This window comes from Cavia porcellus, unplaced genomic scaffold (assembly GCF_034190915.1).
Source record: "Cavia porcellus strain 051 isolate PalLab524CR breed Dunkin Hartley unplaced genomic scaffold, mCavPor4.1 scaffold_19, whole genome shotgun sequence".
NCBI classification, from domain to species: Eukaryota; Metazoa; Chordata; class Mammalia; order Rodentia; family Caviidae; genus Cavia; species Cavia porcellus.
The window spans coordinates 63,570,455-63,642,543 of NW_026947502.1; the positions used below are offsets into that span (position 1 = coordinate 63,570,455).

The following is a 72,089-nucleotide window of genomic DNA, read 5'->3' on the forward strand; positions in this document are numbered from 1 at the left end:
CAGGATAGACGACCGTGGGCAGGTTTACCCAGGGAGCCCTAACAGGAGACTGAGCAGTGGGTGGAGCGAGCCTGTTTGGTCCTAGAGATATTTATTGTTTGACCACACCCCCAGTCATGACACGTGTGACAATCAGGAGGACTGAGGAGCCTGGAACTCCACTTGCCCAGCTAGGCAGGCCCTATAAAGACCTACACCCCTAGACTCTGTGTGCTCCTCTTGCCGATCACCAGCCATGAGGACTCCTATGTTGTGTCTGCAGCTGCTCCTGCTCATGTGGCCAGGTGAGGCAGTGGGATTCCAGCCCTGGGGACCCAGGACACCTGATGATGCTGGCCCCCATCTTGAGGATCTGGACTGGCCCCAGAGTGACATGGTCCTTCATTCCAGAGCAGAAGTTAAGGTCAGATTGGGGCTTGCCAGAGGCCCCCTGCTTTCCTGTCTGCTGTACTTATGTAACTCTTGGGCAGGAGCTACCCTCTGTCTGCCTGCTGGGAGGGATGGATTTCTGGCTGCTCATAGCTATGATCTTCTGCCCTTGACATGGGGTACTATACCTGGAGTGCTCTTGGGGGCCGAGAATAAGTTGCTTCCAAGGCCCAGTATATCTAGGGGAGCAGCTGTCTAGCTGGCAGGGTAGTGGGTAGAGGATGGGTGCAGGGCTTGGTCAGCTGGTGCTTTCCAGAGAGAAAGGTTTGTGCTTGTGCAGCTGTGCAACTGGAGGCCTTGGTGTCTGACACCAATGGTGTTCCCTAGCCCAGGCCCTGCAGTGTCATGAGTGCTTTGCTACAGAAGATTGTTTCCAGCCTGTGTCTTGCCCAGCCAATACCCGCTACTGCCTGACCACCTGGAACAGTAAGTATCTCCCTTCCTGTGGCATTGGACCTGGCACTTGTGGACCCAGGGTGCTGGGCCTGTGCGTAGAGTCACAGCAGGCTGGGAACATTCACTTCTAGTCCAGGTGCTGAGATGTGCCACCAATGCTTCTGAGAAATGCTGTTAGTTCCCTTGCTCTGTCTCCCTCCTCCAAAATGGGAACACTGAGGCCCCTTTCCTAAAGGCCTGGAGAAGAGAGAATGTGTTATTCTATGTGACCTGTACTGCACATTGCTGGGAAATACCAGATTCAAATGGCTCTATAGGGCACTGGCCTTCAGAAAGTAAGAGGGAGAAAAGTTGGTTGTGGGTAAAAGCTCTGAGTTTGTTCACACACTGAGCCCTGAGCCTGATCACACACGGCCCTGAGGCTGGTCTCACACTGAGTCTTGACCATAGTCACACATTGAACTTTGAATCAGGCCCCTCACTGCCCTTGAGCCTGGTCATAGTAAACCCTCATTCTAGTCCTACACTGAGACTTGATGTTGGTGAGGTCATGCGTTGAGCCCTGTTCCCAGAAACAAGATGAGCCCTGAGACTTCTGACTGCTTATTGTGTCCCTGTGGCATCAGAAAGCAATGGGAAAGGGTCAGGCAGTATGTCAGATCTGAGCTTGGTGAGAGAGGCAGAGACAGATTTCACTGGACTCAGAAATAGCTCTCTGTCCTGTTTTCCAGGTCCCCCAGGTGAGAAAACCATTATCATAAAATCATGTGCTTACACCTGCCCTGGCTTCCAAGAAAGCCTGGCTGCCTCCAGAGCCTCCTGCTGTAACACGGACCTCTGCAACAGTACAGTGAGCCACAGCATCAGCTGGGGGCTGCTAGCTCTCAGCATCTGGGCTGTCTACCTCAGCAGGTAGATCTGGAGCTGCAGAAATAGAGTCTGGAACCAGGTCCTGCTGTGCAGAGGATATGCTATACATTCTCAGATGTGCCACTTTCCATCCCTTACTGGGCTGATTTCAGGATAGTACAGTCATATACATGGGACCTTACATAAGATGGACACCTCCACCAGGTTCTTGTTGCTGTCCAGAATCCTGCTGTGGGATCCCTGGCACAAGAGTTGTTCGTCTGCTGACTTCCAGATGCTGGGACATTTAGGTGGCCATGGCCTTACACCTGTTACTGAGCTGGGGTTAAGACAGACACTCTTTTGTGGACTACCTAACTACCTTGGAAAACCTGGGCCTGGCCACCACCACCACCTCAGACTATTGCGTGCTACCTCCTCAACTCTGTAACTCTGGAACTCATGTGTGCTGCTGTAAGTTGGGTCCAAAGGGCCTCAGCAATTGGAAATCCCATGGGTGTCTCTCGCTGGCATGCAGAGTGGTAGAGGAGCCACTGCCCAGACAGGGACTGATGCTTTCTCCTGGGTATTCCTTGGGTCAGGGCTGGGGGCAGTGAGTTGGCCAGGCAAAACTTGCTGCAATGCTTGCAGATCCAGGAGACTGTTGCAATCCTGAGCAATTCTCTACGGTGGTACTCACCTCTCCCAGGATCTCATGTCCTATGAACTCTGGATCACAGAAGCTTCATCTAGCTTCAAGGACACCCCAGGGGGGAGCCTGAAACTGCTTTTCCCTTGTGGCCTATGGTTCATGTAAATGGCCTTGGTCAACCTGGCAATTCTTGTGAGTTGTGTATTCTTTATTAAAGAATTACTGCTTCCTATTAGGGCATGTTGCTGTCGCTCTGAGTGATCTGGATGCCCAAAGTGCACCGCTCCCTGCTTAGAGCCCCTGACAAGCGCTGCATAGCAGGTGGCTTTCCATGGAGAGACACCACAGGACTTCTCATCTGGGATGGGTCTGTCAGCCTCCCATGAGACCTGCTGCTTTTCCACCTTCCTCTCCTCACTGGTATCTTCTATTTCTCCTTTCTCACTCTGACCCTCCAGGATGAAGGTATGCAAAGAATCCCCATTTTCTGCATCCCTGGGGCTAGGCTGAGTCCTCCTCCCTTCCTCCAAACAGTTTCTGGGACAGCTCCCTAGCACAACCAGGGCTCCTCCTCAGCCTGATCCTTTCCTCAAGCAATCCAGTGGGGCATTTTCCTCAGAAGACAGGTATTGCTGCCTGCCTCAGCAAGTTCCGCTGCCCCTTACGCCACATGAAATCTTGAGATTAAATTGTCTTTCTGGCCTCTATGACTCTGGGAGAAGTTAGCTCCCAGTTTAGCCTTCTGATACTTGTGCCTCTTCCACTGGCAACCAGTGGATTCTTTGGTGAAGAGGACCGGTCAGCCCAGTACTTCAAGTAGCCAGCAGTGATCCTTATAGGAACTAGTGTGCGCCATGGGCAGTGAACTTCTGGCACTACTTTCATGTAAATGCCAGCTCTGTGTCAGGAATGCATGTGGGTCACTTGCCTGCAGGGCACACTGAATTTACCTGCCTGGTGTTTCTCAGTGAGCGGGTCCATTTCCTCCAGTGGATAGGAAGCAAAGCGGAATTCTCACAGAAGCCCAGCACATCTTCTGCACAGCCCTCACCTGAAGCAACTCTGGTAGCACACAGAGACCTGACCAAGGTTCAGACACAACCATAGGGCCAACTGCCTAGGCTTTAGTCTAGAAATGGTACTTTGAGCTTCTCAACTGAGAATGAAGTAATATTTTCAGTGTATATGTATATTCTTCCCAGGTGGCAGATGAGTGTCAGGACTGACACACTTATTCAGCTCTTTGTCTCTAGCACTTCATACTCAGTATTGATGGGCTCAGCCCACACCAAACTGCAGGCAGGCATAAGTGAGGGCTCATGGCTTAGGTCTTAGAGGAGTGTACATGTGTCTTGTTCAGACATTCGTTGAATGATGAGTGTCCGGAAGCTTTGAGAACTGTGGTCAGGAAAGACTGCAGGTGAGGTCTTGGGTGTTCTGCAAGGAAAATGTGACTTCCTTTGTGGTTATTTCCCAGGTGTAGGCCAGTGGACCCATGGCAAATATTATCTGTGGGGCCCTGCTGCCTTGGATTCTGGGAACTCGGCCAGCAACAGGCAGCATATCTTCCCTTTGGATGTCACAGCCTACCTGGAAGGCAGGTTTGAAAAAGTTATTAGAAACAGGTGGGAGTGTGAGTAGGGCCAGTGACTTGGCTTCACCTGGGATCAGCAATCAGGATTCCTGGGCTTGGTGGGCAGTGTGAGTCAGTGGTCCTACAGATGTTCCTTTGGGCAGTCTGCAGGGAGCACAGGACTTTGCCCAAGAGCCACCTGAAATGCAGCTCACTTTAGACCACATGGTACCACTCCAGCAGTGCGAGGTTACAGCCTTCCCAATTGGACATCACCCTCTGGGAAGGTACCTGACTTTCTTTGTCCATCCTTGCCCATGTACCCCATAGCCACGTGTGTGGGGACCAAAGCTGGTATGATGCCACAGAAGGGCTGGTTACTTTGACATCAAGTTGAGTTCCATGACCTCTGCACAGCCTGCCATGTTCCAGACAGATCCACTCAGACTCACAGATGCTACTATCATCACTCGGTAGGTGAGTAGATTTGAGCTGGCAAGGATTCCCTGAGGTCCAGGCAGTAAAGTCCATGACCAGCACAAAAGGGTATTCACAAAAGATCAGTGAAGAACTATGGCACACAAATAGAAGGTTGAGTTGGGAACTGGAGGCTCTTCCAGACTCAAAGGGGTGATCCATCCATGTGATCCAAACCAGAAGAGTACCAAGCTTCAGTAACTATTAATCCATAATTTGAGGTGTGTACAAGGATGGATCCAGCCATAAGAATCTACTCTAACAGAAGCCCCAATGGAGCTTCCCACAACCTCTGGTTCTGTGCTGGAAATTGTCACTGGGAGTGGCTTCCTAGCACTGCAGCCAGCATGGGAGGAGGTGCTAGACATGCTGCTCCCACCCTGATAATTAAAAAGAAATACAGCAATATAGCCCATTATTTCCTGAAGTCAGAGGAGGGATGCATTTAGAAGATAAACAGTGGAAATCACTCGGAGTCTCTCTCCTACCTGGTCTCTTCTGCTCAGTGCGGTAGGTCTAATGGCAGGACCCTCTCCTCACAAGGATCAAAGACAAACCAGAGAACTACTTCCCATACTTCCTGTTGGCTTACTTCCTGTCACACACTTACTTCTTTTTTTTCTTTTTTTTTTTAATTTTATTTAAGGAGAAAAGAAAAAAAAAGCAGGGAAAGGGTACAAGTTATACAGATTTACAGAAAAAAAATGAACAGTAGGAAATCACTAGTTAATGGATTACATATTGTCATCTTAGAAATAATTGTTCAAGTCACAAAATTAAAGCTTGTAAAGTGGACATTCCATCAATGATACTGCAAACAGTTCTGTTCATTGATCCAATAAAACTCTGTGATATCATTTTCTATCTTATACACTTAAATATACATGCAGTTATATAGTTTGGAGCACTTTCTTTTCCTCTCTTTTGTACCATGACTATTACACATTTTGGGTTTCATTGCTCCCACGGTTCTTATTACGTTTTTGGAAGAGAGTAAAACCAAATGTGACATAACAGAACAGAATCGGTCAAGTCAAAAGGGTGGACATAATAGATAATGTAAAAACATAACACAAGGTGATCAACAATGGTTACCATAATGCCTCCCGCTATCTCTAATAGAATTGCCTATATCGTTAGTTATAATACAATTGAACAAAACAGTAAAGATTAAAACCGACAAAACCAAAACATTGGAGACATTGTAGGTCTTCAAAAGTAGATAAAAGTCAACAAGAATGGGTGTCATAATGAATCTCATTATCTTCACAGCTGATGCCTAAACTTTCGAACCTGATACTATCCAGCAAAACGGAATAGGGGAACATCAGTTCACACACTTACTTCTACCTGTATATCTCAACCACTGTAATTGTAGATATGTTTTGTAGATATGTTAATGTCAGCATCTCTGTATTCTACTGCTTCTTGTCCTTTCTAGGAGCCATGGCTTAGCTAGCTAGTGCCTTTGGGTGTCATCAACACTGAATCTGCTTCTCACTTTGTTGTTACAATTTGTTTGTCTTTTATATATCTTTGTGCTCAAATCAAATAGGTTCCTAACAATGAAATTGTGAATAAAAAATTGCACTCTTGAAGTTTTGATTGCTATTGTTGAATCATCTCCTAGAAGATTGCACCACACTGATAGAACTGTGTTCAACATTGGGCAATAGGAAATCCTGGCTGCTGAGTGTCCCACAAAATATTCAAATCTATATTCAGACTGGGACCCAGGACCCTGATATCCAGATGTGGCATTCACCAACTACCACCCCTGCATAATGGATATTTTCTGAAGTTGTTTCTCTAGAATGGCATGTATTCCAAGCCTCACTACAACACTGACTTGGCAGGCACTGCCTTTACTTCTTGTGCACAGGGTACAGACAAGGTCAAATAACTTTTTTGAGACCAGGCAACAAATAGTCAAAAAGGCCAAGATCTGGCAGGCTTCTGACACATCACTTCCTCAGGCACCAAACTATGGGTAGACTGCCATTGCAGCAGTGAACCTGAGATAGGTGGGGAGATCAGGAGGGCAGCTGAAGGAGCTGCTGTCTTCAGATAAGAAGAAGTGAGCCGGGAAGGGGAGAAGTTGTTGAAGTCTGGATGTAGATGTGCTTAGGATCTTGGTAAGTGTGGGGGCCCGACAGTCCTGAGAGCTGGCAAGGGTTTAATGGTAGGTTTGGGAGCTATAGTTGAAGGTACACAGGCCCCCTCATCAAAGCAATGGGACCTGCCGCTGAATTTCAACAAGAGCAGGGCATGCAGGCTGGTGCTCTGAACTAAGTTCAAAACCAGGTCCTCCACAAGTGGACACTGTGTCCTAGGACTCCAGACAAGGGTCAAGCTGGATTGTTTTGAGTGGTGGCATCTTCTGGGGCAGTACTGATCCCACACAGAGTAGCAGTAACATACAAGTCAGGCAAGCTTTTCTGGAATCCCACATTCGTGTATGAAAATACTGCCTCACTCCTGGATGTATGTCAGGTGGCTTCTTGTGGAAGAAGACAGTGTTGAAACAAGTCTCATAGACTTTCCATTTAGGACTTCTGAATTTCGAGTCCGGTCTCCCAAGTGCCTAGGGTGGATGGGATGAGTCTGATGACAGATGCTGTGTAGCTAGGCATGGACTTACTGTCCCTGTCAGATGATCTTTTGCTTCCAGCCTAATTGACTTTCACTTGAAATGTGTCCTTGCACCTGGGCCCAGTCTATTCTCACCCAGCACAAGAAACGTCATGCTTGGGGTGAGGAGCTGCTGGCTGCCTCTTTCTTTGGGAGTCTCTGTAGAGAGCCTTCTGCTTCAGGCTCTAGCATCCTGGAAAGCCCACTGCCTGCTTTGTACCTCTTATCTGGAGGTGTTCAGGCATTAACTCAAGCCTATCACTATACAAAGTGACCTTGAACTCCCTCTGTGGCATAGACTGGGCTTCAACTTGTGATAATCCTCCTGCTTCAGTCTCCCAAATGCTGGGATTACTGACATTTGTTACCTTTTCCAGAAAATATCTCTTTTTTTTTATCAAATCCCTTAAATGAATGTAAATAAGATGTATTACAGACATATAACAAATTAAAAAATAAACATTGAAAAAATTTTAAAAGTTTGTTTTTGATGTTCTCTCTGTTCTGATGCACTTGGTCTGTCACAGTCTCTTTATTTGTTCTCCTTGGAGTTTGCTGGGTTTCTAGACTCCAAGTGAAAAAATTCTTCAGGCAATTTTATCCTGTTGTATTAGTCATGGTCTTGTGTGTTTTCTCTAACTATAGATGCACTATTGTCTTTAAATACCCGACATTGGGACTTGAATACCTTTTATTTGTGGGGTGAGGATGGCTTGAGGCTGTTGGTCCCTCTTAAGCATTCCTCTGCCTCTTCCACTTTTTCAAAGATGATGGCTTTACTTTCCTGGGAAACTGGTTGGCTTGGCAGTTTGTCTCAGGCAGGGGTGACATAAATTTCCAACCAACAATGGCCTTTATCCTGATTCTTGTGAGGCACCATTTTCCCTTTAGTCCTAGGCTTAGTAGGATTTCTTTTTGTCTTTCTGGCATTGGATAGAATAAAGTTTCTGGAGTGCATTTTCATTGGTGGTGTGTCTAGGAAGTTATGACTCTCTGTGGGAGTGTTGGTCTTGATTTCTGACCTTACTTACATTTTGCACTCAAGCCCCTGGTTATTACACAAAGATCATGCCACTCACTGGGCTTCTGACATAGTTTCCATGTTGACTCCACTCACATTCCTTCTTTATGGCTTCTGATGATGTTCTGTCCCTTTTGCCAGCCCTGACATGTATTCTTATGTGTTTTTTGAGTATTACAACCTTGATTCCAGAGAATTTCAAGGTAGAGATCTTCTTATCTTGCAAGACAGGCCCTTGAATTATTGGCTATGAGTCTTCTGTACTTTTCAAATATTGAGCAACAGTGATATGAATCTATCAAAATTTAAAATGACAAGCTTAGCTTTCATGTGAATGTTTAGACTGTGTGTCAGCACTGTGCCATATGCTGGACAAAGTTCGTCCTTGTTCTCAGGGTGAAATGTTTCCAAACAAACAAAGAGTGATGAATCAGTTCAGTAATCTCAGTATCTTCAACCATTGAGAAGCTCAGAGCTTGCTTCAAAATAAACAACAAAGGGATCCAAGTCATTCTAGCAGATAGGCAGTTTGAGTATTACTTCAGGAAATGACTTACACATCCATTTAGATACTAGTTATTATGGTCTGTGTCTAGCTGTTCCACCAAAGCCTCATGTAGGACTTTTCAGAGGTCACTGAATCTAGTTTGTGATTGATTTATCACCCAAAGCTGGAATTAAGGCTGTAAGCTATAGCTGCTTTAGGATAGGTAGCCTACCCACAATATAAGGGGCAGAAGGAATCGTGTTTCTCCCTCATTGTTTTTGCTGTATTCCACTGCCGTGAACTGCTGTCCCACTGCCATGTGCCACTCTGCCTTGGATACAGCTGGTTATGGACTGAATTCTCTACAAATTTTGAACTAAAAAGACCTTTCCTTCCTTAACTTTGGGCATTGAGTATTTTGTCCCAGGTTTGAGAGAGAAGTAACTGAGGCAGTAATTGACTAAGGAGGCCTAAAGGGAAGAATAGTCTAGAAGAGTCACTTAGTAGTCACCCACCAGTACTTCAGGCAGGAACACTTGGCACATTCCAGACATGATTCCCCATTTTGGACAATATTCAGCATCAGGTGTTCGTGTTGAGAATGACACTGTGTAGAATTTCAACCCTGAAGAACTCACCTCTCAATCACAGCACATGGACTGTTATGGTCAGGGGGTCCCAGGTGCTCAGCAAGGGTAATGGGGAGGATAAGTCATGTGTTCGGAGTGACTGTGTGGCTTGAGAATGTAGGTTAGGTCCTCTGGTCCTCAGGGTTCCTATAACCTGAAAATTGATGTTGCAGTAAGAGCACCAACAATAGTGCTGATGATGGTGTTTTAATGGTGGGGAAACCTGGTATTAAAACTGAAAGGAAGATGCCTTACATCAAGGAGTTGGAAGGGAAACTCTTTATTACTCCAGTGGAATGGCAGGAAGACCAGTTCCAAACCACTAGTCCCAGGTCCTATTTGGCTGTAGTTTATGTAAGGTTTTCAAGCAGGAAGTACATAAGCTGATAGCAGATTATTACATAATTGCTTACATGAATCAAGTTGTATGTTGTCAGGAAGATTTGTAATAGGCAGGTTTACTTAAAAGGATTCATCATAAGGCAGGAATATTCTTAAATGGAGCACTTAATGGAGCGAGTAGAGTTCAGTATGTCATTGGGCCAGTCTGGCTTTGGTAAGAAGTCTTTGAAACATGTTAGAAAAACAGGATACATTTTTAGGTGAGGAAGCAGAGACATTGCCACAGAACTTGGGTCAGGTTGACCTGGTGGTCAGTGAAAAGTCAAGGCTGACTGAAATTTGCAGTCTAACTATGCAGGCAGGATGAGCATATCCTGTTTCAATATAGCCACAGGATACTAATAGATTTTAAAATTTCTCCTAATTTTATTACATTTAAATTTCTGTTATAATAAAGCAGCAATGAGTAAATTATCCATCACTTATGTTATAAATTTGACATAAATCAAATGTAAATGAGATCATTTTATTGATAACCAAGTAGATGTCTAGCAAATTTAGGACTCTTACCTCAGATTATGAAGGAAGAAGTAGTAAAGTAAAGCTCTGAGCAACTCCTCTCTGAGTCCCTTCACATCTGCCTTCAGCTCTACACACACACACACACACACACACACACACACACACATCTGTGAGGCGTGCTATTGAAATACCCAGTGTCACTTGGAGTGCTGTGGCACATTCCTGCAATCCAGGCTAGTTGGTGGCTGAGACAGGAAAATCACAAGGTCTTGGCCAGCCTGGGCAAGTCTGTGATATCCTATGTCAAAATACATAAAAAGTGTTAGGGATACATAAAAAGTGTCAGTGATAGAGTGCTTGCCTAGAATGTATGAGGCACTGTAATCCTTCATACCAAAAAATAAGCATAGTATTCCTCTGGTGGATTATGGGCCTCATTGGCACCTTGTTTTTGTCACATCCCCAACAATTTTATGCTACTATTATAGAACTTGTTGTACCTGTGATGATCTCAGTTAAGATTCCTTAGCCAGTTTACAGCCTCACTTTGAGTAAGGCTTTACTTTATGACTACAATAAAATGCTTATCTACTTCCCCAAATAGATCATTCATCCTTGAGGAGATAACACAGGAAAACACCACAATGTGGGTTGGAATTCTTTGTGCCTCATTCCACGTGAGTGATGGGAGGTAAGTAGCCTGCACAAGCTGACCCTGAACCCGCAGGTCTGGCTTCACTGCTTCCTGGGACAGGACTCAGGAACCAGTTGAACTTCTTGTGGCAGAGTCCATTGGAGGAAGGCTAAGAAGCAGGGAGACATTGGCTTGAATCCTTCATACTGAAATGACTGGAGCTTACCTGTCTCCCTGGAAAATTTCATAAGGAGCAAGACTGACCTTTTTCTGGCATTTTTGAGTTGGTCATCTCTGTGGTGACGGTGAGCTCTGATCACAGGAAGCCAGCTGTGAGACAGGATTTGGAGGTCCAGAACACTCCGTTCCAGTCATTGTCCTTGCTACAGCAGAAAATGACCTCAGTTGCATATGATCTGCACATGGAGATAGACAAGAAAAGTGTGCCACCATGAAGTAATTACAGTCATGTCATTATCCTGGTCTGGGAAGGGCATGTAGCCTTGGATAACAATACAACTGTGACACCAGTTTGGTTTTTAGGTCTGCACTGTGTTGGATTCACCAGTGTGGCAAAAGAAAGACAAATTGCTTATTAAACATGTGATGGTTTATGTCAGTGGCCCCTCCCAAGTCTCATGCAATCAGGGGTGCAGCCAAATCTAGTGTTTGTGATTGGTTCATTGTCTAGTGCTTGCTTTGGTGATATGAGTGCTACACCGGCCCAGGGGTGGAACTAGCATACAGTGTAAGGGCAGAAAGAAGACATGGCTTGCTCTCTTTTGCCAGATTTGCTTCTTGAGGTTTGCAGCCATGAACCCCAGGCCTGCCATGCCACCCTGCCTCTGGAGCCACTTCAGTATCAACTGGAAGCTCCAAAATTGTAAGAAATAAACCTTTTTTAAAAAACCTTTCCTTCCCTATTTTTGGGTGTCAGGTATTTTGTTTCAGCAATGAGGAAAAAGTAACTAAGACAAAACTTAAAGTCAATAGGAAGTTATTTTTTTCAGCCAGTCCTAGATAAAACTCAGAAGATAAGGAGGGTGGGTGAATGGGTAGAAAATTTTTAAGAGGTTTTTATAACCAGCATCCTACTTTGCCAATAAATATGGTCCATAGGTGCTGTAGTATGGCCCTAGAAAGTTACCCAGAAGCCCATATTGAAGACTTGCTCTCCAATTTGACACTGCTGGGAGATGAAACCTTTCAGTGTTGGAGCCATTAGGAATGTAGCCTTGAAAGTATATGGGGTTTCAGCCTCTTCCTATTATTACAGGAGTCATTAACTGAGGTCTGATATGGAATCAGGGGAATCTCAATGATTTAGGTTCCACTACCTGCTGCCCTGAGTATGCAATTGGAGACATGAGTAGTGATAGAGTTAGAACGGAATTCGGCTTCCCAGAGGATGGCACACTGACTTGCAGGCTTGATGCCCTGTGCTGAGTGGAGTGGCTTGCCAAGTCTTTATGAGACATCCCAGCAATCTTGGACCCTGATAATATCTCACCCGTAGTGCCAAGAGAACTGCCCCTCCAAATTCTCCCAGACTCACCAAACTGACTTGAGCCCTGTATGGCCTTCAGATATTGACAGCTGTCCCTTCTCACACCTCTTCTGCTAAGCTAGCCTTGCCTTACCTTCCTAGTCCTGTGGAGTGCTCTCACCCGCATGCACCCCACAGAAACTGATTGTGCACCCCTAGCTACAGCCACGGACTCCACATGCAGGGCTACTATAGCATTTGTCCCACTTGAGAGGGCTGAATTTCAGCTGGTAATTCCATCCCATAAACCATGGCCTCGTCACAGAGACACTTATATTATTGCTACTATTGATTACAGTTGAAGAGCTACACTATTGTGCCTACTGAAACCAAAGCGACCACAGCCTACCCAACTGTCATTCTGCAACACATGTCCAGGAGACAGTCTTCTACAAAAGCCATCTTGAGAAAAAGAGCCATCCTGCAAAATAGGTAGAAACAACAGATCCACCAGATGTATAACTTTCACTGGTGTGTGCAAAATACATGAAAAAGCAAAGAAACAGGATGTTTCCTAAGAAATATAGTAAGTAACCCTGTAGCAATAAATCCCAACAAAGAGGAAGTCAGTGAATTCAATGTAATGATTATAAGGAAAGTCAATAAGATACAAGAGAACACAGATGGTTCAGTAAAATCAGAAAAACAATGTATGACCAAGAGTAGAATTCAGAGTGAAACAGATAACACAAAAGAACCAAACGGAAATCTTGGAGTTGATGACTCAATAAATGAGACACATATGACAGTTGAGAGCCTCCATAGTGGATTAAATCAGAACAAAATGAAGAATTCTGAACTGGGAGACAGATGTTTTGAAATAATCCAGTAAAACAAAAAAGAAAAACATTTGATTAGGGAAAAAGCATGAGATGTATGAGACACTGTTAATCAAACAACTATCTGCACCATAATTTTGCACGTGAAATAGAAGGGAAATGACATACAAAACCTATTTAGTCATTGAAAGGTGAAACATTTCTGTATCATGGGAAAGATATGGACAGGCAGGTCCAGGTAGGTTAAAGAACTGGAAGTAATTTTGATCAAAAGAAAGTCCTTTCTGATGCATATAGTAGTGAGAGTGTCAAAATCTCAAACAAAAGACAACTTCTAAAAATGAGAGAAAAGATTTAAGTCACACTTAAGGCAACATATTACGTTAACAGCAGATCTTTTAGTAGAAGCTTAATATGCCAGGCTCAGCCAACTTCTTCCTGTGATAGAGAGGTAGCCATGCAAGCTAAGAGGACAACCAAGAAGAAGCCATCCTCTTCCTGTGAGCCAGCCAGTATCTGGGGTGGGAGACATGATGTGCTGAGCACTCTGCTCCCCACCTGGTAAGCAGTTGGCTTATTTGGAGAAACACAGGCTGAGATGGTAGCGACTGAAGTAAAGTAACAATTTAATGCTTGTGTTGTTTGATTTTGCAGGCCTAAAACTGGTAGTCTGAGCATCTATTTAGAGGATAACAATATTCAGTATAGCAACTATGGGGAATCTCCTTTTGAAGGTGGGAACCATTGTTAATTCCCTATTATCTTGTTTTAAAGTCCAGCATCATTTGCATTATTTTGTTTGACTTGGTTTTATTCTGTTTTGAATTATTTGATTTTAATATATCTTATGGCATGGGTAGCTATTTTGAAGATAATGAGACACATTATGGTAGTCATTTTTTTAAAAATTTAAAGTGAACAAAACAAAACAAAGCAGATAAAAACAAAACAATGCAAGCAACACAGAATTCCAAAACAAGACAACAGGAAATCAACAGTGGCTACAACAATGTCTCCTGTTCTCCCATAGTTCTATAGTTGTCCATTACTTCACATACAATGAATTGAAACAAAACAAAACTATATAAAAGTGATCAAAACAAAAGAATGAAATCATTACCAGTCTTCAAAAACCAAACAATAGGAAAATTAACAATGTCTACCATAATATCTCTTGTTCTCTTCAAAATAATTGTCCATACCTTCACACATATTGGAATCAAATAATAGAAAACAAACTAAAACCAATCAAAACAAAGAATAAAAGCATTACTGGACTTCAAAACAAGATGATAGAAAATCAGCAATGGCTACCATAATGATTCATTTTCTTAAAATAGCTGTTTATACCATTATATGTAATAAAATCAATTCTTATAAATCCTTTAGGAGAAGTTCTAGGCATGTATAAGCCTTTGAATGTGTATGTATGATTCCTATGTAAGAGGAAAAAACAAAGGAAAACAAAGCAAAATACAAGAAAAACAAACAAAAAACCAGAGACAAGTAAATAACAATAACAAAGAGCTCAGAACAATAACAATATAGGCTTTCAAAACAATGTGGTAGAAATATAACTATGGTTGCTAATTTGCATAGTTATATTCAAAAGAGCTACTCAGATTACCAGATATAAACATGCAAAATTGATCTAAACCTATGAATGTCAACTGTTCTGTTTCAAAAACTAATAGAATTAGTAACATTATCATCTTAGCTATCTTAAATGGATATGTACAATTTTTTTCTTTTTCCTTCCTTCTTTTCTCCTTTTCCCTATTTATTTTTTCCCTTTTAGCAGTTTCTTACCCTTTCACAATATTTATTGAAGATTTTATATCTTATTTACAATTTCAGTTTCTTACACTAGGGAGACAATATGGTATTTGTGCATATGAGTTTGGTGTATTTCACTTGTGAGTATGGTCTCAAGTGGTACCCATTTACCTATAAAGCCTCAGTGTGATCCTTTTTTATAGCTGAGTAGTACTCAGTTGTATAAAAATATCACATCTTTTTAATCCATTCCTAGATTGATGAGCACTTGGGCTGTTTCGAAGATTTGGATATTAAAAATTGTGCCACTGTAAACATGGGTGCAATTATATCACTGTGGTATGATGTTTTCAATTCCTCTGGGAATATGCCCAGATGTGGAATAGTTGGGTCAAAGTGGACTTCCAATCTCAGCTTTTGAGGAACCTCCAGGCTTATTTCCACAGTGGTTGCACCAGTCTACACTCTCATCAGCAGTGAAGAAGAGTTCCTTTTTTTCTCATAGCCTTTCCAGAATTTGTTATTGGTGTTTTTCTTGATTCTGGCCGTTTTTTATGGAGTGAAATGGAATCTCAGTGTGGTTTTTATTTGCATTTCTCTGATGACAAATGATATGGAACATTTTTCCTTGTATTTATTTGCCATTTGCATTTACTCCTCTGAGAACTGTGTATTCACCTCAGATGCCCATTTTTGGATTGGGTCTTTGAATATGGGGTTTTATTTTTTTAAAACATTCTTTATATGTTCTAGACAGAAGTCCTTTGTCTAAAGGACAGTTCATTAAGATTTTTTCCCAATTTGTGGGTTTTCTTTTCACTATGCTGGAGATGTCTTTTGACATGCAGAAACTCTTTAATAAGGCATGATACCAGTTATTGATTCTGGAAAATATTTCCCATGTGCTTTGATTCTTGTTCATGAATTCTCTACCTACTCCTATGTCTTCAAGATTTTACCTACTTTGTCTTCAACAAATTTAGTGTTTCTGTTTTAATATTTGTATCTTTGATCCATTTAAACTTCAGTTTAATACATGGTGATAGACATGGGTCTAGTTTTAGTTTTTGGCATATGGAGAGCCAGTTTTTCCAGCACGATTTATTAAAGAGACTGTCGTTCTTCCAGTGAACACATTGACACCTTTATCAAAGATAAGGTGGCTGGGTATATTTGTAGTTGTGGTTGTATCTTCTAATCTATTGCACTGATCTTCGGCTCTGTTTTGGTTCCAGTACCATGTTGATTTTACTACAGTTGCTTTGTAGTATAACTTCACGTCAGGGATTGTGATGCCCCCTGCCTTGCCTTTGCTGCTTAGAACCATTTTTGCTATTCTAGGTCTCTTCTCACTCCAGATGAATTTTAGGAGTGCTTTCTCTAGAGCTGTGAGGTATGTTGATGGTATTTTTATTGGGATTGCATTGAATCTGTATAACAGTTTTGGGGGAATGGCCATTTTCACAATATTTATTCTTTCTATTCATGAACAAGGGATATCTTTCCATTTTCTGAGATCCTTTTCAATTTCTTTTTTCAGTGTATTATAATTTTCCCTGCATAGATCTTTCACTTCTTTCGTGAGAGTGATTCCTAAATATTTCATTTTTTGGGTTGCTGGTGTGAAGGGTGTGGCTTCTCTTATTTATCTGTCAGTGATTTTGTAGTTAGTGTATAGGAATGCTATTGACTTTTGAGTATTGATTTTGTATCCCGCTATGTTGCTGAATTTATTATATCTAGGAGTCTTTCAATGCAGTTTTGGGGGTCTTCTACGTAAAGAATCATGTCATCTGCAAACAGTGATAATTTAACTTCTTCTTTTCCTATCTTTATCCCTTTTATTTCTCTCTCTTATCTAATTGCTCTGGCTAGTATTTCAAGTACTATTTTAAATAGGAGTGGTGACAAGGGACATCCTTGTCTTGTGCCTAATTTTAAAGTAAAGACTTTCCATTTTGGGCCATTTAATATGATACTGGCTGTTGACGTCTTAGATGGCCTTTATTATACTGAGGTAAAGACCATCTATTACAATTTTCTGTAAGGTTCTTATCATAAATGAATGTTGGATCTTATCAAAAGCTTTTTCTGCAGCTATAAAAATGATCACGTGATTCTTATTTTTGGCTTTATTGATATGGTGGATTACATTTATTGATTTACATACGTTGAACCACCCCTGCATGCCTGGGATGAATCCCACTTGGTCATGGTGTATAATCTTCTTGATGATTTGCTGCATCCTATTTTTTTGTCTTTTTCATTTTTTATTGGTACCAGGGATCCAACTCACCACTGCACACTTGCAAGGCAGGTGCTTATACCGCTGAGCTAAATCCCCAGCCTCTTGCTGCATTCTATTTGCCAATACTTTATTGAGGATTTTTGCATCTGTGTTCTTTAGGGAGATTGGTTTGTAGTTCTCTCTTTTAGTTGGGTCTTTCTCAGGTTTTGGTATTAGAGTAATATTTGCTTCCAGCCATGACTTTGGAAGGATTGCTTCCCTTTCAATTTCATTGAAGAGTTTTAGGAATGTCAGCATTAAGTATTCTTTGTACTTCTTGTAGAATTCTGCAGTGAGTGTGTCTGGACCTGGATTCTTCTTTGTAGGCAAGGACTTAATTACATTTTTAACTTCATTAATAGAAATTGGATTATTAAGCAGTTTTACATCTTCTTGATCTAGCTTTGGTGCTTCATATATTTCTAGCAATCTATTTCTTCTGTGTGTTATCAAACCTTAGAGGTTTTCGAAATAGGTGTTAATAATCTTCTGTACTTCTATAGAGTCTGCAGTGATTTTGCCTTTTTCATTCCTTATTGCATGAATTTGAGCATTTTCTTCTCTTTTTAAAATAAGGTTTGCTAGGGCCTTATCAATTTTATTTATTCTTTCAAAAAACCAACTCTTTGATTCATGGATTCTTTGGATTGTTTTCTTAGTCTCTATTGCATTGATTTCTGCTCTGATTTTTATAATTTCCTCTCTTCTTTTGGCTTTGGACTTGACTTGATTTTCTTTTTCTAGATGTTTGGGTTATAGCATCAGGTATTTATTTGTATTCATTCTGTTTTCCTGATATGGGAACTCAATGCAATAAATTTTCCTCTGAGGACAGTTTTCATTGCATCCCATAGATTTCAGTAAGTTGTATTTGAATTTTCATTTGTTGTGGATATTGTTTAATTTCTTCATTATTTTGCCCTGTGGCCCAGTGATTACTCAAAAGTGTGTTATTCAGTTTCCATGTGTTTGGGGGATTTTTGCAGTTTCTTTTATCATTAATTTCTAACTTCATGGCACTATGATCTGATAATATGCATGGGATAATTTCAACTCTTCTGCATGTATTTAAATATGTTCTGTGTGCTAGTATATTGCCTGTTTTAGAGAATGTACTGCTGAGAAGAATGTATATTCTGATGTTGTTGGATTGAATACTCTGTATATGTCTTTGAAGTCCACTTGTTCACATGTTTGATTCAGTTCTGTTATTTCTTTGCTGATTTTCTGTCTGGTTGTTCTGTCACTTGGTGTTAATGGTGTATTAAGGTCCCCTGTTATAATTGTGTTATTGCTAATTTGGTATTTCATTTCTATTACTACTTCTTTTGTACAGCTGGGTACTCCCAAATTTGGTGCATATATATTTAAGATTATTATCTCTTTCTCTTGAAGTTTTGCACTTTCCAGTATGTAATGACCTTCTTTATCTCTTCTGATTATTTTTGGTTTGAAGTTCACATTGTCTGAACTCATAATAGCTACCCCTGATTTTTTTTTTGGTTCCTATTGCATGAAGTGTTGTTTTCCATCCTTTGAATTTCGGTCTGTGAGAATACTTTTGGGTTGGATGTGTTTCTTACAGACAGCATATGGTTGGATGTTGTTTCTTGATTCATTCTGCCAGCCTGTTTTTTTAAATTGGTGCATTGAGGCTATTTACATTAATCATTATAACTGTTATATATTGGTTTATTGTTGACATGTTATCTTTCTGCTCTTGCATCTTTATCTTTCTGTTCTGATTAATTGTCTGCTTTGCTTAGTGGTTTTTTCCCTAAGTGTATCTAAACTGTCTTTCAGTATTCTTTGTAGAGTTTGCTTGGTGATCATGAAGTTCTTCAGCTCTTCTTTATCATGGAAATATCTTGTTTCTCTATCCATTTTGGAGGACAGTTTTTCAGGGTACATCAGTCTAGGTTGGAAACCATTTTTTGTTAGGATCTGGCATGCTTCACTCCATGCTCTTCTTGACTTCAATGTTTGTACTGAGAACTCTGCTGTGATTCTGATAGGTTTTCCTAAAGGATGATCTGTCTTTTCTGACAGCTTTTAATATTCTCTTCTTATGTTGGATTTCTGGGATGGTGATTATTACACATCTGGGTGTAGTTTTGTTTTGGTTATGGCTACTTGGAGCTCTGTATGTTTCACTGATCCTGATGTCAGTTTCCAGTCTCATGTTTGGGAAGTTTTCAACTATTTCTTGTTTAAATATCCTCTGGACATCCTTTATGTTGTCCCCTCTTTTTCATTTATCCCTATCAATCTTACGTTGTTTTTCTTTGCAACATCTTGCAGCTGTTGAATTGTTATTTCCTGACTCCTTGTTATTTTTAAAAGATCTTTCCTTTCCTGTTCACTGGCTGCAATCTTGTCTTCAAGGTCTGAAATTCTATCTTCAGTTTAATTGAGGCAGCTGACTTCCTGCATGTCTCTGAGTCTATTTTATGTATTCTGTTTGTTTCTTATATTGTTCATCCAGGGATTCTATCTTTTTGTTTAGTTTCTCCAATTTTTTAAACTGTGTCTTCTTTAGATATGTTCAGCATCTCTTTCTTTTCTTCTTTTACCTGGGAGATTATTTCTAATTTGAATTCCTTTAAAGCTTCCCAGAGTTCTTCTTTATTTCAGGTATTTCAGGTGTATAGTATATATTTTCTTCTAGGTACAGAGCTCATTTCTTGCAATGGGCTGGAGGTTTGAGATTTTATTTTGTTCTTTTGTTTTGTCATTTTCCTATATTTTTGTGTTTCAAGTGTTATTCTAAGGCTTTCCCTTGGCATGTTGGAAAGTGTCTTCTATGCTCTCAGCTCCTGGGACTCTGGCCTCTCAGTTCCCCGGATTGAGAGAGGGTCACTGTGGTTGGCGTAGGCAGGCTCAAGCCCTGCATGGCCAGTGGAGTGTGGCAGGAACTTAAGAAGTTCCTTGGCTGGTGGGAGCAATGATCCCAAACTCTCAGGCTAGGGATGGTGCAGGGACAAGGTGAGTACCTTAGGTCAGCTAGTTTCTAGAATTAAGTGGACAGGCAAGCCCAAATCCCCATAGCCAGCTAAGCATGGCAGGAAGCCAGGAATTTGGTGCTGGCAGGCCCAAGACCTGCTGAGCTATTCCAGTGTGGCAGGAAGCTGTGAAGTTCCCTGGCTGGTGGGAGCAAGGATGTTAAACTCCCTGGGCTCATGATGGTGTGGGAACAGTCACCCCAGTCTGGCCAGTCTCCAGAGTGGAGGGTGCAGGCAGGCGCAATTCCCCGGAGCTGGCCGAGCATGGCAGGAAGCTGGGAAGTTGGTGCAGACAGGCCCAATACCTGCTGAACTGGTCCAGTGCAGCAGGAAGCCATGAAGTTCCCTGGTTGGCAGGAGCAAGGATCTTAAACTCCCGGTGCTCAGGGGTGGTGCGAGGACACTCACCTCAGGCTGCCCATTCTCTAGAATTGAGTGCACAGGCAGGCCCAAATCCCTGTAGTTGGCCGAGCATGGCAGGAAGCCAGGAAGTTGGTGCAGACAGGCTTAAGACCTGCTGATACAGTCTGAAAGTCTATCTTCACATTAATTTGGGTGTTTTGCCCTCTTTTGATGGCATTTTTGATTTCTTGGATATCTCCTTGAGTTTGTTTCATGCATTGTATTGCTTTCTTATTTGTTCATGCAAGGTTTCCATCTTCTTGCAGTGCTCCTCAAATTTTTTTTTTTTTGTCTTTTTCATTTTTATCAGTACCAGGGATCGAACTCACAACTGCCTGCTTGCAAGGCAGACACTTATGCCGCTGAGCTAAATCCCCAGCCCCAACTCCTCAATTTTAAAACTATGTCTTCTTTGGATGCATTCAGCATTTCTTTTCTTACATTTATCATTTCTTCTTTTACCTGGGAGATTATTTCTGAACTAAATTGCTTTACAACTTCATGGAATTGTTTCTTTACTTAAGTTGCTATCATTTCAGAAATTTCAGGTGTGTGGCTTACACTTTCTTCTATATCTGTATCCCCTAGCCTTGTTTGGGATTAGTTGGAGGTCTGAGATTGCATTTTGTTCTTTTGTTTTTTCATTTTCTTGTCTTCCCCTGGGGAAGCCAAATGCAAAGTCTCTGTTGCTTCCTGGGTTGAGGATGTCTGTCTGCATTGCAGGGAATTTCCCTAGTTTTGTGGGGGTTGTTAGGTAGACCTTATCAGATCTATAATGGCACTCAAAGCTCTTTAACTGAGAGGAGTATGCTGGGTGGGCGTTCAGAACAGTTCAGATGGAACTGTGAAGCTCCCTGGGTGCTTGAGGTGGCTGGGCAGGACTCTAACAGGTTCAGAGTAGTACACAAAGGCTGAATACCTAGATCAAATAAGCTGTGTAGGACTTCAGCTCATGCTGCATGGTGTACCAATTGCTCCCCAACTATTTGGAGCTGCTGGGTTGGGCCCTAACAGGTTCTAAGTGAGGTGTTGAGGTTGCACATCTAGGTGGAGTTCACTGTGCAGATCTTCTGTTCACACCTCTCAGTGAAAGAGGTTCACCTTCCACTTGCAATTGTTGGGAGGCTCCCAATCAGGATCCAGAGCAACCTACTGATGCTCCTTGGCCTGGTGATCTATTGTTGGTTTCCTGTCATTTTATTTTTTAAGTCCTGTATCATTTTCATTGTTTTGTTTTGATTAGTTTTACTCTGTCCTGTTTTGTTTGATTTTATTATCTCTGATGGAATGAGCAGATATTTTATAGGTAGCAGGAAGCATTATGGTAGCCATTGTTTATTTCCTATTATCTTGTTTTGAAGTCTTATATGAATTTCATTGTTTTGTTTTGATTGGATTTACCTTTAATTTTTTTATTTTATTCTATTTAAAATAATAAAAATATAAAGGCATGAAAAAAAAGACCAGTAGAGAGTGAAATGATATATTCAAATCCCTAGGGTTGGAAAAAAACCTGTCTGCCTAGAGTACAATTCCCAGTAAAATAATCTTTCATAAATGAAGGTGAAATAAAATATTTCTAAAGCAGACTCAAGTTAAGAGAATTTATCACCACCTGTTACAGTTCTTGTTTAAATGTCTCCCCAAAGCCCCATGTAGTCATGGAGATGGCTGAATCTAGCATTTATGATTGGCTCACTGTCTAGTGCTAGAATTGGTGGTGTGAGTGCTGCATTCATCCAGAGTTGGGTAGCCAGAATACAATGTAAGGGTCACAGAAATCTTCTTTCTGTGTTCTTCCTGTTTTCCCCTTTTTGCTCTTATTGCTTGTGGATGCCATGAATGGTTGCCCCTTTGTCATGGTGCCCTGACATGGGACCAGTTCACTATGGATTGAAACCTCCAAAAAACTTTAAGCTAAACAAACCTTTCCTTCCATAATTTTGGGTGTCAAGTATTTTATCTTAGCAATGAAAGAAAAGAAGCCAGCACAAAATTTGGTACCAGAAAAGTGCAGTCATTGCTGTGACTATACCTGACTATGTGGCTCAAGAGCCTTTGGGAATGGCTTGTTGGAAGAGTTTGGAAAGGTTTGGCAATGTTGTCTGAAAGAGCAGAGATGGAATGCCTTAGGCTATTGTGCATGGCAGATTCTGGTCAGAATGCAGAAATCTGATAGAAATATTGCCAGTAAAGAAAAGGCTTTGGTGGTTTATGCTAGAAAGAAAGACTCCAGACAACACGTGTTATAGTTGAGCAAAAAGTTTATTGAATTTTGATTATATCCAGAGACTTTGCCTGAATCTAAAGTTAATGGTTGTGAATTAATTAATCTGGCAGAGGAAATTTCAATGCAGTCAAATATTGAGGAGGTGGCATGGTTATTGTTGAGGGCTTTTGCCAGATTTATGCTGTAAATCAAGACATAGGGCCCAACAGGATGATTTAAAACATTAAGAGTTTGGCCTGAAAAGAAGCTCCAGTAAAGCTGTGGGCCACAAAGATAGAGGTGAGATCTTGATTTCCTTCTTTCTTTCTTTTTTTAGTAATGGGGATTGAACTCACAACCTTGTACTTGCCAGGCAGGCACTTATGCCACTGAGCTAAATCCCTAGCTCCATGATCTCGATTTCTGAGAAAGAATGGAAAAATATAAAAGATAGCCTGGGAGAATCTTGGGAAATAGCATTGGGTCTTTGCAACCTCAAAACTGTGAAAGTGAAAGTCTTTCCTTTGAGGAGAAAGCTGTAGAGTGCCACATTCCAGAATTATGGCAGGAGCCCCACTGGATTCCAAAATGGTGGCAGCATAAAGAATTTCTTTCATACAATCAGCTTCAGAGTACTCAGTGATCCAGGCACTCAACCCCAACAGCCAATGGAAAGGAAAGCTTGGTTACTGGTTCATCTGGCAGCAGACCTTGACACCATACATGGGGCACTGATTTTAGGTATATACAGAATGCATGAGTTCTGAGGTTATATTTGATCTTAGCCAAAATGTCAAGAAGTAATAAGTTCTGAGGTTAAAAAGACTTCTACCTCTATTTCAGGAGGACTAGGAGGCCAGGCAGTGTGCCCTGAAAGGGCAATATGTGAAGTTGTAAGTGTGAATCCAAAGGTGCAGTAGAGACCCCAGAAGTTTGAAAAAGCCAGCAATGTGGGTCATCTAAGAAAAACTGCAAGGAGAGAGCAAAATGGGCCCAAGAGAGAAGCTGTGGAAGCTACAACCATAAGAAGTGTCACTAGGGCAGAGTCACACAAGGGTTTTGGAACTCACAATTTGCCACAGATTGCTTTGAATGTTCCACATGGAACTCCAGAATTTAATGATTGCTCTACTGGATTTTGAACTTGCATTGGTCCCACTCCTTTCTATCCCCCTGTTTATACCTTTTGTAATGGAACTTTTTATCTTGTGCCATTGAATGTTGGAAATATTTAACTATCTTTTCATTTGTACAGGAGCTCGCAACTAAGAAATTTACCTTAAATCTCAGAGGATACTTTGGACTTGAACCTTTCAACAATGCTGAAACTATTAAGACTTTGGCAACTCTTAAAGATGGACTAAATGTCTTTTGCATAAAGGATGTGTGTGAGTCTTTGGGAGGCCAGGGGCAGAATATTGTGGTTTGAGTCTAGATGTCCTCCCAAAGCCTCATGCAATCAGGGAGGTGGGCTTCTAGAGTTTGTGAATGATTCATGTTCCAATGCTAGAATTATGGGTGTGGGTGTTACACACAAGTGGGTGTGGTCTACATACAATATAAGGGACAGGGTCTTTTCTACGTGCTCCTCCCCACTTTACCCTTTTTTCACTCTTGCTGCTTACAGCTGCCATGAATGTCTGCCCCTTAGCCATGCCACCCTACCTTGGAGCCAGCTCAGTATGCACTGAGACTTCCACAAACTGTGAGCTGAATAAACCCTTTTCCTTCCTTCATTTTGGGAATTATGCGGTTTGTCTCAACAATGAGAAAAAAGTAACCAACACACCACAAGGCCAGCCTTGTAAGAAATTCTTAATGGGAGTCATGTAGTTCAAGATGAAAGAATGATAAGAAACTTGATGAAAACAATTAAAAGAGATACAAGAGAAAATAAACAAACCTTATCTTCCATAAAACCTTCAAATCATGAAGATGAGCAAGAGTAGAAGAAAGCAACAAAAGATAAACAAAATATGAAAAAAATTAACAAAGTCATAGGAATACATCTTTATCAATAATAACTCTACATAGTTAAAAAAAACTATGACCCATTATAATTTGCTCAGATAAGAGAAGCTAACATTTTGCTTTCAATGTCTCACTTATTTTGCTTAACAAGTTGGTGAGCAATTGTGCCCATTCTACTTCTAAATGAACTGTTTCCCCTTTTGATGACTAAACAATAATCCATTGTTGTTTTCTTTATCCATTCATCTGTTGATGAACATCTGGAGGATAGGAATGGGAGGCCATGAGGAAAGGAATATTGGAGACAAAAGCAATCAAAGCAAGTTATATGCTGGTGTCAAATTATCAGTGTGAATCTCACCCTGTTTTATTAATATGCACTAGAAAATAAAAAGAACAGTGTTGGAGGAAATTTTGCCAAATACAAATAAATACGTATTGTACAATTTCATTTATATACAATTCAAAAGAAAAAATAGATTTATGGTTCTAGAATTTATAACAGTGGTTATGTTTGTTGCAGAGAATGGAGAAGATAGGAAGAAAGCAAAAGGCACACATATGGGCAATGGATGCTCTGTTTCCAAATCAAATGCTGGTTTCACAGGCATGTTAACCTTGGAGGGTTCATCAAGTTGCATTTTTTGGAGGTTTCACCTTCATGTATGTATCTTACAATTAAAATTTCCACTTGCCCATCCATTTATGCCATACTCAATCTCCTGCCTTACTAGGGCTGTGACATTTCACTGACTTTAGAGGACCTTAAGCAGGTAGTAGAACCTCTTGGCCTCAGTTTCTACCTATGAAAATGCAGTGAGAGCAGTGTCCATTTCCTGAAATTGTCAAAGCCTCCATGAGCTGAGGTAGATCAGCCTCCAAGAGTTACTTCTGTCCGCGGCTGCTAAAGGAGAGGGACTTCGGACTGCACCCTCCTTGAGGAAATTGGGGAGCCCTGACCATACTCCCAGTCAGGCTTTGTTTTCTCCTCATTGTCTGATTAGTGCCCTGAACCACATACAATTTGCTTCAGGATGAGCCACGTGGTTGTAAGCACTCAGCAAAAGGCAAGCCTGGGAACAAGGAGGAATCAAGAAAACTGTAGCAGCAAATATACAGATGGAGTCCCCTGTTGCAAAGCAGACACTTCCATGGCAGGCAGCATGAGGAAATGAAACACTGAGCTGTTACTAGAGATTCTCTGGAGGCACCATGGCAAAGCTGTCGCCCCACCTGTGTGAGTTCTACCAGGCTCTCATAGTGAAGATGAGAGCAAAAGCTTTCCTTGCCTTAGTTAGGCATAGGGAGGAGAAAGCAAGTATTCTGAAAGACTCCAGAGCATGCTGTTCTTCCTCACAGGCCTGTCTTCAGGAGCATCTACTATTTTCCTAGAGCCTGAATCATGGGGCTTTATCAGAGCTGCCCCAGGGGAAGGGCAACAGCCAATTCCAGCCCTTTATTGTCATTTTATCTCAAGGAAGAAGAATTGTGATGTTTCACAATTGTGAGCATAGGCTCTAAAGGTCAAAGACCTAATCACAGGTCTACCGAATTTTTCTCTCTTCCCACATTTTACCACAACATAGCTAGAAGTCTACTTATACCACTTCTTTCAGGCAGGACCCCATGTCTGTCTTTCAACAAGAAATGATGAGGTGTTGGGTGTGGTGGCAAATATCTGTAATCCTAGCACTCTGTGATACTGTGTGAGGAGAGTGTCAGGTTTGAGACCAATTTGGACACTTAATAACTTAGTGATGTTCTATCTTGAAATAAATCATAAAGAAGAACTGGCAATGGAGCATGGAGCAAAGGTCCTGAATTCAATCCCCAACTCAATAAAATAAAAGAAACACAATCAAGTAAACATCCTAAAGGTCAAAAAATAGTTTGATGAGATAGAGGAGACACCAGAACCAAAATCAAATATAACAGGAAGATATAGTTAGTATGTGAGAACTTGATAAAGCTATTATTTGTACATTAAGGGATATAGCAGGAAAAGCAGATAACATAACAGTGCATGCAGGTAATGTAACTGAGAGATGGAAACTGTAAGAATCAGTGATAAAGAAGTGATAGAGATTGTTCTGAAGACTACCTTCACTTTAGTAGGTGTAACACTCATGCCCATAATCTGAGAACTGGACGATGAATCTCATCCTCACTTCACCTTTTGTAGGCCCCCCTCAATAGCACTAACCTGGTGACCAAACCTTTAACACATGGACCACTGGGGGCATTCCACAACCATAGGCATTAAAGACCAAACTTTTAAATAATGCCCTAATCAAAGAAGAAATATCAAGAGAAATATTAAAAGTTTAAAAGTTTAAAAGTTTAAACTAAATGAAAAGTAAAATAAAATGTACCCAAAATTCAAGAGAGAGAGAGAATAAGTAGTGCATTGAAGGAAAATTATAGCACAGATACATGCATTAGGAATGAAGAAATGTTTAAAACCAATAACTTAAGTTTCTTTGTTGGCAAATAGAAAAAAGAATAGCAAATTAACCCCAAAGTAACCAGAAAAAAATAATGAAGTTACAGCAAAACTCAATGAAACTGAAAATAGGAGAATCCCAAGGCTGCTATTTCTTTAAAAGGATCAACACAATCAATAACCTTCTACTGAAGAGCAAAGAGAGAAGAAGCAAATTATTTGTATCACATCACATAGACATTAAAACTATAATAAAGTAATAATATGAGCAACTCCATGCCCACAAATTTGATATTCTAAGTGAAATGAACCAATTCTTTGAAAGACTAAAATTGCCCATTTTCACATAAATTATTGGAAAAGCTTATATCTATTAAAAATTGAGCTATTAATTTTGCAACACAAAAACTACCATATCCATGTAGAAGTTTGGAAGAATTTTACCAAACATTCCTCCAAACATCTAAGTGACCCTACCAATATTCTAAAGTCAGTTGCCTTCTTTTCAGAAGAGAAAAGCAAAGAAAATACTTCCTAATGTGTTCTATGCAGTAAGCATCACACAAACACCAAAACCAAAAACAGTGGAAGGAAAGTCACATGATAGTTTCTCTTATAAACATAGATGTGAGCATGCTAAATTAAGTGTTAACAAATTAAACTGAGGAATGTATAAACAGAATTGTACATTACAACCATTGGGATTTATTGTGGTTTATGGAAGCCTGCTTTGGTATTTAAAAAATCAATTATTATCATTCATTTAATCAACATTCAAAGAAGAAAAAATCTAGCATTATCAATACATGCAAAAATATTTGACAAAATCCAAAACTTACTTACAATAAAAAGTTTCAGCAAGCTAAAAATACGGGGAAGGTTTCAAAAACTTGGTGAAGAACACCTGCAGAAGCCCACAGCTGGTGGTCATATTAGCAGCACATATACTAAAACTGGAACACTATAGAGAAGATTAGCATGGCCCCTGAACAAGGATGACACACAAATTTGTGAAGCATTCCATATTTTTTGTGTCTGGTAGTCTGAGGAACTTTTTGAAGAGTACTATGTAAAATAACAATTTTAGTTATGTTCCTACCACATTGATTTGAAAGCCTATATTGTCATGTTTAAGATTCTTTTTTATTGTTATTTGTCCTTTTTGTTTCTTGTTTTTCTTGAAATGTCTATAGCTGACACTCAAATGATGGAACTAGAATGTTTGCTGTTAAGGTCAGGAACTAGGCAGGAAAGGCCATTCCCACCACTACTTCTCAATGTCATATTAGAAATCATGACAAATGCTATTAGAAAAAAATGGAGTGAAAGGTTACAGATATGGAGAAAGAAAGAAAACTTTGTTCATAGGTGACATGACTTTTTTAAAGATCTGGAAAAAATAAAATAAAATACTCCTGAAACTAGAAAGCAATTATACCAGAGTGCAAGACCCAAGGTTAACAGGGAAAAGGAAATCACTGGTCACTCTATCCCATCTCTAACAAGTGGAGATGGGCCTTTAAAATATGGAACTACTTCAATGGGTAACCATAAAAATGAAATGCCAAGGTATATATAAAACAAAATGTGTGTTGGATCTATGTGAAGTATATTATGTCTATACTGGAACAAATCAAAGGAGAACTATGTGAATGGAGAGATTATCTATGTTCCTAGGTAGAAAGTCTCAATTTGTCATAATATAGTTTCCTCAACTTGATTTATAGATGCAAAACAATTCCAATCAAAATGTCAGGAAGTGATGTGGGCATCAGCATTCTGCTCCCAATGTTTACAAGGAGTGGCCAAAAAAAAAAAAACCCAGATTCATCAACATGTATTGACAGAGAACCAACATAACATACCATCTAGATATGCTATGAAGTTATAGTAGTAGAGACAGTATGGTGCTTATGAAAGAACAGGCTAGTCAGTTTCTGGAATGGAATAGAAGGCTATCACAGAGCTTCATATAAATATGCTAACTGGCCCGGAGAATGGAATAGAGGCAGTTCAAAGGAGAGAAGACTTACCAACAAATGGTGTTGGAATCACGGCACATCCTCATGCAAAAACAAAGCACAATGAATGCAGAGACCTTACATCCTTTAGAAAAGTTCAGTCAAGCTGGAATGCAGCTCCAAATGTAAAATTCAACATTATAAAACTAGAGAACTTCAAAGAAGAGACTCTGAAAAGGTTTGGCTCAAATGATAAATATTTTAGTATAGTACCAAAAGCACAAACCATGAAAGAAAGAACTGATGAGCATGAGTTCATGAAAAATAGAAACTTCTGCACTGCAAAAAGCACCAACAACAGAATGAATGAGAATATACTCCAGGAGTTCTGACAATGATGGTTTGATAGGTAGCAGGGTAGAGAGCCTCTCTGAGAAAAACAACTCAGACACTAGAATTTAACATAGAGAAGACCAGAAAAAAGGAGAGGGATTGTCACGACTCAGGAAGAAACTGAGAAAAAAGAAAAAGAAAGAAAGGAATGAAAAACGTGGGTGAAAGGCTGGAACCAGATGCGCTCACTGGAACCGCTCCCCCGCTATGCTGGGTGTGCCTTGGAGTCAGATGATTCACAGTTGCACTGAAGCCACGGCTGCCAAAATGGGGAGTTGGTGAGTCCGGGGCCCTTTGTGGGAGGATGCAGCACAGTGTAGAGTGGAGCCAAGGTGGAGAGCTGCATTAATTCACAGTGAGTGCTGGAAACTGGGTCCCGTGGTGGGTGTGGCTGGCTGGAGGACATATTGTAGTTGGGCAGGAGAGGCCTGAATCCAGAACTGCAGTGGAATCAGTCAGTCACTCGTGGCCCAGAGAGGACTGGGCTGAATCTGCTTGGGCTGGGTCAGGCCCCTAGTTGGGACCCAATAGCCAGGGATGAAACTGTTCCAAACCTGTGACATCTACACACCATAGACTAAGTTGCTGAAGGCACTCACCAGTTGATTGGCTCAGAGAAGAGGGGCTAGCCTGCACTGTCCCTCAGATAACAGTAAGGCAGCAAGCCCCAGCTAGCACTTCAGAAAAACTGTAAGCAAGATGGAAAGGGCCTGAGACCTTTACCATACACCTGTCTGAAAGAAACCAGAAACATGACAAGAGAAAGGAATAAGAAAAAGCCTCCAGGTGCTGACCATGGCAAAATAAGTCCAGGAGAGGTAAATACAGAAGAAATTCAGGGCAGCAATCATGCAATATCAGCCACAACATCAGAGGACATAAAGAAATAACTTCATGACCTCATAGATGAACTTAAAACTGAAATTCTAATCCAAGGGAGGCAAGATACAAAAAGATTAATAAAAGAAATCCTAAGCCCCTCTCAAGAAGACACAGATGGAAGGAAGAAGGAACTCAGAAAAAGAAGAGAAACCTTTGGTAAAGAATATAAACAAAATGTAGAATACATGAAATAGATCCGAGGAGATTACCAGAAATTAAAAACTCCATTGAAAGCTGGCAAAATGCCTTGACAGAAACTAAAGTTACCCTTTCAAATTTTGAAGAAAGATCAGCAATCTGGGATTGTGAAAGAAAAGACCTCTTAGAAATAACAAGGAACCAGTAAGTAACAATACAAAGGCTAAATGATGACAAGAGAATCTATAACTTAAGAATAAAAAATGTGAATGAAGAAGCAGGAGTAAACACAAATGAATTACAAAGATTATTCACAGAAATAATTAAGGAAAACTTCCCAAGCATTGGAAAAGGAAATGATATCCAGATAAATGGGGCATATAGAACTCCAGCCAACTACACCTAAAACAAAGCTACACCTAGACACATAATAATCAAGATCCCAGAAATTCACCACAAGAACAGAATATTAAAAGGGGTCAGAGAAAAGAAATAGATTACCTGTAAGGAAAATCCATCAAAATCACGACAGACTTCTCAACACAAACTATCAAAGCAAGAATAGCTTGGAGTGAAGTAGTCCAAGCCCTGAAAGAAAATAACCTCCAACCCAGATTGATGTACCCTGAAAAACTCTCTCAAAATTAATGGAGAAACAAGATGCTTCCATGACATAGAGGAACTGTGGGAGTTCGTGACCACCAATCCAACCCTACAAAAAATACTGAGGGACATTCTAGAGAGAGATAGAAAAAAATACCAGGATTCCAGCAACAGTGGCAGAGAGGCCTCAATGAATGGAATAAAGGAGACAGTGGAATAAAGGAGAAAAGAGGACAAATAATAGCAGAAAAATAGAATAGCAGATATGATGCAGAGAAAGGTTGGCAATAAATCTTTTTTTAAAAATTTATTTAAAAGGAAAAAGAAAAACACAAAACAAAACAAATCGGTGTAAGGGTACAAGTAATACACAACTACAAAAAAAAACAGTAAGAAATCACCAGTTAATAGATTACATATTATCATACTAGAGATAGTTGCTCAAATCACAGTATCAAAGCATACAAAGTGGACATTTAAACAATGAGATTGCAGTTGTGTTCAACGATCCAATCAAAAACATTAATATGGTCAGCTATTTAACACCCCTAAACACACTTGCTGTTGTGTCCTTTAGAGCTCTTTTTTCACTCTCTTTTTATAACAAAATTTACACATTTTGGGTTTTATTACTCCTTAGTTCTTAGTACTTTTATCTGGGAGAGAATAAAGTCAAATATGGCAAAACAAAGCTGTCAGTCAAAACCAAGGATAGACATAGCACATGATGTAAAACAGAGTAAAGGTTATCAACAATGGTTATCAACAATGTCTCTTGTTTCCTTGAAAAGAATTGTCTATCTCATTAGATATTATAAAGTTGAACAAAACTGTAGAGAACAAGACCAATAAAATTAAGCATTGTAAACATTACAGGACTTCCAAAGGAGACAATAGTCAAACCAGAATGGGCATCTTAGTGAATCTTATTTCCTTCAAAGTAGTTGCCTACACCCTCAAACTTGATACTATCATACAGAATGGAACAGACTCTAATCAGTCAAAACAAGATCGTGGGAGTATTACAGGACTTCAAAACAAGTTAATAGGAAATCAAAAAATGTTACTATTATATATCCTGCTAATTTTTAAAAATTTTCCCCTTAATTAAAAAAAACATAAGAAATAACTAAATAATTTTTTTAATGAATAAGGGAGAGATTGAGATAAAACAGGACATAAAAATGTAACAATACAGGTCAAAGCATGACTGTTTCAGCAACCTAGTGCTTCACCACCAAATAACCCAACTTAATAGTAGTTACCATAGTGTCTGTCTTTTTCCTTGAAATATTTGAATAAAACTTCATATACTATAGCTTCAAATATTTCCATATAAAGAAGCCCAGAATAAAGCCTTTCCAATTAATAAGTGAAAACTTTATAAGGCTTCAAGGCCACATAATGGGGAATCATGATTACCACATATTTTCATATATTTGAATCATTACTTACATTAGGGAAACTACTCTGGATTCACACATGCGAGATTGATTTATTTCACTTATGAGTATGGTCTCAAGCTGCGCCCATTTATTGATAAATATCTCAATGTGATCCTTCTTTATAGCTGAATAATACTCCATTGTATAGAAATACCACAACTTTTTTATCCATTCCTCAGTTGATGGACACTTGGGTTGTTTCCAAGATCTGGCGATTACAAATTGTGCTGCTATAAACATAGGTGCACATATATCACTGTGGTATGATGCTTTCAGTTCTGCTGGGAATATGCCTAGAAGTGGAATAGCTGGAATAAACGGGATTTCCAATCCCAACTTTTTGAGAAATCTCCAGACTGACCTCCACAAAGGCTGCACCAGTCTACACTCCCACCAAAAGTGTAGGAGAGTTCCTTTTTCCCCCCAGCCTCTCCAGCATTTGTTGTTGTTGGTTTTCTTGATCCTGGCCATTCTTTCAGGAGTGAGATGGTATCTCAGTGTGGTTTTAATTTGCATTTCTCTAATGACCAATGATGATGAACATTTTTTCATGTATTTATTTGCCATTTGCATTTCTTCATCTGAGAAGTGCGTATTCATCTCAGATGCCCATTTTTGGATTGGATCTTTGAATTTTGGGGGTCTGAGTTTTTTTTAATTCTTTATATGTTTTAGACAAGAGTCCCTTGTCTGAGAAAGAGTTCACTAAAATCTTTTCCCAGTTTGTGGGTTTTCTTTTCACTATGCTGGAGATTTCTTTTGACATGCAGAAACTTTTTAATAAGAAGTGGTCCCAGTTATTGATTCTGGGAAGTATTTCCTGTGCGGTTTGAGTCCTGTTCATGAATTCTCTACCTACTCCTTTGTCTTCAAGGTTTCTACCCAATTTGTCTTCCAATAGATTTAGTGTTTCTCTTTTAATATTCAGATCTTTGACCCATTTAGATTTTAATTTAGTACATGGTGATAGACATGGGTCTAGATTTAGTTTTCGGCAAATGGAGAGTCAGTTTTTCCAGCACCACTTAATAAAGAGACTGTCGTTCTTCCAGTGAACCTGCTTGGCTCTTTTATCAAAGATAAGGTGGTTGCATGTGTTTGTAGTTGTGGTTGTATCTTCTAATCTATTCCATTGATCTTCGGCTCTGTTTTGAATCCAATACCATGTTGATTTTACTACTGTTGCTTTGTAGTATAACTTCAAGTCAGGGATTGTGATGCCTCCTGCTTTGTCTTTGCTGCTTAGAACTGCCTTTGCTATTCTAGGTCGCTTCTGGTTCCAGATGAAATTTAGGAGTGATTTCTCTAGATATATAAGGTATGTTGACGGTATTTCTATTGGGATTGCATTGAATCTGTATAACAGTTTTGGGAGAATGGCCATTTTCACAATGTTTGTTCTTCCTATCCATGAGCAAGGGATGTCTTTCCATTTTCTGAGATCATCTTCAATTTCCTTTTTCAGTGTATTATAATTTTCACTGTATAAGTCTTTCACTTCTTTCGTAAGAGTAATTCCTAAATATTTCATTTTTTTGCTTGCTAATGTGAATAGTCCAGTTTCTCTTATTTCCCTCTCTGTGATTTTGTTGTTCGTGTATAGGAATGCTATTGATTTCTGAGTATTGATTTTGTATCCAGCCACATTACTGAATTTATTTATTGTATCTAAGAGTCTTTCAATGGAGTTTAGGGGGTCTTCTATGTAGAGTATCATGTCATCTGCAAACAATGATAATTTAACTTCTTCTTTTCCTATTTTTACCCCTTTTATTTCTCTCTCTTGTCTAATTGCTCTGGCTAGTACTTCCAGTACTATATTAAATAGGAGTGATGATAAAGGACATCCTTGTCTTGTGCCTGATTTTAAAGTAAAAGCTTTCAATTTTTGGCCATTTAGTATGATGCTGGCTGTTGGTTTGTCATAAACGGCCTTTATTATATTGAGATAAAGACCGTCTATTTCAATTTTCTGTAAAGTTCTTATCATGAATAAATGTTGGACCTTATCGAAGGCTTTTTCTGCATCTATAGAAATGATCCTGTGATTCTTATTTTTGGCTTTATTGATATGGTGGATTACATTTATTCATTTGCGTATGTTGAACCATCCTTGCATTCCTGGGATGAATCCCACTTGGTCATGGTGTATAATCTTCTTGATGATTTGCTGCATCCTATTTGCCAATACTTTATTGAGGATTTTTGCATCTGTGTTTATTAGGGAGATCGGTCTGTAGTTCTCTTTTTTAGTTGGGTCTTTCTCAGGTTTTGGTACTAGAGTAATATTTGCTTCCAGGAATGACTTAGGAAGGATTGCTTCCCTTTCAATTTCATTGAATAGTTTGAGCAATGTCAGCATTAAGTCTTCTTTGTATTTCTTGCAGAATTCTGCAGTGAATCCATCTGGGCCTGGGCTCTTCTTGGTGGGTAAGGACTTAATTACATTTTCAATTTCATTAACAGAGATTGGGTTATTCAACAGTTTTACGTCCTCTTGATCTAGCTTTGGTACTTCATATGTTTCTAAGAATCTGTCTATTTCTTCTGTGTTATCAAACTTTTGAGAGTAGAGGTTTTCGAAATAGGTATTGATGATCTTCTGTATTTCTATTGGGTCTGTAGTAATTTCACCTTTTTCATTTCTTATTGCGTAAATTTGAGCTTTTCCTTCCCTTTTTTTAATAAGGTTGGCCAGGGGCTTATCAATTTTATTTATTCTTTCAATGAACCAACTCTTTGATTCGTTGATTCTTTGGATTGTTTTCTTAGTCTCTATTGCATTGATTTCTGCTCTGATTTTTATAATTTCCTCTCTTCTTTTGGCTTTGGGCTTGACTTGCTCTTCTTTTTCGAGCTGTTTGAGGTGTAGCATCAAGTTATTTGTTTGTATTCATTCTGTTTTCCTGATGTGGGAACTCAGTGCAATAAATTTTCCTCTGAGGATGGCTTCTATTGCATCCCACAAATTCTGGTAAGTTGTATCTGCATTTTCATTTTCTTTTAGGTATTGTTTAATTTCTTCTTTAATTTCTTCTGTGACCCACTGATTAATCAAGAGTGTGTTATTCAGTTTCCATGTGTTTGCGGGATTTTTGCAGTATCTTTTATCATTAATTTCTAATTTCAGAGCGCTATGATCCGATAACATACAAGGGATGGTTTCAACTCTTTTGCATTTGTTTAAATATGCTCTGTGAGCTAATATATGGTCTATTTTAGAGAATGATCCATGTATTGCTGAAAAGAATGGTATTCTGATGGTTTTGGGTAGAACATTCTGTATATGTCTATCAAATCCATTTGTTTGCAGGTGTGATTCGGTTCTGTTATTTCTTTGCTCATTTTCTGTCTGGTTGATCTGTCCCTTGGTGTCAATGGCATATTAAGGTCTCCGGTTACAATTGTGTTACTGATAATTTGACTTTTCATTTCTGTTAATAGTTGTTTTATATAACTGTGTGCTCTGGAGTTTGGTGCATATATATTTAAGATAGTTATCTCTTCCTCTTGGAGTTTTCCCCTTACGAGTATGTAGTGACCTTCTTTGTCCTTTACGGTCATTGTTGGTTTAAAGTTCACATTGTCTGCAAACAGAATGGCTACTCCTGCCTTTTTTTGGATTCCTGCTGCATGAAGGATTGTTTTCCATCCTTTGACTTTTAGTCTGTGAGTATCCTTCTGGGTTAGATGGGTTTCCTGTAAACAGCATATGGTTGGATTTTGTTTCTTGATCCATTCTGCTAGTCTGTTTCTTTTGATTGGTGCATTGAGACCATTTATATTAATGGTTATTACTGTTAAATGCTGGTTTATTGTAGGAATGTTATCTCTCTGCTGTTGCATCTTTATCTTTCTGTTCTGTTTAATTATTTTCTTTGCTTAGTGGTTTTTTCCTTTGCGTATCTAAACTGTGTTTCAATATTTTTTGCAGGGTTGGTTTGGTGTTCATGAAGTTCTTCAGCTGTTCTTTGTCATGGAAGTATTGTATTTCACCATCTACTTTGAATGATAGTTTTGCAGGATACATCAGTTAGGTTGGAAATCATTTTGCTTCAGGATCTGGAATACTTCACTCCATGCTCTTCTTGACTTTATTGTTTGTGCTGAGAAGTTTGCTGTGATTCTGATAGGTTTTCCTTTATAAGTGATCTGTCTTTTCTCTCTGACACCTTTTAATAATCTATTCTTGTGTTTTATTTCCGGGATGGTGATTATTATATGTCTGGGTGTAGTTTTATTTTGGTTATGACTATTTGGAGTTCTATATGCTTCACTGATCCTGATGTCGGTTTCTGATCTCATGCTTGGGAAATTTTCAGCTACTACTTCTCTAAATATCCTCTTGACATCCTTTATGTTGTCTCCTTCTTTTTCATTAGTCCCTATCATTCTTATGTTATTCTTCTTTGCATCGTCTTGCAGTTGTTGAATTGTTGTTTTCTGATTCCTTGTTATTTTTAAAAGATCTTTCCTTTCCTGTTCACTAGCTGCAATCCTGTCTTCAAGGTCTGCAATTCTATCTTCACTTTCATTAAGGTGGTTTTTACAACTTTCAGTGGATTTTTTTATTTCCTGTATATCTCTGTGCATCTGCATTATGTATTCTGTTTGTTTCTTATATTGCTTGTCTAGGGATTCTATCTTTTTGTTTAGTTCCTCCAATTTTTTATCTGTGTTTTCATTAGATATATTCAGAATCTCTTTCATTTCTTTTATCATTTCTTCTTTTACCTGGGAGATTATTTCGAGTTTGAATTCCTTTAAAGCTTCCTGGAGTTGCTTGTTAATTTCAGTAGCTATTGTGTCCGATATTTGAGGTGAATGGCATATATTTTCTTCTATATACATTGCTCCTAGGGTTTCTTGAGATGGACTGGAGGTTTGAGGTTGTAATTTGGTCTTTCGTTTTTTCATTTTCCTATATTTCTGTGTTTCAAGTGTTATTTGAAGCTTCCTCAGGATCTGTTGGAAATCCCCTTCTATGTTTGGAGCTACTGAGACTCTGGCACCACACTACCCCAAGCCACTGGGCCTGCAGAACCAATGGCCCTCCTCTGTCAGTTCAGAACTCTGCAGTTCCAGATAAGGTGGGCCTCAGGGAAACTGTGTGCCCACCTCCCCTTTGGAAGCTCCACAGTTCTCCAAGCGAAGCCAGGATGTGGAGGCAGATGTAGACACCTCATACACACCTCTCTACTTCACTGCACCCGGAAGCCTGGAGGGACCTGAACCGTCTGGGCTTTGGGCAGAGTGCACTGAGCACTCACCACAGGCTGCAGGGCCTCTGGAACTTGCGATGCTCCACTGCCCACTGAGACATCCACAGTCCTCCAGACACATGGGGAGGCTGATGCAGGTGCCCCAGATCTGCCCCGCCCCTCCTCTGCACAATGATGGTGAGGTGCAGGAGTCCCAAACAGGCTGGGCTCTGGGGATAGCGTGGGCCTGCCCACCCATTGGAAGCTCCACAGTTCTCCAAGTGCAGCCGGGATGGGGAGGCAGATGTAGAGGCCTCAAACCCACTTCTCCACGTCACTGCACCCGAAGCCTGGAGGGTCCCGAACTGTCTGGGATTTGGGCAGAGTGCGCTGAGCACTCACCACAGGCTGCAGTGCCTCTGGAACCTGCAATCCTTCCCTGCTTGCTGAGATATGCACAGTCCTCCAGACACACTGGGAGGCTGATGCAGATCTGCCCAGCCCCTCCTCTGCGCACCGATGGCTAGGTGTGGGAGTTCCAAACAGGCTTGGCTCTGGGGATAGCGTGGGCCCGCCCTGGCAATAAATCTAATATAGATGGCCTTGATACACCAACGAAAGGAAACACAGGCAGAGTAGATCAGGAGATAGGATCCATCGAGATGCTTTGAATAGGAAACATATTCAACCTGAAAGAGGGTTAATAAATCAAAAGTCAAAGATGAGAAAACGATGCTTTATGTGACAGGAAACCAGATAGAAATAGGGACAACTCATCCCAGTAGCTGCAGATAGGTTGGAAAGTCATGACACTTTTGTGCATTGGAGAACTACTCAGCTATAAGGAAGGAAAACCTTGAGGCATTAGTAGGTAAAGGAATACAGCTCAAGATCAACCTCAGGGGGAAAAAAACTTATCTATCTAAGTTTTACACTTAGATAGATAACAGACAAACCAAAGGAGCTAATGGGACCCCAAATATACAAAGCATCCTGAGAAAGGGAATGGGGAGGAACTATCTTAAAAAGGAAGGCAGAGGGCATTGTTAAAAGTGTATCAGGATTTAAAAGACACATTAGTCTTATTGTTCTGTTTAGTATGATTTTATTCTGTTCCGATCTGTCTACTCATACTAGATTTGAGGACAGCTATCCCAAAAATAGCAGGATATATTATAGTAACTATCTTTAATTTTCTATTAACTTAATCTGAATCCCTGTATTACTTGCATTGTTTTACTATGACTCATCTTATTTGAAGCTGGTTTGTTAGACTGCTCTTTTGTCTTGACTGATTTTATTTGAATTTGGTATGCTTGATAGTATCAAGTCTTAGAGTAGAGGCAACTACTCTGAAGATGACAAGATGTAATAAGATATCCATTCTGATTTGACTAACTGCTTTTGAAGTTCTACAATGTCTCCAATGTTGTGTTTTTATTAAAATTGCTATGTAATGCTATGTTCAATTATATTATGCCTGATGATATAGACAATTCTATAAATAACATCTTGTTATTAAAAATAACAAGAGACAGCATAATGACTACTGTAGATCACCCAATACTGTGGTTTTATATGTCTTTTTCTTTTCAGTTTTTCTGGGAATTTGTTTTGTTGTCTTGTTTTGATCTGTTTTTCCCTATAATACAGAAAGGTTAGGTATGCATGTAGAGATTCACACATGTGGAGAATTTCTAAACAGTTTATGGGAACAGATTATATAATGCACAATGTAATGAAAAGATATTCTGAAGAAGAAGAGACACTAAGAAAACCAGTGTTAATTCTGTAGCATTATTATATAAAATCTAGCAATACCATTATTCACTGTTCAGAGTGATATTAGTCTAGTTTTTTATGTTTAATTTCAACATACATAAAGATATAGACAGGTATATCAAAGAGAACTAGAGACATTATGGCAGCCATTGTTGACTTCCCTATTGTCTAGTCTTGAAGACCTAAAATGCCTTCATCATCCTGTTCTGATTAATTTAGTACTATATTGTTCAGTATGTATTCACTTTTTGTGAAGATGTGGACAACTATTTGGAAGAAAACAAGAGACAATGTGATAGATAGTGAAGCTCTCCAGTGGTCTTGCTTTGAAATCTGTGTTTCTTAAAATTGTTTCATTATGATCTATTTTGTTCTGTTTAATTCTACCCTCTTTAAAATAAAAAAATAAAAAAGAGAATACACTCTAAAAATGGGATAAAATGTTTGCAAAGGAAATATGAACAACTTCTAAACAAAATATACAAAGAACTGTTTAACTTCAGAAGAAAAGGAACACTTAATAACAAATAGCAAAAGATCTGAACAGATCTCCCATTGGAGGTGATATATAGATGGAAAATAAACAGTGAAAGAATGTCACATGTTACTAATTAATTTCAAATATTACACACCTTCCAGAATGGCAAAATTTCTGTACTTGACACCATCATATACTGGTAGAGCTCAGAACTTCGCGTGCATTGCTGGTGGGAATGTCATTTTGGTGAAAAGGCCACAAACCGTATGAATTCAATGGTACAACATTCTAGGTAGTATAAGTGAGGGAAGAGTAACAAATCAGTGGTTGCCAAGAATGTGTAGAGGAGGTGGGATAAACAGGCAGAGAAAGGAAAATATTTAAGACAGTGAAACCTTTCTGGACCATGTTCTAATTGTGGGGACCTGCCATTCCACTTTAGTGAATCCCCTAGAATGTGTAACACCAATTAAAAAACCTGTACAAACTGAGAATATTGATTGATTATTACATGTCAATGTGGATTCATCAGTTGAAGCAAATGTGTAATTGTGTTCAGGATACAGATAGGAGAGGTTGTTAGGGGAGGAAAGACATGGGAGGGTTCTCTGTTCTTTCTTGTAAAGTCTCCAGTGAAGAAACTGTTCCTGGAATAAACTCTGAGAGTGAAGTTTAACTTCTCTCATAGTACCAAGAAATGCTGCTGTTGAGTATTGTCCTTGCTACTCAAACTTCTTCACATCGAATTGTGGGTCCATAAAGCCCAAGGAGAACAGTTCTTGTGTATTTTTCCCAAAGACATTGCCAATACTGTGAATGCATTCTAATGTGTGAAATAATCAATTACTTATTAAATTTGTTAAATTAAATTGTTAATTGTTGAAAGAAAGAATAAGTAAATTGAGATTATGGTTTCTCTGATGTTGGAAATTCTTGAGAATGAATTACCATTGCAGCCCAGAAAGTGGGCACTTAGAATTCTAGAAGCCCTGAGAGAAACATGAACAGGGGGATGGAAATCTAAGTGCTGTGCTGAAACGAAGACTCACCAGAGCAGAGCAGGCTTCTGCACAGCACATGGCTTGTCGACCCCCGAAAGAACATTGCTACCAGAAGCAGGAAAACATCAGCCAGTGTAGGAGGATGGACTGTGGAAATTTTGCTAGGATGTAATAGATATCTCAATTTCCATTTGTTTTATAATTAGATAAATTAAGCCTGTCAGAAAAGAATTATTGTGCTTTAAAACATTTTGAAGTTCTCAGATTCATTTTTATTAAAATCATTTGACAAAAATAAGTCTACAAAAAGAATCCAAGGTCTCCTCTAATCTATTCCAAAGATAGAGTCCGGATCCATCTTGCGCCTCCACACATGGGGAAGCAGGAAAGGCCTCTGTACAGTACCTGACCCATTTGGACCGCAACTAAGACCCTGCTCCTGACCTCAGCTCCTGCCCACCAGAGCCTTGCTCAGATAGAACTGCCCACAGTAGTGCCCTGGATGTCTCAGCAAGGTCCAGGGACATTTCTTTCCATGACGTGATCAGCAGCCAGTGCAGGTCCCCAGGAGAAATATAAAACCCCAGCTTCAACAGGATGGAGGAAGCATGGGAATGGCATTCAGGCTGAAGGCAGATACACGGCTGGCAGGGTCCTGGCTGCGCCTGAGAGGGGCCAGGGCACTGGGCACCAGAGCAGTTATGGGCCCCAAGGCCACAGTGTTGCCCTTTGAAGCCATACCCCAGTACCTAGGCAATAAGTGGCTGAGAGTACTGCAGATCTGGAAGGATCAGGGCATTGAGGACATTCACCTGGAGATGCACCGGACCTTCCAGGAATTGGGACCTATTTTTAGGTAACTTCCTCTGTAGTCCCCTCCTGAGAATTCCCAAAGCTTTCTGTCCTGCCAGAGGCCAGGCCCTTGCCAAGACCTTTCTAGGCACATGGTACCAGCACAGCCCTGTAGGCCTGGGTGTCTCAGGAAGACAAGGCAGGAGCATTGTGGGATTCTGGCCTGAGGGGTTATCCTGGATACTGTGGCTCTTCATGAAGACAGAGCAAAGCAGGACTTATCGTGCAGAGGGCAGAAGGCAGAAGTGCTGAAGTGGGTGAGGGTCAGGATCACAGCAGGAGGGGCTTTCTGGGGACCAAAAGCTAGTCCAGGAGAAGGGAGAGGTTTGATGGGACTCAGTCTGCACTGCCTGTGCAGAAGTCCTCAGGAAGAATAGCATGTAGCCCAACTGACCATCGTGCATTGTCCCACAGGTATGATGTGGGAAGAAGACAGATGGTCTGTGTGATGCTGCCAGAGGATGCTGAGCGACTGCACAGGGCTGAGAGCCTGTATCCCTGCCGCATGCACCTGGAGCCCTGGATGGCCTACAGGGAGCACCGAGGGCAGAAGCCTGGCGTGTTCTTGCTGTGAGGAGCCAGTAGGGATGAAAAGGGAGGTGGGACTGGCAGCCCAGACAGAGAGAAGAGGCAGGAAGGAGCAGAGCCCATGGTACATATACCCTGGGCCATGTTGGGGTTGGTGGAGATAAGCATACTGGCAAGGAAAGATGAGGGCATTCTCTGGACTTTCTGGGGGTAGAGGAGCAAGCAATGACATGGTAGAGAAGTGTACCTTCATGGGGAGACCTCATGAGATGGCACCCACCCAGCCTTGGTGATATTTCTCACAGGTGGGTGACTCCCTTTCCCTTGACTCAGAGAAATGGCTTTGAGAAAGGAAGGCGTTGGACTAGCACCACAGCTAGCATATCCCAGAACGCAATGTCCAGGGGCTGCAGCTCCCCTCCAACTATTGTCCTCCAAATGATCAGGCACCATTTACTGTGTAGGAGAGCATCCTGGGATTAAGGGGGATGGGGATGGAGGAAGCAAGTGGGCCTTTGTGTTCGGAGTAAAGCTCTAAGTGGGCTGGTGGCACTGGGACTTGGAACCTTCCTGTGGAGAGAGAGGACACTTGGGTAGTTGAGCACAGGGAAGGTGGTGATTGGGGCAGAGCAAGAGGAGAGAGGTTGTTATTAGGGGACAGGAGGGTTAACAGGGAGAAGTCAGGGTGTAGGCAGTCACACCACTCTCTAAGGGAGTAAAATTTTCCTGGAATAGTAGGATTTAAGGAAATAAGTCTCTTGAACACAGTCTTGAAATGAGATGCAATTGATAGGGATGGAAGACCAAAGGGCAGGCCAAGGAGAAAGGTGGGCACATGAATGTGAAGGAATCAGTGAGAGAGAGAGAGAGAGAGAGAGAGAGAGAGAGAGAGAGAGAGAGAGAGAGAGACAGAGAGAGACAGAGAGACAGAGAGAGACAGAGAGACAGACAGAGAGACAGAGAGAGACAGAGAGACAGAGAGACAGAGGAAGGGAGAGGGAGAGAGGAAAAGGGAGACAGGAGGGGAGAGGGAGAGGGAAGGAGAGAGAGAGAGAGCCTGTGTGTGTGTATGTGTGTGCAAGTCTTGCATTTAAGTCCATGTATACAGTATATTTGCATTTGTCTGAGTTTTGTGTGTGTCTTCATAAATGTGTATTGCATACATATGTGTACCTAAACTATGTGTATACATATTCTGTGTGGACAAAGATGTGTCTATGTGCCTGTAATCATTGTGAATATTTGCAGGCATCATCCATAGAAGCAGGTATGAGTGTGGCTCAGAGTGCAAATGCCTGGCCACTACTGCCAGGAGAACCTCTGCCCGGCCCCCATGTTCTCTGGACAGTTGCTTGAGGATATTTGAGAAATTTGGAAGTTCTGAGAATTTCTGAGAGCTGAGATTTTGATCCTACCCAGCACAAGATGAGGATACTTTTGGATACAGGATGATGCTACTGATTTGCAGGCAGCAAGCTGCATAGGGAAGAACAGGAAGTCGGTCACTCACCCTTCCCCTTGGGCATGGTGTGGGCCAGGTGGGTAAAGCTTGACAGAGGGTTCACTTCTTCCCTCTATCTCTGGCCAGAGTTAGTAAAAGACATTTGTATGGAGGGTATGGGGCCTGAGAATTCACAAGAATGAGAGCAGTCAATTGTCATAGCATTTTCAGGTAGAGTCTGGGGTCTCATTTGGACTTCGGGGCCATTATCCCAGCACATGAAAGTCACTCTGAGAAGGGGGTGCAGCAGGACCTGTAGCAACCTGCCTCCGTGGATCTTTCATCTCCCCGTGCCACCTACTTCCTCTTAGGGACCAGGAAGATGGAGCTAGGTTTGACTCTAGTTCTGCTCTACCCTGCAGGAATGGGCCTGAATGGCGCTACAATCGACTGAGGCTGAACCCAAATGTGCTGTCCCCAAAAGCAGTGCAAAAGTTCCTCCCCATGGTGGACACAGTGGCAAGAGACTTCTCAGATGCTCTGAAGGAGAAGGTGCTACAGAGTGGCCAGGGGAGCCTGACCCTAGACATCCAGCCCAGCATCTTTAACTATACCATAGAAGGTGGGTTTCAGATTGTTCCCAATCCCAGGGCATGTGGGAGCAATGAGCAATGGGGTAGAGAAAGCTGGGACAGTGTCCTGAGGTCAGGACATCCATTAGCCAGCGATGCCATTCTCTCTGCAGCCAGCAACTTTGCACTTTTTGGAGAGCGACTGGGCCTCTTTGGTCACAACCCAAGCACAGACAGCCTGGACTTCACCCGTGCCCTACATGCCATGCTCAAATCTACTGGGAAGCTCATGTTTCTGCCCAGGAGTCTGTCCCGCTGGATGAGCAGCCAGGTGTGGAAGGAGCACTTTGAGGCCTGGGACTACATTTTTGACTATGGTGAGGCTCAGGGGCAGGAGAGTCCCCTACTTTCCCATATATCACCTGTTCCATTCCAAGTCACAAAGAGGTCACCTGATAGGATAATGGCATCTTAGGGTCTGGCGAGGTTAGCAGGAGACTTTGGTTGGCCTAGTCTGAAGATAATGGTGGAAGCACAGAGATTTGGAGGTGCCATGGGCAGCTGGGGAGGAATAGAAGAAGGAAGAGGTGGTCCCACCTCTGGGATCTGAAAATCTCTCCTTCCTCTCCTGTAGCTGACAGTTGGATCCAGAAGACCTATCAGAAGCTTGTTTGCAGTTACCCTCAGTACTACAGTGGCATCATGGCAGATCTGCTGTTGCAGGGGGACTTGTCAGTAAATGCCATCAAGGCCAACAGTATTGAACTCACAGCAGGGAGCGTGGACACGGTCAGCCCAACACCTGCCCATTCCTTTGAATGAAGCCAGGAGGTCTCCTGTGCATAGTCATCCAGGATCAGGGATCCCAGGCCTGGGCTTTCATACCAAGGGTAGAGGAAGCCAGCCATGGGCACATGAGTTCACAGTGGTCTCCTTATACTACCCTGTAGGGAGTGGAACATGCACAGAATTCCCAGGGCCTGAAGAGGTCCTCAGGGGACCATTTCTGTGACTTATACCAAAAAATGAACCACTCTGAAGATGCTGAGACTCCAGTCTCAGATGAGCACAGGGAGATGCATTTGACAGCACCAGAAATTACCAAGGGGGGAAGATATGTTTGTTGTCTGGGTTTAGGGAGTGGTGGGGCTGATTCAGGGTGATAGATTGAAGCCTTTGGGCACTCAGGCTAGAAAAGAATTGGAAGCAGATAGATGTGAGCTAGAGAGCCCACAGACTCCTGAAGGCTACCTGATGAGGCCCCACGCAGGATGTGGGTAGCAGAGCCTGCAGTGACATAGGAGGAGTATTGAGCTGGGATATAGGTACCTTTCTTTAAGGCCTCAAAGAGTGCATTCTGATGAGCATCAGAGTCCTGAAGTGCACTGATCAAGTCCAGCCCTGACCTTCTGAGTGCACTCATGGGAGGGTTTCCCTGGGTAGAACGGCATGGCAGTGTGAGGTCTGAGTCTTGCCCTCTGGCTCCTGCAGACGGCCTTCCCCTTGATGATGACACTCTTTGAGTTAGCCAGAAACTCCACCATGCAGCAGGCTCTGCACCAGGAAAGCGTGGCTGCTGAGCCCATCATCTCTGTGGATCCACAGAGGGCCACCACAGAATTACCCTTGCTGCGGGCAGCCCTCAAGGAGACCCTGAGGTAGGGCCCAGCTCAACTGTCTCTACCAACTTTCCCCTCTGCTTATGGGGTCTTGGGGACAGAAGTGGAGATATGAGCAGCTTTTCTTGGGAAATCATTGTGCCTCCACTCTTCTTTGTCCCTCAAACTGGGGATGCAGCCCTGTTTCTCTGGGATCCCACTTTAAAGTCCTGTGACCATTTTCCACATCCTCCTCGCCCTGCACTGCCCATGTGGAGGGAGATCTGGCTGAACTCAGCAGGTGCACAGAAGCCCACTGTCAAGATGAGGACTGACTTCCTTTCTGGGGGTCCTGTGTAAGGCTGTAGAGGAGAATGGAGGAAACTTGTTACAGGTGCTGCATCTCTTCTGGTCTCTTCCCCAGGCTGTACCCAGTTGGTCTTTTTTTGGAGAGAATACTGAGCTCAGACTTGGTGCTTCAGAATTATCACATCCCAGCTGGGGTGAGTGAGTTCCCATGGCTGCCAGCTGAAGCCTTTGGCAAGTTGCCCCTCAGTCAGCTGACACCCCTTCTCTGCACCTATCTGCAGACGTTGGTCCATTTGTATCTATACTCAATGGGTCGAAACCCTGCAATGTTCCTGAGTCCAGAGCTCTACAATCCTCAACGCTGGTTGGACAATAGACAGACCTTCCACCACCTGGCTTTTGGCTTTGGGGTGCGACAGTGTCTGGGGAGGCGTCTGGCAGAGGTGGAGATGCTGCTGCTTCTGCATCACGTGAGAGAGACTGGGCAGTGCCCTGGGATAGGGTGGGACCCTAGCCACGGTGCCCAGGTTGGGCTAAGGAATGGGGCAGGCCTTGGTAGAGGTTTGGCAAGGCATCAGGGGGAGGAGCCTTACACGGTTCCAGCACCAGCTTTTCCATACTTTCCACAGCAGTGCAGAATCCACGTGATGGGTGGGTCATGCTCTTGCAGAGCTGGACAGGGTGGGGCCCCGCAGAATAGGGTGGTACCTGGCAGGGAGGGTCTTGCAGTATGGATGGGTCTGCAGGGGAACACAGCCTGCTCCACCCCACAGCCTGGTGGCTGCCATTGGATGCTGCAGCAGGTTAGTTAAGACCTTGGTCCTGCTATAATTCCCACTTCTGTTCTAGATTTTGAAATCTTTCCACGTGGAGGCACCACTCCAAGAAGATGTGAAGTTTTCCTACCATTTTGTTCTGATGCCCACCTCCTTTCCCCTCCTTACTTTCCGCCCTGTCTTCTAGTCACACTTGCCCCCCAAAGTTCCCAGGCACACCACTGTCCCCTGTCACCATGATCCTTGGCCATCTTTCCCTTTACTCTGCAAGAGCCCTGTTTCCTCGCCACATGATCACATAGCTCCCTGCTCAAACAGTGCAGGCAAAGCCCTGTGGTATTGGGCTCCTCAGGCTGTTCAGCAAGGCCAGAGCAAAGCTCAGGAGTATCTTGGTGGCATGCCCTGGTTTTAGCCTCTTCCCAGCTCTACCCAGCTCAATGTCCTCCAACATTTCAGTGTTCCTTAGAACAGTGTCTTTTTCCTGAGCATTGTTATCAGCATACTCCTGTGGCCTTATGGGCCCTAAGACCACACCATTAATATCAGCCATATGTCTGTTTTTCATTTTTGTGAAATTAGCAAAGAAAATAGGTCTCAACTTGAGGTGTGGAGTTGTTGCGAGTGAACTGAAAAATTAGGAAAGTAATTGTGAATACTAGTGACAATTGTATGTAATCAAGAGGATGGAGTCACTGTGATGGTCAGAGATTCAGGTAGGAGGTCACACTGGAAACCTGGATGTGGTGGTGGGAGAGGTGATTGCTGGGTGACCTGTGTCTTCATGGAGGTGAATCACCAGCTGATATGAGGCAGGCATTTCCTGGGGAGAGCAGTGATTGCCCTGAATATTTAGGATGCAACAGTATGTGTGTTAATGTCTTGCAGATTTCTCTGGAGGTTTGAGAGTATTGGGGGAGTGTATTTGGGCAAAGGATAAGGATTTTATTAAGATCATGAGTATAGGGGATGAAAATCTTGGTGTCTCCCTGAAAATCATGTGTTGAGCTCCAAGTGTCCTAAGAATGTGATTGCAGAGATAGAACCTATGTCATGGCACTTGATTTGAAGTGAAGTGGCCAGGGTGAACCTCAATCCAGTATGACAGATGTCCTTATAAGAAGAGTAGTTTAGGTTACAAGCACACAAACAAACACCCATGAAGGTTCAGGGAGAAGAAAGCTGGGAAAAATTCAACCCTGTCTGTGTCTTCACTTCAGGCTTCTCATCTCTAGAGTGGTAAAAAAATAAATTTCTGTTGTTTAACCACCTAGTTTGTGACTGTTTATGAGGGTAATCAGAGAGAAACAATGCAACAGACTATGCAGGTGGCACACTGGGCACATCCAGCAGAATCCCTTATATCAGAGATGAATACAAGAAATTCTCTCCATCTGGTCTCTACTTTAGGAAGTCTGGCTATTGGGTTAGCTGGGGGTGTAAGTTTCAGTGTCCAGGGGAGAGTTGTGTCACCATAGGATGTGTCATTGCCTCCAGTGCTGACGTCTTGGACTGAGGTTTGCTGTCTGCTGTTGGTACAAGTATCCTCCAGACATCCATGCACTGAAGAATCAGTGTCTAGGACGTGACACTGTTGGTAGTTGGTGGATCCATTATGGGGCCAGGCCCTCATGGGGTGTGCTTGAATTGAAAAGCACATTGAATCTTGTCCCTCTGGTCCCTTCCTGCTTGCTTACTTGTTTTCTGGCTGCCACAAGCTGAGAAGTTTCTTCTGTCACATGCTCCAACCATGGTGTGCTGTCCCACCACAAACTCCTAACAGCAGGTGTGCTGGCTTTAAACTGAAACTGTGAGATAAAACCTTTCTTCCTTTTAAGTGGATCACCCCAAGCATTTTTTCAGTGATAGGGAAGCTGACTGATGTACTCTCTGAGGCAAGGTCTCCCCCTGCCATCAGCTTCTGTACCACCATGGCACACCTGGCATGTGAAATTGAGGTCTCTGTTTTCATAAACATCAACTTGCACTCATCTGGGTCTTGTGTGAATGAGTCTCTGCAGGATTACAGTGAGCCAGTGCTTGAAACTGCAGAAGGACCCTGTAGTTTGGCCTACACATTTGGGAAGATGCATAGTCCTTTTGCCTTAGTTGTAATCTGACTGGTGATGATCTTCCCATGGATGTCTTTGGACTGCACTAGCCAAAGTCAGTGGCTTGTGGACACAGCAGTTACAATATCCTCTGGATTCCACTGATAACATTTATTTTTTATTGGTTTTGGTGGTGGGTTAGCCAGTGGTCAACTTTTAACACCCAGCTGAACTGCATCTGTGGTGCTGGGTGTGGAAGGCCCACCTGAGGACTATTGCCAGTAGCATAAAAACGGAACTCAAGAAGATGTGGCTCTGTTGATTCTCCTGGAGAAGCTGGTTGCACTGGCTTTCCTGATATGAACTCAGCTGCTTTCACTGTTGGAGGACTCGGGGTTCTTGCTGTCATCAAAGATGACTGCAGTTCTCTTTTGGGGAGCTCTGGCTCTTACATGGAACAGGGCTTCCTGGTTCCAGTACATATCCCTCAGCCTGTTGACACAGATACTTTATCCCTCTGCCACAGACTTTCTATCTTCCACCATTGATCTTTGGGTCTTCCCAGTGAAGATCCTTGATACAGACCTGCATGAGACATTGTCATGTGACTCTAGGTCTTCAGCTGGACTTGTGTAGGAAATTTCCATGGGATCTAGGCTCTCAGTTGTATTCTCTGAGTCTCTAATGTGTGAAGAGATCTCCTTCAGTTTTTTACATTTGAGTCTTTGGGTGAGTATTGTAAAATTATCCTATAAATAGTGTGTTCTATATTAAATTTATTCCCTCATAAAACTCTGACCACAACAATTTTGATAGAACACCATATTTTGATTTCCTATTGTGTGAGCAGATGCCTGGCCCATGCAGTTGTGAAAGTTTAATGGCTTCCAGGACAGTATGCACCATCTCTGCATCTTTGGTCCTCATACAGTGGAGACAAAATGTGTGACGGTATGAGAGTGTGATAGTCAGGTTTCTGTCATTGTGACAAAATACTTAAAATAATGCCTAGAAGAGGTTCTGCTCATGGTTTCAGAAATTTTCACCAGTGGTCAGCTGGTGTGACAGAAACAACACAGTGCAAGGGCTAGGAGAAGTAAAGCTGCTTTCCATGATGGAGGGAGAGAGGGGAAGATGGGGGAGAGAGAGAGAGAGAAAGAGAGAGAGAGACAGAGAGAGAGAGAGAGAGAGAGAGAGAGACAGAGAGACAGAGACAGAGAGACAGAGACAGAGAATAGAGACAAAAAAACACCTTCACAGGCCTCCCCTCAGTGATATGCTCCCTCTGATAAATCCCTGCCTCCTAGAGTTTCTGTTGCCTCCCAAAGTCCATCACACCATGCACTCATCGATGTGCTAATTGATTGGGAGGTCAGACTCTGCAATACCTTACCCCAAACCCCACCTCTGAACATTGTTGCACTAGGTACCGCTGGGGATATTTCAGACCCAAAGCCTGATTTTCTTCCTTGAATGCCAAAGGCTCTTTCCCAGCTCATAATAAAAAAAATGCATTTTTGCCCTCTCCAAGTGTCCCAATGTGACATAAGGAAGGTGTCACTATCGAAGTCAGATTTATCAGAAAATCACTCTGGATAGTGAGATATGCATCTAATCAAGAAATTATCTTAGAGAAACATTCAGGCATTACCAAGATTTTTCTTGACAACAGAGCTGTAGAGCACATACCAAAAACAAAACAAAACAAAAAAAACCCCACCAAAACAAAACAAAAATGAAATGTTTAATTGTGTTATAATTTTATTCCTTTTGAGAAAAATGTCTGGTAAACTATAAGATCTAAGATGTAGTTAAGAACTGTTTTAAGGACAGAAAGAAGAGAGGAAAAGATTATATGTATATAGGTATACGCATATATATGTATGTATGCATATATATACAAGATAGATAGCTATACTATTAATGTCTGTTAGTTCATCCAAAAGATCAGTTTGTGCTTTCATTGTTTGATCATTTTTTCCATACCTAAATCCTGTAATGAAAACAGTTACTTCTAAGATAACAATATGCAAATATTAATTAGTGTTGGTTTCCTACTATTTTTTGAAATTCTATAGCATTTCTTTTTTTCTGTTTTGCTTTTTCAAAATAAAAAGAATTGTTTTATGAAATCTGTATTGCAATTTTTGAAAAAATAAAAACTGATGTGCTTTATTAAAAAAAGAAAATGTAAAAGAAAAAAAGAGTCTGCAAAGTCTTGAAGTTTCCAGCATTTCTCAAAAGGGGAAGTCCAGTCTTCCTCTGAACATCAGGAATTCATCTGTGAGCTCTATGAAATTTCATGAGCAAGTTATATATTTCCAATATACAGTAAGTCCCCAACTTAGGAGCAAGTTCCATTCTAGAACATTCATACTATGAATACATTTGTAAGTCTGACAAAATATACAAATATGAAACAAATATACAGCTCGCACTGGCACAGCCAGGGAACTCCATGGCTTCCTGCTGCACTGGACCAGCTCAGCGGGTCTTTACCTAACCTGCACCAAATTCCCATTTCTTGCCATGCTTGGCAGACTCTGGGGTCTTGGGCCTGCTGGTGTCCTCAATTCCGGAGGCTGGGCAGCTGGAGGTGAGTGTCCCTGCATCATTCAAAACCCTGGAGTTGTTCCGGGAGAACATGACGGACAGATAGCAGCAGCTTCGGAGGCTCTCTGAGACACTACACTTAAAATCCAGGAATGGTGCCAGGTGAGAAATCCTAAGCAAAGGGAGATATACTTTGCTGACCCAGGAACGAACTAAATTAAGAGAAACCAACTGGAAACACAATCCCGGTGATATAACAGGAACAGATAAGGTCTCAGCGTGGAAGCTGAACCCTGTGCCAATGGAACCGTGATTTGAATTTCCTGCAGCTGCTGCTGCATCCTAATCAGCACAGCAAGGTGAGAAGTGCAAAAGCTCTGAGAGTGGGAAGCAGTGAGACTGTCCGGGAGCCCTGCATCAACCTGCAGTGAGTGAGCAGAATGGGAACCCTTCCATTAGAGTAGGAGGCTTCAGCAAAGGACATACTGGGACTGGGCAGACTAGCCAGAACAGGTTGTTGCAGTGACTTCAGTCATATATTCCCCTCTCAAGCGGGATTGGTGGGCAGTGCCTGGCCTTTGTGACACCACTGACTAACACCCAGTAGGTTAGCCCAAACCAGATCCCAGCACCTGGAGGTGCACCCTAGCAGTGAAGCCTTCAGTAGGTTGATCTGGAGGGGCGGGCCCAGCATAGGCTGCCCAGGTTTCTGTCTCCCTTGTACACTGCAGTGGGTGGGAACACCTAGCCAGTGCAATTCAAACAAACTGTAACCGACAAAGAAAGAAATTGGGCCTCCTATATTCGCTTGTATAAAAGCAACAAAAATATGGGATGAGGGAGCAACAAGAAAGGGTCCTTGGCCCCCAATCCCGAGAAACATGCAATATCAGACACGGCACCAGTAGACATAAAGCGCTATCTCCAGAGCCTCATAGATGAGTTAAGGAATGAAGTTATTAATGACCCGATGCAAGATATAAGTAGAATAGTTAAAGAAATGCTAAACACTGCCCAAGAAAAAACAGATGGTGGAATGAAAGAACAGAAAAAAGGGGAGAATTGTTTGATGGAGAAAATAGAGAAAACATAGAATACATGAAGCAGGTTCAAAGAGATTACCAGGAAACTAAAAACTCTACGAAAACTGGCATAACAGCTTGAAAGAAACTAAGGATAAATTATCTGAACTGGAGGGCAGATTTGTAATATGGGAGCATGAAATGAAAAACTTCTTAAAAATAACAAAAAACCAAATAGCAACAATACAAAGGTTAGAAGATGATAAGAGGATCTATAACTTAAGAATTAAGAACATAAAAGAAGAAGTAGGGACACAAACAAATGGATTACAAAAGCCATTCACAGAAATAATCCAAGAGAATTTCTCTAACCTAGCAAATGGTAAAAATACTCAGACCTATGAGGCGTACAGGACCCCAGCCACCTACAACCCAAACAGAGCTACACTCAGGCATATAATAATCAAAATTCCAGAAATCCAATATAAGAACAGAATACTAAAAGCCATCAAAGACAAGAAACAGATCACTTACAAGGGAACACCCATCAGAATTACAGCAGACTTCTCGGCACAAACCGTCAAATCATGAAGAGTGTGGGGGGAAATAATTCAAGCTTTGAAAGATAATAACCTCCAGCCAAGATTGATATACCCTGCACAACTGTCCCTAGAAATTGATGGAAAAACAAGGTGCTTCCAGGATAAAGAGGAACTGGGGGAATTTGCAACCACCAATTCAACTCTACAGAGAATACTGCAGGATATTATAAAAAAGAAAAATACCAAGACTTCAGAAACAGTGGCAGAGAGGCCACAATGAGTGGAGCAGAAAGGGAAATGAAGAAGACAAACTGACAACAAACGACAGAAAAAGAGCTCAACAGAAATGAGGCAGAGAAGATCAGATGGTAGGAACAGCTATTTTGGAGAAAACAAGACATCATAATAGCTAGTGCTGATTTAGTATCATTCTGTTTTGAAGTCCCATCAAACTTGTATTCTTCTGTCTCCATCAGTCTTAACAGGGTGTATCTTATTGTATTTTATTATATATGATAATATAAGTAAAAACTTTTATAGACAAGATTATACAGAAACCATTGTTCATTTTCTGTTAATTGGTTCTAAATACTCTGTAATAATGTCATTCTCTTGAATGGTTTTATACTGTTTTGATATATTTGGTGCTACAGCATACGAAGTTATACTCAAAGATTTCAAGGAAAGAGACACCATGGTAACTACTTTTATGTCATGATATCTTGTGGCGAAACATTATTTTGCTTAAATGCTTATGTTTTGGCCTGCGCTGTTCTGTTGTTATGCCTTCTTTTATCTCAATTCCCCCTTTTTTTCTTTTTTAAAAATTATTTACTTTTGCTTTTTATCTTTTTAATTAAGGGGAAAATAAAAATAGCAGGATACATTATAGTAACCTACTTTGATTTCCAATTAACTATCTGAAATCCTGTGTTGCCCTCAATGTCTTGTTTTGACTGATTTTCCCGTATTCTGCTTTGCTTGATAGTACCAAGTTCAAAAGTATAGGCAAAATTGTGAAGACAATAAGATTCATTCATTATGATGCCCATTCTGGCTGATATTATCTTCTTTTAAAGTCCTGTAATGTCTCCAATGCTTTGGTTTTATTCTTTACTGTTTTGTTCAATTTTATTATAACTGGCAATTCTTCTTAAAATAGCAGGAGGCAGGATGGTAACCGCTGTTGATCACGTTATATTTTGTTTTTACATTATCAATTATGTCCATCCTTTTGATTTGACTGACTCTGTTCTGATATGTCACATTTGGTTTTACTCTCTTCAAAAAAAGTAATAAGAACTGTGGGAGTAATAAGACCCAAAATGTGTAATTTTCATTGTACAAAAGAAAAGAAAAGAAAGTGCTCTAAAGGTTATAACTGCATATATGTTTAAGTGTATAAGATAGATAACCATATTACTGAGCTTTTTTGGATCATTGAACAAAACTGCACTCTCACTGTTTGAAAGTCCACTTTATATGCTTCAATTTTGTAACTTGAACAACTATTTCTAAGGTGAGAATATGTAATCTATTAACTAGTGATTTCTTACTGTTTATTTTTTAAATTTTGTATTACTTGTTCCCTTTTTCTGTTTTTTTTTTCTTTTTTTCCTCAAATAATAAAAAAAAAAACATGGGAGTTTGGAAACATTGCTCCCAATAGCCAAGGAACTTCACAGATTCCTGCCACACTCAAACTGCCCCACAGGGCTTGGGCCTGCCTGCCCCACCCCCAGTGACCCTCTCTTAGTCTGGAGAGCCTGAAGGCCAGAGTCCCAGAAGCTAAGGGCATCAAAGATGATTTCCAAAAGGACCTGGGGAAGCCTTGGAATAACATTTGAAATATGGAAATACAGGAAAATGGTAAAATGAAAGACCAAAATACAATCTCAAACCTCCAGCTCATCCAAAGAAACCTTAGGAGCTATATACACAAAAGAAAATATATGCCATAAACCTGAAATACCTGACATAATAGCAGCTGAAATAAAGAAGCAACTCTGGGAAGCTTTAAAGGAATTCAAAGAAGAAATAATCTCACAGGTAAAAGAAGAAATGATAAAAGAAATGAAAGAGATGTTGAACATATCTAAAGAAGACACAGTTTAAAAAATTGGAGGCACTAAACAAAAAGATAGAATCCTTGGATGAACAATATAAGAAGCAATCAGAATACATAAAGCAGATGCAAAGAGATATACAGGAAATTAAAAATTCCACTGAAAGTTGTCAAAATTGCCTCAACAAAAGTGAAGATAGAATTTCAAACCTCAAAGACAAGATTGCAGCTAGTCAACAGGAAACAGAAGATCTTTTAAAAATAACAAGGAATCAGGAAATAACAATTCAACAGTTGCAAGAATATGCAAAGAAAAACAACATACAATTGATAGGGATAAATGAAAAGAGGGGGACAACATAAAGGATGTCAACAAAGAGGATATTTAGAGAAGTAATAGCTGAAAATTTCCTAAACATAAGAATGGAAACTGACATCAGAATCAGTGAAACATATAGAACTCCAAATAGCCACAACCAAAATAAAAGTACACCCAGACATATAATAATCACCATCCCAGAAATCCAGCATAAGAATAGAACATTAAAAGTAGTCAGAGATGAAAGAGAGATCACCTATAAAGGAAAGCCTATCAGAATCACAGCAGACTTCTCAGCACAAACAATAAAGTCAAGAAGAGCGTGGAGTGAAGTATTTCAAATCCTAAAGGAAAATGATTTCCAGCCTAGACTGATGTACCCTGAAAAACTGTCCTTCAAAATGGATGGAGAAATAAGATACTTCCATGACAAAGAACAGCTGAAGAACTTCATGATCACCAGCCAACCCTGCAAAGAATACAGAAAGATAGTTTAGATACACTTAGGAAAAAATCACTAAGCAAAGCAGACAATTAAACAAAACACAAAGATAAAGATGCAATAGCAGAAAGATAACATATCAACAATAAACCAACATATAACAGTTATCACCATTAATTTAAATGGTCTAAATGCACCAATTAAAAGAAAAAGACTGGCAGAATGGATCAAGAAACAACACCCAACCATATGCTGTCTACAAGAAAGCCATTTAACCCAAAAGAGTATTCACAGACTGAAGGTCAAGGGATGGAAAACAATACATCATACAACAAGAACCCCCCCCCAAAAAAGTAGGGGTAGCTATTCTGTGAGCAGACAATGTGAACTTCAAACCAAGAATGACCAGAAGAGATTAAAAATGTCATTATATACTGGTTAGGAGAAAACTTCAAGAGGAAGGCATAACAATCTTAAATATATACCCACCGAATTTGGGAGCACCCAGTTATATAAAGCAAGTATTAACAGAAATTAAAAACCAAATTAGCAATAACACAATTATAATAGGAGACCATAACACACCATTGACACTAAGGGACAGATCACCAGATAGAAAATCAGCAGAGAAATAACAAAACTGACTCACAACTGTGAACAAATGGACTTGATAGACAAATACAGAGTGTTTCATCCAACAACATCAGAATACACATTCTTCTCAACAATACATGGGACATTCTCTAAAACAGGCCATATATTAGCCCACAGAACATATTTAAATAAATACAAAAGAGTTGAAATAATCGCATGCATGTTATCGGACCATAGCGCTATGAAATTAGAAATTAATGATAAAAGATACTGCAAAAAAATCCCACAAGCACATGGAAACTGAATAACACACTCTTGAGAAGTCAGTGGGTCACAGGAAAAATTAAAGAAAAAATTAAACACTACCTACAAGCAAATAAAAATACAAATACAACTTACTGGAATCTGTGGGATGCAATGAAAGCTGTACTCAGAGGGAAATTTATTGCAGTGAGTTTCCACATCAGGAAAACAGAATAAACATGAATAAATAACCTGATGCTACACCCCAAACATCTAGAAAAACAAGAGCAAGTCAAGCCCGAAGCCAAAAGAAGGGAAGAAATTATAAAACTCAGAGCAGAAATTAATGCAATAGAGACTGAGAAAACAATCCAAAGAATCAATGAATCAAAGAGTTGGTTCTTTGAAAGAATAAATAAAATTGAAAAGCCCCTAGCCAACCTTATTAAAAAAGGAGGAAAAAGTTCAAGTTCATGCAGTCAAGAATGAAAAAGGTGAAATCACCACAGACTCTGTAGACATACAGAAGATCATTAACATGTATTTTGAAAACTTCTACTTTCATAGGTTTGATAACACAGAAGAAAGAGACAGATTACTAGAAACATATGAAGTACCAATACTGAGTCAAGAAGATGTAAAACTGCTGAATAACCCAATTTCTATGAATGAAATTGAAAATGTAATTAAGTAGTTAGCTACAAAGAAAAACCCAGGCCCACATGGGTTCACTGAAGAATTCTACAGAAGTACAAGGAAGACTTAATGCCGACACTCCTCAAACTCTTCAATGAAACTGAAAGGAAAGCAATCTTCCCTAAAGTCATTCTTGGAAGCAAACATTACTCTAGTACCAAAACCCAAGAAAGACTCAACTAAAAAAGTGAACTATAGCCCAATCCCCCTAATGAACACAAATGCAAAAATCCTCAATAAAATATTGGTCAACAGGATGCAGCAAATCATCAAGAAGATTATACACCATGACCAAGTGGCATTCATCCCAGGCATGCAGGGATGGCTCAACATATGTAAATCAGTAAACGTAATCCACCGTATCAATAAAGCCAAAAGTAAGAATCACATGATCATTTCTGTAGCTGCAGAAAAGGCTTTTGATAAGGTCCAACATTCATTTATGATAAGAACCTTACAGAAAATTGTAATAGATGGTCTTTACCTCAATATGATAAAGGCTATCTAGGACAAGCCAACAGCCAGTATCATACTAAATGGCCAAAAACTGAAAGCCTTTACCTTAAAATCAGGCAGAAGACAAGGATGTCCCTTATCACTGCTCCTATTCAATATAGTACTGGAAATACTAGCCAGAGCAATTAGACAAGACAGAGAAATAAAAGGGGAAAAAATAGGAAAAGAAGTTAAATTATCATTATATGCGGATGACATAACACTCTACATAGAAGACCCCCAAAACTCCATTCAAAGACTCCTAGCTATAATAAATAAATCCAGCAATGTAGCTGGATACAACAAAACCATTGAGAGAGAAATAAGAGAAGACATACCCTTCACACTACCAACCAAAAAATTGAAATATTTAGGAATTATTCTCACAAAAGAAGTGACAGATCTACATAGGGAAAATTATAACACACTGAAAAAAGAAATTGAAGAGGATCTCAGAAAATGGAAAGACATCCCTTGCTCATGGATAGGGAGAATAAATATTGTGAACATGGCCATTCTCCCCAAACTGTTATACAGATTCAATGCAATTCCAATAAAAATACCATCAACATACCTCATAGATCTAGAGAAATCACTCCTAAAATTCATCTGGAACCACAAGAGACCTAGAATAGCAAAGCCAATTCTAAGCAGCAAAGGCAAGGCAGGAGGCATCACAATCCCTGACTTGAAGTTATAGTACAAAGTAACTATAGTAAAATCAACATGGTACTGGAATCAAAACAGAGTCAAAAATCAATGGAATAGATTAGAAGATACAACCACAACTACAAACATACTCAACCACTTTATCTTTTATAAAGGGGCCAAATATGTTCACTGGAAGAACAACAGTCTCTTTAATAAATGGTTTGGAAAAACTGGCTCTCCATATGCCAAAAACTAAAACTAGACCCATGTCTATCACCATGTACTAAATTAAACTCCAAATGGATCAAAGATCTGAATATTAAAAGAGAAACACTAAATCTATTGGCTGACAAATTGGGTAAAAACTGGGGCTGGGGATTTAGCTCAGCAGCATAAGTGCCTGCCTTACAAGCAGGCAGTCGTGAGTTAGATCCCTGGTACCTATAAAAAGGAAAAAGACCAAAAAATTGGGTAAAAACCTTGAAGATATAGGGGTAGGTAGAGAATTCATGAACAGGACTCAAACCGCACGGGATATACTTCCCAGAATCAATAGCTGGGATCATGTTTTATTAAAAAGTTTCTGAACGTCAAAAGAAATCTCCAGCATAGTGAAAAGAAAACCCACAAACTGGGAAAAAATCTTAGTGAACTCTCCCTCAGACAAAGGACTTCTGCTAAAACATACAAAGAATTTAAAAAAATCAGACCCCCACAATTCAAAGATCCAGTCCAAAAATGGGCATCTGAGATGAATACACAATTCTCAGGTGAAGAAATACAAATGGGAAATAAATACATGAAAAAATGTTCATCATCATTACTCATTATAGAAATTCAAATTAAAACCACACTGAGATTCCATCTCACTCCAGAAAGAATTGCCAGGAGCAAAAATATTACCAACAATAAATGCTGGAGAGGCTGCGGGGAAAAAGGAACTCTCCCGCACTGTTGGTGTTAGTGCACACTGGTGCAACCATTGTGGAGGTCAGTCTGGAGATTTCTCAAAAAGCTGGGAATGGAATTCCTATTTGATTCACCTATTCTGCTTCTATGCATATTCTCAGAAGAACTGAAAACATCATACCACAATGATATATGTGCACATGTATAAATACTGAATAGTTTCCCTAGTGTAAGAAATGGTAAGAATACATAAAAGTATGTGGTAATCATGATTGCCCATTATATTGCATTGAAGCCTTATAATGTTTTCATTCATTAATTTGAATGGTTTTATTCTGGATTGTTTTATTGTCTGTGATGGTATAAACAGCTATTTTGAAGAAAACAAGACATTATAATAGCTAGTGCTAATTTAATATTACCTTGTTTTGAAGTCCCACCAAGCTTTTGTTTTTCTGTTTCCATTTGTTTTATCATGTTGTATCTTATTGAATTTTATTATATGTGATAGTATAAACCAAATATTTTATAGACAAGAAGATAATATAGAAACCATTGTTTGTTTTCTGTTGTCTAAATGCCCTGTAATGCTTTCATTCTCTTGAATGGTTTTACAGTTTTGTTATGTATGATGCTATAGCACATGAAGGTATACTGAAATATTTCAAGGAAAGAGACACTATGGTAACTATTGTTATGTCGGGTTATCTTTGGTGAAACACTATGTTTCTCAAATTATTCTGTTTTGACCTGTGTTGTTATGTCCTCTTTTATCTTAGTCTCCTTTTTTAAATAATAAAAAATGAATGAAAATAACAAATATACAGTGTGAACCATATGAAAACCAAAGACACACAAAAATTCTGTAAATAAGCTGCTTTTACTTTTATCCTTAGCTTGAAACAGTAGTACAGTTAAGTAAAACAACCAGCATATAGGGAAATGTGTGGAGTGAACTGAGAAGAGTTACTGACTGGAGGAGGAAGAGTAGGTGGGACAGAGTGGAGCTGAACGATCATCAGCAGTAGGAGATGGAGAGCCAGATGGAATTTTGCTCATACCTGATGTTGATGACACAGGTTTTTTGATGGAGTCAGGTTTTTTTTATTTAAAGAAAGACAAAACAGAAAACAGGCAGAAAGAGTACATATTTTCAAAGGAAAAAAACAGTAATAAATCACTAGTTAATGTTTACATATCGTCTCCCCACAAATAATTGTTCAAGATACAAAAGTGGAGCATATAAATGGGAATTCAACCAGGGAGACTGCAAACAGTTCTGTTCAACTATCCATCAAAAACTAAGTAATATGACTATCAATCCTATACACTTAGACATGTATGCATTTACCCATATCTTCATTTATGTTGAGACCAAACAAAACATAGCAGATTAAAATCATTCTGAACAAAGCTTAATATTATTGCTGCTTTTCACATCGTGACACTCTAGAATCAGCACTGGTTACTGCAATGCCCCTTTTTTTTTTCCTTCAAAGTATTTGTTCATTTCATCGTGTGTCGTAAGATCAGTTCTCATAAACTGTTTATAGGTTTTACACAAACATGAGTCTTAACATGTATTTCTATCCTTTCTATATTAGAAGGAGAAACAGAACAGAACATGACAGAACAAAACATATTCCTATAGACACATAAAACTAAAAAGGCATGTAAAACTGCTGTACGAGGAGTTCTATCATGATTACTGTGCTATCTCTTGTTATTATCAACAGAATTGGCTATATTATCAGATAAAGTCTAATTGAATACATCAGTTCATCACAGAATTAATAGAAATACAACTTTGTAGATAGCATAGAACTAGAAAAACAGGTAGTAGTCAAATCAGAATGGGTATCGTAGTGAATTATTATCATTTTCAGTATAGTTGTCTATACTCTCTGACTTGATACCATCACCAATCAGTTTTGAGTAAAATCTGTCAATAATAAGTGGCAGTCAAACAAATCAGATTTAACTAAGATCAGTCAAGATACAACAGTATAAGTCATACAGGGATCGGGATTAAGTTAATAGGAAATTAAAGATGACCACTGTGCTATATCCTGATATTTTGGGACAGCTGTCTGTGCCCTCAGATCCAGTGCTTATACACAAACTGGGATGGAACAAGTTCCATCCAAGCAGAGTGGTGCAAGTAATATGGGTTTTAATTCCTGATACACTATTATCAATATCTTCTGCTGTCTTTTTTTAAGACTATTTCTCCTCTTTCACTCCCCCAGGATGTACTTGTATTTTTGGGTCTCCCCAACACTCTCGGTTTTATATTAGGGGGCAACCTGCTATTTACCTAAGTATTTCTGAACTTTCTCACTCCTGGACTTGATCTCTAGTTGTATTTGTTCACTTATTATAGCTTGTCTTTTCAACCTATCCATAAGTACTGGTCTATTTGCCCCTATTACTCTCTGGTTCCCTATCACATTGAGTTCCGTTTTCTCATATTTGATTTTGGTCCATATACTCTTCTTCAGGTTAATTATATTCCCTTTAAAGAGCATCTTGGTGGATCCTACCTCTTGATCCACTCTGACTGTGATTCTCTCTTTTTTCCCTTAAGTTAGTGCATGTATCTAGGCCATCTATATTAGAAATTATATCCATCCTTCTCTGCCTCATTTCTGTTGTGCTCTTTTTCTATCATTAGTTGTCTGTTTGTCTTCTTCATTTCACTTTCTGCTCCATTCATTGGGGCCTGTCTGTCACTGTCTCTGAAATCGTGGTGCTTTTCTCTCTCTTTAGAATGTCCTGTAGTATTCTCTGTAGAGTTGCATTGGTGGTTGTGGATTCCTTCAGTTCCTCTTTATCTTGGAAACATTTTGTTTCTCCATTAATTTCTAGGGACAATTGTGCAGGGTAGGTCAACCTTGGCTGGAGGGTATTGTCTTTCAAAGCTTGGATTATTTCACCCCATGCTCTTCAAGATTTGATGGTTTGTGCCGAGAAGTCTACCATAATTCTGATGGGCTTTCCCTTGTAAGTGATCTGTTTCTTGTCTCTGACAGCTTTTAATATTCTGTTCTTGTATTGGATTTCTGGGATCCTGATTATTATATGCCTGTGTGGAGTTCTGTTCTCGTTGTAGGTGGCTAGAGTTCTCTATGCCTCATACATCTGAGTATCTTTTCCTTTTCCTATGTTTGGGAAGTTTTCCTTAATTATTTCTGTGAATAGCCTTTGCAGTTCCTTTGTGTGTACCCCTGCTTCTTCATTCACATTCTTTATTCTTAAGTTATAGATCCTCTTGTCATCTTGTACTGTTGATCCTCTTGTCATCTTGCCTTTGTACTGTTACTGCTTGTTTCTTTACTATTTTTAATAAATTTTTCCTTTCATTTCTCACATTGCAAACCTGTCCTCCAGTTTGTATAGTCTATCCTTAGTTTCTTTCAAGCAGTTTTGCCATCTTTCAATGGAGTTTTTAGTTTCCTGGTAATCTCTTTGAACCTGCTTCATGTATTCTATGTTTTCTCTATTTTTCTCCATCAATCAATTCTCCCCTTGTTTTGTTCTTCCATTCTTCCATCTGTTTTTTCTTGGGAGTTGCTTAGCATTTCTTTAACTATTCTACTTATATCTTGCTTTACTTGGTTAAATACTTCAATTTTGAACTCGTCTATGAGGTCCCGAAGACATCGTTTTTATGTCCACTGGTGCCGTGTCTGATATTGCATGTTTGCTGCCCTCGTTCTCCTTTGCATTTACCTTTCCTGGATCAATGTTCTCAGGTTTGAGGAATGAGGGCCCTTTCTTGTTGCTCCCTCTTCCCATACTTTTTGTTCCTTCAATACAAGTGCATATAGGAGGCTCAGTTTCTTTCTTTGTTGGTTACAGTTTGTTTGAATTGTACCAGCTAGGTGTTCCCACCCACTGCAGTGTACTAGGAAGACACAGACTGGGGAAGCCTATGATGGGCCCACCCCTCCAGATCAGTCAACCTGCTGAAGGCTTCACTGCATTAGGGTGTACTACCATGTGTAGGGACTTGATTTGGGCTAGCCTATTGGGTCTTAGTCCACGGCGTTACCCAGGTCAAGTGCACCCACCAATCCCGTTTGAGAAGGGAGTAGATGGCTGAAGTCACCGCTGCTCCTTGTTCTAGCCTATCTGCCTGGTCCCAGAATGTCATCTGTTGGAGCTCCTCATTCTCTATGGAAGAGATTTTATTATACTCATTCACCGCAGGTTGATGCAGGGTTTTCTGCCAGCTCTCCTCTCAGTTCGGTTCATCGATTCCCACCCTTGGGTGTGAATGCCTCTCCAGTGAGTTGAAGCTGGTGGGCTATCCTGGCTGCACCAGTTCAAGCACAGCAGTGGCAGCAAGTCCAAGCAGGGAGTTCTGGTGGCAGCGCTGAAACTGTAGCTGTTCCAATCGTATCACCGGGACTGTATTTTTAATTGTTTTTTCTCAGCTTAATTTGTTCCTGGATTGGGAGGTTGTATCTCCCTTTGTTTGGAACTCCCCATGCTGTATTATTTTTGGAATCTAAGTTGCCTATCTCAGAGAACCTCTGTTGCTTGCTGTTATCTATCTGCCATCTTTGGGACTGCCCCAATGGATTCAGTTTTGTCTACTGTCTTGAAAAATGATCCCATGATGTCTGAGCAGTAGCTCTGCTTTTCCTCTCATCATAAATTCTGAACAGCTGCTGCAGCCTTTGTGTATCACTCTATACTGGGGTCCTTTGCCTCAAAAACTACCAGTGCCTATTCAAGTAAAGAAAATCCCCTTGCCATTTCCTGTGTTGTGAATCTCTGGTTTTTCTGTTCCATCTTCCTTTTGGCTTTCTTTGTCTTTTCACTGGGCTTCTACTTCCATCAGGTCCTTATTAGCAAGCTCCTCCTGTTGCATGCCAAAGAGTTCAGTGAAGTAGTTCTCTTGAAGATCCAGCTCTAGCTAATTGCTAAGGATCACTAAGTTGTTGAGAAGCTCTTTGGACTTCTTATCTTGAAGTTCATGAACTTCATGAGCAAACTGCAGGCAAAGTTCTTCCAAATGCCATTCATGGTGACAGTCAAAGCCTCGGGCCAAGCAAGTATGATGTCTTTTATGGCGTTGCAGAAGTAATAGTCCTTCCAAAATTGAGGTAAAGTTGTTCCTAGTTCATCAGGCGTCTTCAGTGCCTGACTGAAGTAAGTAAAATTTCTTGGAAGTCATGAGCCATGCTTGGATGAGCACCCTAGTGTTTGCTGGCAGATGCACTATTTTGACTTGGCATGAAAATCATTCGTGAGTTGTGGGGTGGCTGGCCTGGTGCATTGTCAAGAGCAAAAAAATGCTGAATGTGTTATCTTTCTCCAAACAATATTTATCTACCTCTAGGATAAAGTGGTGGGAAAGGGGCTGGGGATTTAGCTCAGCGGCATAAGTGCCTGCCTTGCAAGCAGGAAGTCGTGAGTTCAATCCCTGGTACCGATAAAAACAAAAGAAGACAAAAAAATAAAAATAAAAAAATAAATAAAGTGGTGGGAAAACCTAGTCCTGAAAGATGACCTGTGTGACCCAGGCTGTGTAGTTACTCTTCTGTGCCACAAGTAGAGAGCTATTGGCTATGGTTTTGATGGCTTTTGTGTTCTCTGAATGGTATGTTACAAGAGGGTTTAGCTTCATATGGCCAGATGCATTATCACCAAGCAACAGAGTAAGTTTGTTCTCTGCTGCTTTCAAGCCTGGCATCAACTTTTTCTCTTTACTGATGTAGCTTCATTCTGGTGTCTTCTTCCTCTACAGTTGTCTTTCGATGATGTTAAAAACCTCTTGGTAAGTAGTTTCTCCGAGTGTTGTTGGGAATGCTTGGGTGACTGTGGTATCCACCCTCCCATTCTCACAATTTACTTTTACCTCAAAGATTGGCTCTAGCCTTGAATACATTAAGCCATTCATGGCTGGCAATAAAAGATGCACCCTGTTCACCCTGTTTTTTCTTCAAATCTTCAAACAGATTTTTACCTTTTCCTTGAGAAACATTAAGCTGATGCTGATGCTGATCCTGCATTCACACACTCAGAGGTTTCTCCATCTCCTGTGTCACTTTACCATGCTTTTTGTGTATTATTGTTGACCTCACTGGCACAACAGGCTTTATGTGCTGCATGATGTTGTATTTGTTGTTTCAAATTGGCCAACGATTGAATGATTCATGTTGTAAGAACGAGCAATGTTTACCATCTTTTTGCCTGTGTCCAAACTCTCAATTATTTTCACTTTTATGTCCATGGATTGACACCCTGGCAACTCTCATGATAATTGCTTTGTGCTTCCTAGCACTCACCTCCATGTCTCTGCTGCTTTTCATCTTGCTTCCAAACATTAGGGTTCTTATTGAGCACTGTACTACTAAGCACTATCACACTGTACAGTAAGCACACAGCTAAACAACTGTGACAATGTGCCACAGACATGTGAGCTATTTGTGTAACTCGCTTGCATCTACAAATGTTCATAATACGAGTTCATATCTGTGAAAGTTTACAACTTGAATGTTCATAAATTGAGGACTTTGCACTGGGCAGTCAGGTCTGGGGTGTCTTAGTCGCATTCCCATCATGGAGACACATGCGACTTAATGAGAAGAGATTTATCTTGGCTTGGGGATTTTAAAAGAATCAATCCAATGCAGAAAAGGCATAGTGGATGGACCTAATGGAGGAAATATGCTAACATGATGGTGTGTAGGAAGAGAGAGAAAGGAATAGCATGTGAGCGATGTATACCTTTCCAGGTCATGTCCCCACTGACCTGCCTCTTCTGACCAGGCCTCACCTTTTAACAGTACATTTGGCTATGAATTTACCATTAGATTAATCCACAGATGTGTGTATCATCCTTGTAATCTAATCATTGTTTAAAATCCCCCATTGGAACTCATGAGGCTGTTGGCCATTCCCATTCTCCAGTGGAGGAGTAGAGGTTTAGATGGGAGGAGTAGGACCAAAGTGAGACTGGAATCCATTAGGGAAAGTGAATATTAATTTTTGTAATTCTACCTCTGGCTACTCCAGCACATATTGCATGGCATGAACTCAAGGCCTGGGACTGCTAACCTTTATGGGTTCTCTCTTGGGTTGACTGTGCTTACTTCCATGGTTTTTCTTGGTTAGCGTTCTACTTTCCTGGCATCTGTAGTTTCTTGGAGTCTCTAGTGTACTTCAATTTCACTCATGCAGTTCCATGCATCACCTTTTCATGGACTGATTGCAGAGATTCTGACACTTTCACATACTGTCTTACCTTTCAGGCCTTTCTTTGAGATCTGGTTGAAAGCCTCTGGGAACCCTCAGCACTTGCATTCTTTATCCCTAGAAATCACACACCACATGGATGATGACAAAGTCTGCCACCATTGGTGTCAGTTTCCAGTCCCCCTGGATCATGACTACAGTCGGCTCTGAGAACCTGGATAGTAGAGCAGGGTTAAACAAATTGTGGAGATATAATTCATAGGTGAACCTTTGTGAGAAGATGAGTGGTGAGTTTCTTCTCAAAGCAAAGTGCTTTAAATAAGCTTAGACTTTTACATCCTTGAGCCCATGATGGTAGTGTCTGGTCATTTCCTATGATGATCTTGAGGCATCTTTTCTACTATATTGATGCAGTGAAGTTGGATTGCTTTTAATGAAATTAATGTGGTCAGCAACCACCCTTCACTGACTCCAAATGTATACATTTTTCTTTCTTTTTTTGTACTGCGAATTGTACTCCGGATCTTGCACTTGCCAGGCTGGCACTTGTATTGCTGAGCTACATCTTTGGCCCATGGTTTTTTTATATAAAATCACAAGTTTTTAAAATATTTTTGCTCTACTTTTCTCTCATTATTTTCACTGTAAGTCTGATAAAAAGCAGTCAGTTGTACCTATGCTATTGCCTGCTTAAGGTGTTGGCTTGAAATTTCCTGCAATAGATTAGTCTGCCTCTTTTAAACTCTGCCTCTTAAAAAATGTCATGGCATAAGCCAGACATGATGGGACATGTGTATAATGGAACTTGTTTCACTGAGGGAAGTGGATCAAAAATTACAGCCCAGCCCAGGCAATTTAGCAAGTTAATGAGGATATATAAAAAATGGTCTAGTAATGCAGCTCTGTGCAAAGGTTCTGGGTTCAATCCCTGTTAACACGTATGCATATGCATACATGCACACAGACACACACAAATACACACATACACACACACGCACACACAATCCCTCTGGGCATGGATATAATGTAGACCAGTTTTTTTTGTTGTTGTTATTGTTGTTAGAATGCAACATGAATGCATTCTAGTCTGATTCCCAATAAAGTCTGCATTCCCATCAGAGACTTCCTGATCCTGGAGTACAGAACATTAGCTGGCTCCCACGGAGGGAGACCTGTGTCTGCAAACATGAGTAGTTATTCAGAGTACAAAATATGGATGCTAAAATTTCTCCAATCAATATTAGTACCAACCTTCCTTTTCAATGAACTGAGAGACACTAATAGAATAATTGACTTACATTTTTTCTCTTTTCCCTTCCATTCTTTCCTCATTCCCCTATCTTAGTTCCTTTTACCTTTTGAACAATTTTCCCATTTAACATTATCTATTGTACATTTTAGATCTTATTTACTCTTTCAGATGCTCACACCATGGAGACAGTACAATGTTTGCACATGTGAGTCTCATTTATTTCAGTTACGAGTATGGTCTCAAGATGCATCCACTTTCGTGTAAAAGTTTCAAATATATCCTTCTTTATGGCTGAGTAGTATTACATTGTGACAAATACCACATATTTTTTATCCACTATGCATTTGATAGGCATTTAGGTTGTTTCTAAAATCTAGCTATTACAAACTGTGCTGCTATAATCATGGGTGCACATGTATCACTGTGGTGTTATATTTTTAATTGTTCTGGGAAAATGCCCAGAGCAGGTGTAGCTGGGTAGTAGGGCCTCTAATCTTAGTTTTTCAGGAATCACCATATGATTCCCACAGTGGCTGCACCAGCCATACTCTCACCAATAGTGGAGAAGTTTCTTCACAGCCCCTCCAGCATTTATTTTTGGGTGATTTCTTGATAGTAGTAATTCTTTCAGGAGTGAGATGGAATCTCAGTGTTGTTTTAATTTTCACTTCTCTGATGACCAATGATGCTGAACATTTTTCATATATTTATTTGCCATTTGTATTTCTTCATCTGTGATGTATGTATTCATTTTAGATTCACATTTTTGCACATCTGAATTCCTTGTTCATCCTCTTCCATCTCTCCTTCCATCTCCTCAGATAAAGAATGTTACTAATAAAATATTCAGCAAGCTTAAAGAAGGAATGAACAATAAACAAATGAATTATACAAGAGAATACATGACATGAATGACCAGATTTGTAGAGTTAGAAAGTATGAAAAAGAAGCTATCAGAAATACAAAATATTCCAAATTCAATAGAAAGTATGGCTAGAAGATTGGACCAATCTGAGAACAGAGTATCAGAAACTGAAGGCAATTTGGATGTAGCAGATCATGTTCTCAGTGATTCTCTAATAAAAGGATATCATGCAAACTAGATCTAAAAGTTACTAAATGAAAAAATAAATCAGAATTATAGTAATAAAGGAAATATCAGAAAACTTCCAAAAGTATATAAAATGTATTCAATAAAATCATAACATAAAACTTTCTAAATATAAGAAAATAATTCAGTATTCATGTACTAGAGGCATATTGAATCCCAAATAGCCAGAATGAAAAAAGTATCTCTCTATGAAACATAATGAACAAAATTCCAAAAATTCAACAGTAGAATAAACTATTAAAAGATGTTAAAAATAAAAAACAAATTAGTTATGTAGGCAAGCCTATCAGAATTTCTATAGACGTTTCAGTACAAAACTTACAGGTTAGCAGAATTTGGAGCACAGTTTTTCAAAGCCCCTCCCCCCAATTGTCCCTATAGATTTTTATTTATTTATATTTACTTATTTTTATTTAGAGGAAAAAGCAAAACAGGAAATAGGGTAGAAATAACACAAAATTTCAAAGGAAACAGTAAGAAACCACTAGTTGATAAACTACATATTGTTATCTTAGAAGTAGTTGTTCAAGTCACGAAATCACAGCATAAATAGTAGACAATCAAACAATGACAGTACAAACCATTCTGTTTGATGAACTAACAAACACTTAGTAGTATGGTTATCTATCTTGCACACTTAAACATACATACAGCTGTAACCTTTAGAGCACTTTCCCTTTCATTATCTCAATATCTATTATACATTTTGGATCTTATTACTCTTCCAATATTTTATTATTATTTTTATACTAGAGAGACAACGTGATATTTACAAATGTGAGTCTGATTTATTTCACTTATGAGGATAGTCTCAAGTTGCCTCTATTTACCTATAAAAGCCTCAAGATCATACTTTTTATAGTTAAGTAATATTCAATTGTATAAAAATACAATGGCAATATTCAGTAAGCACCTATCAATTACAATTCTCAAGGTCAGTGATTTCAATTCCCCAATAAAAATGCACTAATCTCTGTTAGTTCATCCAAAAGAACACTTTGTTGTTTCATTGTTTGATGGCTTGATTGGTTTTCTTTGGTGCCTAAATCTTGTAACCTGAACAACTACCTCTAAGATAACAATATGTAATACATTAAATAGTGTTAATTTCCTACATGTTTTTGAAATTATGTATCATTTCTCTCCCTTTTTCTGTTTGGCTTTTTAAAAATAAAAATGGCACAGAATAGCAGATTGGATGAAAAAATAGCATGGAACTCTATATTGTCTGCAGGAGAAATATGTTATTCAACAAAATCTCATAAACTAAAAGGGGAAAGAATTGAAAACAGTTGGCTGGGGTTAGAAAATAAGCAGGAGTAATTATCTTATTTTCAGAAATAGCAGATTTCAAACCAAAACTAATCGGAAGAAACAATGATGGCCATTACATTATGAGATAATAATTGTAAATATTGCACAGCAAATATTGATGCAAACAACTTGATAAAACAGGAACAACTGAACAGAAGAGCACACATATACATCAATACAATCATAGCAGGAGATCTCAACACCCAACTCTCACAATGAGACAGGTCAACTAGATAAAAATAACAGCAAAGAAATATCACTGAACAAATGGAATGAACAGATATCTACAGAATATTCATACAGCAACAACAGAATAAATGACTTTTCTCAGCAACATATGGAATTTTTTCCAAAGTAGATCATATTTTAGACTGCAAAAAATGTTTAAATAAATATAAAAATTAAAACACCACTTGATCATAATGCAAGAAGGTGAAAAATCAACAAAAGAAGACATCATAGAAATTATACACATATGTGGAGATTAAAAATACATTATTGAATAATCAATGAATCACAAGAGAAATCAAGGAAATAAAAGAATTTGTAAAATCAATTGGTAATTTAAGCACAACATGCCAAAATCTATATGACTCAATGAAAAAAAGTTCTAGGAGGAAAGTTTATAGCGCTGAATGCATGCAATAAAAGAATTGAACATCCCAAATAAACAATGTAATGATCTATCTTGAGGTTCTAAAAGAATAAAAGCAATTTAAATGCAAATTTAATAGAAAAAATAAATTATAAAGATCAAGGGAAATTAAAGAAATTAAGACTAAGAGATATCAATGGAATCAATGAATCAAACATGTTCTTTGAAAGAGTAAACCAGATTGATCAATCCTTAGCTAAAATTGCCCCAAAAGGAAAATTAAACCCACATAATGAAATTAGAAATGACAAAAGCAAAATCACAATGAATATCTCTGAAAGATGGGCGATTATACAAAATTATATAAAAATTATATTTGTTTTTAGTTTAATTCCTGGGTTGATGCTTTCAAAATTCTATGGTGAGTTGCTTATTGATAATATTCACAAACTTTAGCAAATGACTACTTCTCAGAGGTGTGTTCCAGGTGTACCTGGTTTATGGCTTTAGAGTTTGTTGCAAAATGCTCCTCTTCAGTTTGTTGGGGAGGAGAAGTTCCTGCTTGATTGGCCCAGTTCCTGGTTCTTTGGAAGCTGCCTGAAATATTTCTAGGATCTTGAGGTAATCTCAGTCTTGGTATGCCAGGGAGAATAGTCGGTTAGAATGATATGTCACTTTGGTTAAAGTGGTTAAATAAGCAATAACAACATCAATCAAACACAGCCTAGAAAATGACAAACTGAGGCATCTTTAAATTTCTAACTTTAACCATATGAACTAGATTTGAGGTTACATAACAAAATCTAAAACAAACCAGAAAATTGCATGCAGCATGATAAGCCCTCAAGGGAGAAAATTGAAAAGGGTTTGGGGGGAAAATGGAGAAATTGAAGAAGAGAAAGAGATTAAAAGCAAGGCTGGAGGACAAAGGAGGATTGTGCAAACTTTGGGAAACTGGAGGAGTGAACAGGATGGAAATAGAGAAGGAAGAAATGAAATGAACAGAGCAACC

At 40.1% G+C, this 72,089-nt stretch overlaps 2 protein-coding genes and 1 non-coding gene across 3 annotated transcripts; all 3 read left to right on the top strand.

Moving 5' to 3' along the window:
- Nucleotides 1-190: 190 nt before the first annotated feature.
- LOC100726909 (lymphocyte antigen 6D-like) lies at nt 191-2,563 on the top strand. The gene is made up of 3 exons (XM_063231367.1): nt 191-284; nt 757-855; nt 1,557-2,563. Exons 1-3 carry the CDS (start codon nt 236-238, stop codon nt 1,739-1,741), a joined length of 333 nt encoding a protein of 110 aa, XP_063087437.1. The 5' UTR covers nt 191-235; the 3' UTR covers nt 1,742-2,563.
- A 25,417-nt stretch (nt 2,564-27,980) lies between these two features.
- On the top strand, nt 27,981-28,087 carry LOC111755184 (U6 spliceosomal RNA). The gene has a single exon (XR_002789766.1). It is a non-coding gene; the product is annotated as a U6 spliceosomal RNA (small nuclear RNA).
- A 13,468-nt stretch (nt 28,088-41,555) lies between these two features.
- On the top strand, nt 41,556-48,283 carry Cyp11b2 (aldosterone synthase). The gene is given in 9 exon segments (NM_001173095.1): nt 41,556-41,797; nt 42,208-42,363; nt 44,185-44,384; nt 44,508-44,711; nt 44,969-45,123; nt 45,826-45,992; nt 46,357-46,435; nt 46,523-46,711; nt 47,091-48,283. Coding segments are annotated over 9 exon segments (1,506 nt in total). The 3' UTR covers nt 47,205-48,283.
- Nucleotides 48,284-72,089: the final 23,806 nt, after the last annotated feature.

What these genes read in the sequence shown, in the direction of transcription:
- LOC100726909 (XM_063231367.1), top strand. Translation starts at nt 236, where the DNA reads ATGAGGACTCCTATGTTGTGTCTGCAGCTGCTCCTGCTCATGTGGCCA. An exon ending in GCTCCTGCTCATGTGGCCAG is followed by an intron (nt 285 to 756) that starts GTGAGGCAGTGG and finishes GGTGTTCCCTAG; the next exon opens with CCCAGGCCCTGCAGTGTCAT. An exon ending in CTGCCTGACCACCTGGAACA is followed by an intron (nt 856 to 1,556) that starts GTAAGTATCTCC and finishes CCTGTTTTCCAG; the next exon opens with GTCCCCCAGGTGAGAAAACC.